Source organism: Rhea pennata, chromosome 1, assembly GCF_028389875.1.
Source record: "Rhea pennata isolate bPtePen1 chromosome 1, bPtePen1.pri, whole genome shotgun sequence".
In the NCBI taxonomy this organism is placed as follows: Eukaryota; Metazoa; Chordata; class Aves; order Rheiformes; family Rheidae; genus Rhea; species Rhea pennata.
Window position 1 is genome coordinate 99,393,435 of NC_084663.1, and position 72,089 is coordinate 99,465,523.

Here is a 72,089-nt window from a genome sequence, read left to right on the forward strand (position 1 = left end):
GCTGGACCTTGGAACTAAGACAAGGAAAAATCCAGTATGTATCAAGGGATAAAACAAAATTTACACACACACACACCCCTATATTTTGTAAAAGATAAAAACAAAATCAGTCATTGACTGAAAACGTGTACTGTATATTGCTTAAGTCACCAGAGCATCATCTAGTGATGCCATATGATGAAAACCCATACTAGTCCGTGGGGACTTAATCAAAAAATAATAATGTTAATAACAGCTCTGGTGTTTTGCAGAATATGAAAACTAGGCAGGACTTCTGTGGGTATGAGTAATACCTCATTAAGCTTTTGTATAACTGTTGAAGTGCTGCAGTAGTTTCTGTGCAATATATTCCAGGCTTTCTTGGATACACATGGATGTGAATTTCTGAGCCCTGTACTTGGAGAATAGAATCATAGTTACAATGGAATTATTAGTAACTTCTAAACAGGAGTTGCTACAGAAAAGTACCAAGGATTGCATAAAAATATCTGGAAACTTAAAAAAGCACCTGCCTTTTGTGACTTCTGACCTACAAAATAACACCACTTCTAAAGCCACGAGTCCCAAGGGGACTGTATTGTCGTGTTAAAAAAAGAGGGTTTACATAATGGGGAAAAAATAATTCTCTGCAGTAGATTAGATCAGAGGCACATGCTGAAGAGGGTTCACATCATTATTCTCTCCTCTAGAAGAAGAGAAAATTGAAGGACAGCAGACTTGATCTTATTGAGAAGAAGATTGAAGTGAGAGACAAGGTTGGTTGTTCTCACTTCAGAAGGGTCTGAAAGCTGAAATTGCAAAATCAATTTGCTATCGTTACTGTAACAATTAAATTGACATGATGAAAAGATGGAGGAGGAGGAGGATGGATCAGATAATCCACCCCCACAGAATATCTATGTGTGCAGGTGGCAAGTGTTGGAGCTGCCAAGGGTAGAGCTGCCACTACTGTCTTTACTCTAACGTGATAGACAGCTGCCTCCTCCCCTTCCTCTGTTTCCTCCCCAAGTCCATATTAATAAAGAACCATACTGTATTCTCTAAACACGTACACACAGATCCGCAAAATTTCCTCCTGTGGCAATTTGCTGGGTTTTTTTTGTTTTTGCTTTTTAACCCCCAAGTTCTGTTTCTTGGGTGTCCCTCAAATCCCAGTATTTTCCCTGGTTTAGTCTGCTGTACTGCTTGTGTTTATACAATATAATAAGACATCTGCTGCCCACCAGAACTCATCTGTGCCTCGGTGGAGATCTGCAGTTGACTGCTATCCCATTTATATTAATTGAACATGCCGTATTCTGCATACACCACTGATTACCCTCATTTATTTCATCTCCTAAAGACCCAAGGATTTCTGCTGCTCGCCCTTACAGCATTGTTTTACTCATTTGGCTCCAATTAGCCTCAGCTAATGAAAATACTGAACCTCTTGTTACCCATTGCTGTTTCTAATGACATAATTTGTGAGTTTTGAGCCTTTTCAAGTAAAGACATTAGGAATTATGTTACAGTTTCTTCAGTGGGGTGGAGAAATATTAATTGCAGGCATCTGGGCTCTTTCCTTTAAAGAAGGCTGGTGATTTTTGCTTAACTAATAAACGTTGACATAATCAGGGAGCTATCAGCACCATATGTTGGCCTTTTGTGAGATGCAGATCTTATCCCTGCTCAATCGGGTAAGGAAATGCTTCAGTGTTAGCACTATGTCTTGGTATATTTTTAAAGCATCACTCAGCACAGGCATGTTGCTGTGAGAAAGGGATTAAACCTGTTTTTAAAAACAGGTGGACTTTTTCCCTAGCCATTCAGGTGAGGTTATCGTTAATGATAAGCAGATGCCAAAAGCTGCATTTGTAACTATGCTTATCTAGTGTGGTATTTGCAGCCCCCCTCTTTATTAGCAGAGCTCTGCTCTGGGGAGTTTTACGGGCAGGGGGGTAGGAGGAAGCCAAATTGAACAGTTGGCCGTCTGTTCAGCTGGGGGTGTGTGTTTCTGTCTTCTCTTCTCCTTCGCTTCCCCATTCGGAGACATCACGTGCGAATGTGGGGCTCTAAGGACATTCTTGCAGTTAATGAGTTTTGAGGGTCAAATCTGAAGGAGAGGCATGCTTCCTCTCTTTGCAAAGGGATTAATGAAACTCTTTCACCCAAACATACTGAGGAATTGCCTAAAAAAGATTACTAGTATCAAAATTAAAAAAAAATAATCCATAGATGTAATGTATACTGTCAGAAGGCAAGAGGCAGAACTTCATTGTACTTACTGCAGGCTAGCTTTCAGCACAGTATGCTTCAGTCCTTTAGACGATCCACTTCCTCCTGCCTATCTCCTCCATTACCTGTTAACTAACTTTATCTGAGATGGGAAAGTCTCACAAGTTTTCTCTGGACTGCCTTGATTTTTCAGAAAATACTTCATGGCTTTCTTCTTGAGAGAAAGTGCAAATGACCAAAGAGGAATTGGGAGGACAGGGCTGCCATGCCTCAAGGATGTTTTTCCCCTGTCAGTCTTGAAAGCATGTAGAAAAGGAGTTTTTTTTCTTTAGGGCATAAGTAGCTGTTAAAAAGGAAAGTTGGACTTAAGAGGGGGATGTACAGGGAGGAACTGTAAACTGTGGCATGATTTGAGTGACTGCATGGTGGTGTTACACACAGACCTCTCTGTTTAAGGCAGCATTTGGCTGCTTGACAAGGACTGGGTGGATCAGTTCTTCTCCCTAACCACTTCACTTTCTTTAGCATCAGTGCTGCTCCAAGTGCGGTGTCTGCTGCCACCAAGAAAGAGCAGTTTCCTCCAAACCGAGCTGTCCCGTTTCTCCCCTTAACATCACCGGTTAGCTGCCCCTCCTTGCTCCAAGGTGTTGGCCCCTGTGCTGAGTGACCATCTCCTGCCACAGTTGAAGCTGTTAGGAAACCAGTCTGGCCCCTGCAGCAGCACCCAGTCCTTCCCCGAGGATCCTGCAGATCACGTGTCTTCCTGGGGATGTGCTGACCGGTGGCAAGGGCAAGAGGCATAGCAGCGGTATGCACCTGGGGCTGCAAAAGCAGCTAGTTACTGGTTTTGGTATCAGAGTTTTTTGTCTTCTCGCTGAAGGTATTTGGATAGGTTTCATGGGACAGAGAGAAGCTTAATGGTCTGCTCATGACTCCCTTTGAATATCTGTGGGTGCTTGAAGGAAGTAATGTGTTGCTTCTGTGTACAAAACTCCATTGGCAAAAACAAGAATTGGTTAGCAAGCTGTGCTCTTTATGCACTCCAGAAGCATATGAAAAGACTTGTTTGTTTTTTTCATTAATAGTCTTTATTTCTTGCCCGAAGGCAATGTCATGGCTGATGTGCCAGAAAGACTAGCCACAGAGCTGGCTGTGAAACCAGCTTTTTGTAAAAGGGCTTTTTTTTTCTTTAAAGTAGCAATCCCATTTTTCTATTAGCCACTGGCAACTGCCCTCCCTCCCCTCTCCACAGGAAATACAGAGAAATACAAGACAGAAGTATCCTTGGAGATAGCAAAATAACAAAATTTCTTAGAGGCTAGGAAGTCTGGATAGAGACTGTGTGGCATCAGTCTTCTTTTCAAAAGGAACTTCCGAAGAGAATTTGATATAAAAATGTAACTTTTTCTTAAATGCACTTTAAGGAGCAAAAAGCCTAAACAGAAGCTTCAGAAAATTCAAGCAATACTATTCAGAACTATAATACTGAACATATAAACAAAAATCCTATGTTTTCATTAGACTACAGTTACATTCTGGACTGTCCTCCAGGTTTACGTGTTTTGTTATACAATACGAGTTTTACTAATATCCCGCTAATACACAGTCAGTGAAGACTTTGACTAGTAATTTGCACAGCCCTTTAGCTACTGTCTCATGACTACCATGACTTACAGGTGGGTTATGTTAAAAGGGCTGCTAAACTGCTACCAACATTTTGACTTCACTCCTAGCTGAAGCTAGCCGTAGCTCCAGCTGAAGCTGAGGAGCATGATGGAGATCAGCTGCCTGGCCACTGCCTGGCCAACTAGCTCGTCTGTGCACCCGGCCTCTGCCAGCCCATGGGGAGCGGCGTCTGCTGCAGATGCCCCAGCACATGGTGGTAAGTAGTGGCTTTTGTTGAAATTGTGTTGCTTTGAAAATCCCTCTTGGTTGTTTTTTTATTTATTTAAGTGGATGCTCAAGGAAAATGTTCACGCTGTGTCCCTGCATGCTGCTGACTGTACTTCTCTGCTGTTGTGGTCCCCAAGCAGCTTTGGGGTGGTTTGCTGTAGTGGGTGAGCTCATCTTCTCCTCAGGGCTGATGGAGGGAGCAAAGCTGCTTGTCCATCCTCGGTCAGGTCCATGTGAGGAGCCTGGCAGGTTGCTGAAGGCTACTAGTAAATCCTGTTGCCTGTCATAGCTGGTGTTGTCCCCTGGCTCAGGAGAGCTGCTCTCTCTTAGTGCTCTTGACAGTGAGTAAGAGCAATGAGGTGGTGGTGCTGGGGGCTGGCTCTCCTCTGGCAGCCCTGGGGTGACCCACTGGGGACACTTTTTCTGGCTCTGCAGTGGGTTTGCAGGTTGGTAACCAACTGCATGAGCAAGAGGAGGAGCACAGGAGCTCAGGCCATGTTGAAGATGGCTGTAGGTGCTGAGGGAGCCAGCGCAGCTTGTCCTCCTCTGCTGGTAGCATGGCCCTGTGCACACAGAGGGAGCACCTCTGTTTGAAAAATGGCCTTTCAGGGAAGAAATGTCACCTGAGACAGAAAACATGTTCTACAGTACGTCACTGTTCTGCTCTATTAGGATATGACTCAGACATTACCCTACAAACACAGTTTGGGATTTCTGGAGCACTATGAGCCAGTTTCCTCCTGATTTACCCCCCCCCCCAACCTTTTAAAGCAGGGAGGCAGGATGCTGGAGTACAACAGGAGAACAGAAATTATTTTGCAGTCCTCAGCTAACATATACTGTACCCTTAAACAAGTGTAGCTTGGCCAGAGCTGAAGCTAAGCGAGGAGGAGATTAGCAGGCTGTAAGAGGACAGGCTTATCGATCGCGTAATGAATAGTGTTGTGTTAGTCCTGCCGAGGCAGCATCTCCAGACTTTCGGTATTTGGCTTGAAGGCTGACTTGTGTGTGCGGGTTCATATTTTGGTGAGTTGTTCTGGCATTGTTTTAAATACAGTGGCTAAAACACTACAGCTAGGTTAAATCTGAACTGGCCATATAGCTTTGTCAAGAAGTGGATCTGCCTTCCCAAGTCCCCCCACCTCCGTGTGTTTTTGAGGACAAGAGATTGGTCTGAGGACATTTTATTATTCTTCTTGAGAATGGAAGAGCATGGCAAACAATTGTATTATTTCCGAATATGATGGCTACAAAAACAGGTTTAAAGTTAATGCAGCACTTAGCCACAGTTTCCACAGCTGGTTGACGTGTACCTAAGAGTCTATATTTTGGTCAGCACCTGCTGGCTGTGCAATGTACCACGTAATAGCTGAATATAAATAAAGTGATATGAATAATATAATAAATAGAATTCTGAATATGAATCTAAGATTGTCTCTTCCCTCCACTTTATTAACAATGATGGCAAAATCCTTCCCAAATTAATTAGCCGAGATGTGATTTGGTATAACTGGAGGGAAATCCAGGAACGTTGTGGAGTATATCTTCTTGATTAGATGTTGCATTTCTACCCCCTTCTCCTCCTCCCCCACCTTTTTCTTTTTTCTTTTTTTCTTTTTTTTCCCCCCCTCTTCAATTGAGGGTTGCTCTGAGCACTCTTTGTATCCTTCAATGTAGGGAGAAAAAGTTTTGAAGAGTTTATTTTTCAGAGGTTTAGTGTCACTGTTCTGACTGGATTGATAATCTTAATGGGATATGTTTGGAATGATTCCAAATCCTAATTTTGGAAATTGAATTGTTTTAGTGATTAAACAAAGTAACTGAGGGCATCACCCTATTAAATAAGATATTTCATGCATATGATTAATTGTAATCTCAATATAAATCCTTTTGATTTAGAGATTAATGTTGATTCTTTGCTTTGAATTTACTGTCCATTTGTTTTGTTAATTAAAATTAAAGGTAGAAGACAGATAGCTGAGGAACCTCTTCAGGATGTTGATGTTCACTTTGTTAAATAGAGCGTTTTTCATTAGGAGGCTCAGAACTAATAGGCTTGGTATAACTATATTAACTCTCAGATGAAAGATTGTAAAGGTTTTCTGTTGCTGGCTAAGCTTGTCATGCATCAGATCACTTAAAAAATACTGGTAGCTGATCTTCTGGCTTGAATGCAGTTTTTTTTTTCAAGATTAGAATTAAAGATGGCATTTGAAAAATAGGCTTTCCATTTTAGAGAGTGGATTTCTTTCAGGCTGTTTGGAGGGCACATATTTCAAATTATTTTGTCTTCTCAAGTCAAAATAGTGCATAGGGAGAGAGGGAATGTCTCCCTTTCCTATCACTATTTTCTTTGCTGTGGGGCATCTGCACCTGGTCTTGGTCCAAATGGATTCAGCATCATCTAAGTTTTGTACATGCTCATCTCTTCATTACTCTGCTGTTGACCTATATCCTTTGGAGTGTGTTAATGAACTCTGTATGTTATGTCCAAGCTTGAGTATGAAAGCCAGAAGTAGTGTGAGGATAATAATGTAATGCATGTGCTTCCACTATAAATTAGGTGAATTGTTGCCTTGATGTGCAAGCAATACTTCATGATACACTGATCATAGAAAGGATTTGTCTTGCTCAAGAGGAGGAAATAGAGACTAGTCAAGCTTACTTTATAAAATTTTTAGTGTAAGGAGTGTGTGTTTTTTTTCCATTAAGATGCATATTACTGATAAAGGTGCAAAGCTGCTTTGTATTAATGAGGTGTGTCATGATACAACATGATGCTCTTAATTCATCTTAATAAGAATGCAAATTATTGTGACAGTAAAACATTATTGAGCATCATATGAGATCAAATAATGACAAGTAATTCCCATACGTCACTACTCTCATGCCTAATTGTAGCTTACAGGCATAACATTGCATTCTTTATCTCCAGAAGATCATGAGTTAGAGATTCATAGATAAAAAGTTGGAGGCAATTTGAAAAGATTCAGTCCAAAATGGCACAGTCAAGTATACTAAAGTCATCACTGATTGAAGTCTGTTTGACTTGATTCTTAGGATCCTTTCGTTTTTACCATGTTCCTTTCTTAACATCTTGTCTGCTTTTTCCTTTGTCGCAAAAGGAAGCTGGCCTGCCATTGAATATGATGACCATGTACCTTAAAATCAGTTTCATATGATGCAGCTCTTAGGATTTGTCTATTCTCTTCTGTGTTCAAAAATGACATAGTATTATGTTTGTCACAAACTTCTGTAAATTATTAATCTGTGATGCAGTGTAGTAGAGGTGCTTGGAAATCACTTGGCTGAAGTCTACAGCCCATTGTGTTATGCCCAAATGCTTTGGTGTGCCTTCTACTGCTATAGAGATGATGTCTGAGAGACATCTTCTCCCTATGTAATTACTAGTGACTAGACAATTTTAGTCCATTTTGGAGTTGGTGCCTGTCAGCTGCAGCACGATACACTGTAACCCTGGGTCCACACTGTCAGGAGGTGCTAGGTCTCATTGCCCAGGGACAAGGAACAAACAGTCACAAAATAAAGGACAGCTGCTGCTTATTTGGTGTGTGCAGCTTGTGTGCGGTGGTCTTCTAAAAGTGAGGCAGAGCTTGCTGGTAGGGACAAAGAGGAATGGGATTTTCCCTGGCAGGCATCACAGTGTCTCAAGGGAGAAGGTCTGAGGTGCTCCAGAGTCTCAACATGTAGCAGAGAGCCTGAGATACTGAGCAGGCATTCAGGTCTTGGATGAAATGGGAAAACCTTCACAGGGATCAGAGGTAGCAGATCCAAGTTACAACTTGGTTACAACTCAGGGAATCTGTGTTCAGAAGCAAAGGCACACTGAGCAGCGGGAAGCTGCTCAATGCTGATGAAGCCTTTCTGTTCCTGTTCTGCTAGACTTGGTCACTTTGAACTTTCCCTGCTTAACATGTTAAGGACTCAAGTTTTTTCTTATAAAACATGGCTTTTTGATTTTTTTTTCTTTGAAGTTGATTGTATTTGGTTAAGTTTATTTAAGGGAACAGGTCTTGGTAGATCCACTGCCTGATTTGGGCTCCTGTCACAAGGATGAGAGTGGTATCATTGCAACAAGAGGATATGAATCCAGATATATGAAAATTAGTTTGATCAAGAGAAAATGGAGCTAGTGGCTCTTTTGAAATAGCTTTTTGCCCCATGTCCATCTGCTGATGCCATGTATACCTGTGATCAGTGGATAATAGTGTCCTGGGTAGGAAAAGCCAAATTTTGTTGCTCGTAACACAAGGAGAATAAAAAATATGGAGAATTAATCATATTCTCAGCCAGGATTTGCCTGCAGTGCAGAAATCTGAAGCAGATTAAAGGTGCGGCCAGCGATATCCAGTCTGTCTACTCTGCAGGAAGGACTTTAGCTAGTACCCCTGTTGTGTTGCACTTGGATATACCACAGCTGGTCGGAATTGCTACTAAATAGCAGTAGTGTAGATGTATGTGAGAAAGGAGAAGATTAGTTTTTGTTTTCACTTCATTTTGCTCCATTCCCTAGCCTCTGTCTGGGGTCCCACTGGCTGTCTTTGATATCAGGCATGTAGCTTTTCTACTGCCATTGCTCGCAGTGATGAGAGAGGTCCCAGCTGCATTGGTTCATTTCTATGATGATTTCTGACTGATTCTGGCCCCAGTTCTGTTCCTCTCTGGCCATTTGTTCAGGCAAGCTTCTTCTCTTGCCACGTGCTCAAAATGCTAACTATCAGAGGTTGGATCAGTCGGGGAAAAAACTGCCTTTGTGAGAACTTCAAGTCTTTCTGAGGATTTCCTGTTGTCCTCTGCTTGTATTTCGTGGATGACTTCCGTGCTGCCCAGTAAGGCAGTATCCCGCCTTGTCTGCAGATGGTGAACTCGTAAGGCCTTACCCTCATCACTGTAACTAGAACAAGTGTGGATTAAAACAGTAAAACGCTTGGATGTCTCTGTGCCCAAGTACTACAAAAAGACACTTTGTCTTTTTGTTCTTTTTTTGTTTGTTTTCCTGATACAAAAAGAGCACTTAGGCAAGTTAGCAGCTTTTGGTTTAGACGTACTTAAAAACTCATTAAAAAAAAATAAGGCGAGAAATGCAGCGTAGGATTAATTCCCAAGCATCTAGCAATCACCACAGAAGTGGATTTATTTAACAGCAGTCTACTTCTATGTATTTTCTAGGGACTTAAGACATCAGGAGGCCTGATGACTTCAGGGGGCCTGTGTGCACCTTCAGGGTGTTGGTGTGTCAGAAGGCATATGCTTTTTGATGTGTCCCAGTAGTCCCTGCTTATGGGACTTCACTTCAGGCCTCTGAGTGATCTTGATAGTTGAACTGCACTCCTGCCAGGTGAGTGAAGCTAAACTGAAAGATGCCCTCTTGGAGCATGCCTGAAGGGCTTCTCCTGCTGGTGGCTATGCTGGCTGCTGCTCCTGCTAGAGCTGGTCGGAAGCAAAACGTGTTGTGTGGCCTCCGGGTGTGCAAAGCCGCTGCTTGGGGCCGTTATAACCACAAATCTGCTGCCCTACTCTCTATCAAGGATACCATGGTATAAAGGTGACAGATGGTGACTAACTTTCCAAGGCCTCCCTGTTCTGTGAGAGGAGTAAGTCAAGGTTATATCAAAGTACGAGGGGGTAAATTGCTGTGGGACTGAATGAGAATGCTTCTCCACTCGCTTTTGAGAGGTACAACATCTAACCCCATGCAACGTTGAAAGACTGAGGCCTCCTTAACCTCCTGATAGCTGGTATAGCTGCAGGGGACGAGAACAGATGCTTGTGAGACCGTTTGGAGGGCTGTCTTCAAGAAGTGGCTAAGTTCTTGTTTAAGGTTGCAATGTCAGTAACCCTTAAAGCTTTACCACGCTGTACCCTTTCCAGTCCTGAGAAATGGACGAACGCCGGAGTAAACGCGGATAGCCGCTTTGATTTTGCAGCACTGCCCCCTCGAGTTGACGGGGGACCGCGTGGGCTGTGCAGCTGCAGCGGGGGCAGCCTGCCTGCTCGTGGGCGCCGTTCGCACGGCCGCTCCATGTACCGCCGCTGCGTTCGCTGCGGTAAGTGTGGCATGTGTGTTTTTACTCTTGTATGATCCGTTATGCTGTAAATTGTTTTCCTCTGAGCTTTTCTGGGTGAAAAAGAATAAGCGATGCGTTTTGTAAGAATTAAAGCTTTTTACAAAGCTTTACTAAATGTAAAAGTAAGGCCCTGATATTAAAAATAACTGATTTTAATGCAATTTCCTCAGCTTAATTTCATTTAAGCCAGGAAGCTCTAATGAAAAAATATTTTTGTAAATGAAAAGTTACAATGTGCGTAGAAGGAATGTAGTTACCATTTCAACAAGATTTAAAATTTTATTGTTCTTTAGACTGTGAACAGTTATAAATTAAGCTCAGATGCACTTCAAACATTACTCATGCAATGAATATTGTGAAACACACTTAATGTGTAAACTCAGTCCTGTATGTTCTTCATAGTATCATGAAAATGTATTTCTGATATGAAAACTGATTTATGTGAATGTTTTCAAACATAAAATATTGGGAACTCATCCATCATTTTCACTTTGCAAAGTATTTAATGGTTATTTAAAACTTAAGGAACACTTTCAAAAATCCTCTTAGTGTTCATTAGACAGAGTGCATTAGCATAAACTATAACTGGACATTCAATGAGATTCATGTTTTAAAGCAACTTCTACTGTCTCAAAACAGGTTTTCTCTCATGTTCTGCGTGACTGTAATTTTCTTAATGATATGTTACTGGTTGCAGTCTACCTCCGAGTCCTGCCTAAGGTTTTCCGCTGTGTTTCCCAGATGTGTGCTACACTGTGTGCTTATGAGGCAAGTAGGGGTTGGGGCTCTAGTCCTGAGTGCAGCCGAGAGACTGCGTTGGGTCCTTTTCAGTCGTGCAAGCGCAGCTGGATTAGAGATGGCAGTTAAATGTTTCCTCCCTGTGATCTGGTTTCCCAGAGAAGAAGATGATAATGATAGGGGAATGCTGTCCTAATTTATTTTTTTTTTCATGGGAGCAAACCTATCACTTTCTGACCACAATAGAAGGGGATGTATAGCTTGTACAGGTCCAAGCCACATGAAATTTTCTAATTATCCTGTATTGGTGGAGAACTTCCCATAGAGCTCAAATAGACACTGAAAAACTACAGAGAAGTAACTATTTATCCTCTCAAAAGCCACATATAGTGGGGAAAAAGAAGAGAGAGGGAGCAAAGCCTGGAAACGAGACTTTTATCCTATTGTGACAATTAATTTGTGAACGCAATTCGTGCAAAGCTACCTGGTTTATGGACGGTTGAGGCTTGCAAAATGTGTCAGCCGTGTTTTATCAAAGCACCACGTCCCCCTAACCGACCGGTGCTTGGTCTGTCTGAGGATGCTTGCTGCTTTTGATCGCAGCTGGCTGCCAGGTACCGACAGTCCTGGGTTTTGCACAGTTAGGGCTGTTCTCCTCGTAGCGGTGCTGATAGGCTGCCCGCGTTTGAGCGGGGCCCTTTTCCTGCTCAAAAATAGATGCTGTGGATGCCTGCTTCGGAGAGAGCCCAGACTGGAGTCCTCTGGGCTCTCCATCCTCTCCTGGTCTGCAAGGGTGCTCGCTCCTGCTTTGCAGATCACCTCCTGCAGCGCATGAAATATTGGAGGGAGTTTTGTCAAAGTCTGACAAGTTGGGTAAATCTCACCCGAGCAGCTATCAGTCCGCTCTGGCTCATGCTCCTTGCCATTAGCAAAGAGCTGAATCTGAGCATGCTTCCCTTTTTGGTGAACTCTGTGGCACAGAGGAGTAAATGTTTTGTCTTTTTCTGCATTTTTAGTAACTTGCTTACGAACCCTCTAAGAAAGCTTGTGCTTTCTTTTTATTTCCTCTTATCGTATGCTGATGAATTTTTTTACAGTATTTTTCCCCTTGCTAGTTATCTTTGTATCTTGTCTTTAATGCATTTTAATTAATGTTAGTTCTTTTGTATACCTCAGTCATGTATGTTTGTTTTTGATATATGATTTTTTTCCAGTTTCAAGTACTTTAACTTTTGGCACAGTTTTGATGTTCTTGTTATGCATTCTGTTCCTCCCTACATCAGAAGCAATGTCAATTTTGCTGAAAATAATTATTTATATAACACACACACACACACACACATGCACACACACACACACTTCTTTAATCCAAAATGTTATTTGTTGCCCTCATACTTCAAATTCCCTGTTGCTTCTCCCCTGTCAGTCAGGATTAGAGCTACAAAAGCTCCTCTCCAGACCTTCCTCCGTGTTTTAGGGGAAAGAAAAGGTTATTCCACTGTATTTCCAGAACATGGCGGTTCATGTGGTGCTGTGCTGCTTTGCCAGCATAAAGTCCTCTGCTCTCCTGTGCTTCAGGAAACTGATGGTTTCTTTTGTACTATTGTGATTTTTGGTCTAGCTTTTTTGGTCTATTGGTGTGGTCAGCTACAGTAAGGCCCATATAATGATATGACTCTTATTTTCTCACTTCACTTTTTCTAGATGTTCTTGAAACTGAATGCAATACTTTGCTTCTTTCTTCCTACAAAGTAAGTTATACTCAGCTAAACAGAATTTGTCCAAGAATATCTCTTTTAGTACTGGTTAACTCAAATTTGGCTCAACTATTAGAGCTCAAAATTCTTTCCTTTTTCTTTTCCCTGCTCATAGAGTTACTATATAGACATCTAAATATGTTTCACAGACTGTCTCACTGCTTCTTCTGCTGACAGACTCTGTTACAGCTTCTTATCACTTCCCCAGATTTCAGCCCCCCGGGCCAGATCACTGCTTTCTGAGCGTAAGAACTTTGTTATCTGCCATTACTCAATCTAGCTTAAAATCTTTTGCACTCGATAGGCAAGCTGGTATTTCCTATCATGCTCCTATCGCTCTTCAGAAATGCTTCTTCGTGGAATAACCTCCCTAGCGAAGAAGCCAGCGATGCCTTGCTGGTGCCATCTGTGCAGCTCTGCATTCGTTTCCGAGAGGCATCTGTCTCCGTCATGAGCAACCCGCGCGCTCCAATGCCTGGCCTCTGCCCAGCCGCCCTCAGTGAGCCGGCGGCCAGTGCCCTCCGGCTCCTCTGCTGCAAATCAGTGGCCTCCTTGAAAGGAGGAAGAAGGGGGAAAAGGGGGGGAAAAATCTTATTGTGATTTTTGGAGACTTCTGCTTAGTGTTAAAATTTGTGGGTGGAGGTAGTTTAATATTAGCAAAATGCAAGTAGAAAAAGTTTATCCATCAGGACATTAAGTCAGAAAGGAAATTAAACTCTTCTAAATTGCTTTAATTTGGAATTCCTTATCACTAAAGAGAGTAGTGGTTATTCAGACCTGAAATTCTCCTTAATACAGCCTTCCTTACCTTCTCCAGGTAAGGAGAATGCTTAGGATCTTGAAAAGTGAAAGCAGACTTTTTCCATTGACTAAGCAAGTAATTTATTTATGATATATATGTGTGTGTGTGTATGTATAATCTATATATATATAAATGCTGTTGCTTATTAAACTGAAATCCGTCTTCCTAATTTTTCAATGACTTGTGGATTGACCTTACATCGTACCTAAATATTCAATTCTCTATACAGCAATCAGAAGAAAGCCCTGAAAAGCTATGAATAATGCAGCATTTAATGCAAAATATGTGCAGGAGATAATTGGTGAGGTGACCTTTCATTTGTGGCATTAACTTCTTATTCTTCATTCAGAGGTGTTTTTTCTTCTCTCTCTTTAAGCATACTGCACTGAATAATGGCATCTGTCGATTAACAGATATCAGAATTGAGGGAAAGATATTTTCAGGAGCTGGGTTATACCCTGTAAACATATTACTGCCTAGGCTAGAAATAGCTGAGAAAGCTTGTCTATAAAGAGAGAGGAACCCATGCTGAGGAGCATGCTCTTGCAGCTGCCCAAGCTGAGCATTTTAGAGCTGTGACTGCAGTAGGACCATGCCCTGTGACACCGTCTAAACATTCCTGAACTTTCAAATATTTTTAATTCAGTAGGTGCTGAAGGTGCTTACGATGTTTCAAGGGTTGCTTGGTACCACCAAGCATTCAGGTTTTCAGGGCCGTCAATGAGGTAACGGTGACAAGGAGTTAAATCCCAAGCCCAAAGACCGCTCTTGAGGCACAACATGTTGCTCGGCTCACGCAGCCAAATGCCATCCCCTCATCCACGTGAAGGGCGCCTGGAGATGGCCTCCAGCAGTCGGAGTTTAGGCTTTGAGACTCTCGTGTGGACTCTCCCTTATAGGAGTCATCTTGTGCCACCTGCTTTATCATGTAATTGTGCCAGCGTGAGAGGAGCAGATGCTTCTGTCCTTCACTGCTCTGAAGGGAGACAACTTGTTTAGGGGTAAATGCCAGAGGCTGAGGGGTTGTTTCCCATTTCCGTAGCTGGAAGGTGGGAGGTGCCTCACCTCCCCTGCGAGCTAGGTACTGTGGACTGCCCTCACCATTGGCAGAAAGGGCAATTTGTGAGCCAGCTTATAGCATAAATACTAGATGACAGGAGTGTATTTCTAAGGAAAAGACTATTCTCCCCGCCCTTAGTTTTCTGCCAGTGGCAAATAGTGAGCTTCTACCTGGAGTGCCCAAGAACTGCGGTTCCCGGAGGCTGCTGCGGCTGTGGGCAGCGCTCCTTGGAGAGACAGCATGGCCGGTTTCAGTGGCAGCATGCTAGCTGCCTGCTGCCGGAGGAGGAGGAGGAGGAAGATAGGTGCTGTCTAGCCCCACGTCCTGCTGCTGCATCTCCACTTCCACAGTGCTTCTTGCATTGGCAGTAGTCGCTGTGCTTGGACAAATGTGATCCAGTAAGGCTTGCTGACCAGCTTTAATGAAATGCAATGAGACCTTTGTATGAAAGTAACTATATGAACATAAGCTCAGGAAATGGTGCATCTCATAGGCAATTAGTGTATTCAAATGAACCGAGACTTTGCGTGTCTTTTAGAGTCAGTGGACACTGCAGCTTGAGTGGTCAGAGGGTTTAAAAAAATTTTTTTTTTCATTCCAATCTGAATGTGTATTATTGGGACACTTATTCTTAAACTGCTTACTCTTTGCTTTAATGCTATAGGAATCTGAATTTTAAAAAGTTCTGGGAACGAATGTCTAAGCACTTTTGCATTTTTATGGCATTCAGATTACTTGAAAGAATAGAAATATGACTGAATGAATTGGAAAAAGTGTGTTTTAAGGGTTTTCTTTCAAACTACCTTCTGTGATAATACAATTCTTTTTTTAATAGTAAGATGGGAGGTAAAAGCATATGTTTGTTTTCAGCGTGTTAAATCTATTTCCACAGTGTCAGTGTTGGACTCTGTTACCCTTTCCTTATTTTTCTATTATTTTATACATAAAACCAATCTACGTGCCAAAGAGACAAATTTAAAAAACTATTTCATGGCAGACAGAGGAGACTAGAAAGCTTCCTTAAAGTACTTTTATTTGTGCACTACGTCTTGTTCGCTCTTGAAAACTCTGAATAACCACTTTCATACCACGAGCAGCAAAGCCTGGAGGCTTGTGTGCCAGCTGCTGTGTGTGATGCTACACAAGTTTAAATCATCTGTATCTTCAGTCCTAGAAGTGCGTTAAATGGGAGAGGACAGGGAGCTTTGCTTACATGGTTTAAAGTGCTCCGGAGCCAAGGATGATGTTTCCTTGCTTGTGAAATGCCATTCACTGAATTCATTGATTCCTATACAGCTATTTGAGGTAGGAACTGTTTCTCCTCGATGATTTGTGCTAACATCTAACTAGTTCTAAGACATATGAAATTCTGGTATCTGATAAAGATGTGATAGTTCACCATAGATTAATATATTGTGCTTTCTCCAGATATGTCCAGGCTGCTCTTTGAGAAAACAAGCAAGAGGAGCTCTTAGGGGTTTATGTTGAAGGGAAACAGTTGCAGCTCTTGATATCTCTCCTTTTGTGAGAAGGGCATGGGGAATTTCCCCTGCTGATAGGTAGGCAAAGAGCAAGCAGGAAAACCTGAGCAAATTTGTTTTTCAGCCATTTGATAAGCATATCATTGTTTGCTTCTGTCTGCTTCTTCTACCCTTGTATTAAACTGTTATTTGGTAATGACCTGAAACTGCAGTTAGACACAGACCTCTTTTTAGGTGATGTGTCTACTGAGTCCTGAAACCATTGTAGGGAATTGGGCCAAAAGTTTATATTTTTATGGCATATAGAGAGCTTTACGTGACATACTGTAATGGTTTCTTTGGAGCCTTTGTGATGCTTCACGTTTAGGAACCAGCTGCAATAGCTCTGTATTGCCGACTGCCTCTGTAACAGCTGTGTTACAAAATTGACTCCACTCTAGTAGTACAGCATGGTAGTTACTGCCAGTCACTAACATATAACATGCCATAAAGGTCATGTGCTCTAAAAAAAGGCTTGGGAGTGTGCATAACCTCAGTATAACCTGGCTTTTAGAAATAACTTTTAACCCATGTATCATTGTGTGTAGGCAAAAAGGTATAGGTCATCTCTTTTCCACAAAGTAGTAGAAAAGGCTATACTGCACAACTTGAATGATTCTGTATCACTTGCTTTACTACAATAAATCACATCTGCCTAGCCTAAAAACTGTCTATCTTTCTATGCCATTCAGATCTTTAGGATCCTTGAAGTTGTAGTTTTCATGCTCTTTCCTGTGAGAAGTTTTCTTGTCAGAAGCCCTAAAGGATGTGGAAGTGGGCAATAAACTTCTCTATATTCCAGGAGTTGCATTTTACACGCTATTTGCCATGTCAGAGATAGAGAGGCTAAATGTATTTTGGTTCTGCCTGGTTGATTTTCCGTTAGAATGCTAGCAGATGTGTGACCATGTCTCAAAACACTTTAAGGCCCCAAAATATATGCAATTCCCACAAAAAAGTGCTAGCTATGTACAAATCAACAGAGAGAAACAAATGTTCAAAAATGTTATGAGTTTTACAGAAATTGGCTATGCTTTTAGTTGTAGGCCAACCCTTTGAGAAGGAGATGAACCTTGAGAAGGCAGGAGAGAGTGAAGGTGGTTGCTGAGAATGCTTTAGAAGGGATTTGCTTTATTCAGGGTAGCTTTTATTATTTAGGGGACTAGTCAATCCTATACATTGAAAATGTGCAGAAAGGACTCTGGGCTATTTAAAAGAAGATGTAGAACTAAATGGTATATGTGAGCAGATGTGAGTCTTTTCTCATAACTGGGGGGTTGTCTTATATCCAGCTTTTCCAAGTTGTATTTTTTGTTTCCTTTCTGGAAAAATATCTGAGAAGAATTTGAAAACTGTGGCTATTTGTCTGAGTTTTCTCAGTGTCTGTGGGTCAGAGTAGCAATTTGGGGTATGGATATTCAGAAATGCATGACCTTTGCACATGTACAGATTAACTCAACAGCACAATCAGTTTCTCAGCAGTGAGCACCACAGTGTTTGACATAGAGAATACCATGCAGGCTGGGGCATTGCATCATGAAGTCTTAGTAATATCACTCCTTCCTGATGGAACAGGTAATTAGACGGGCTAGATGACAAAAAGGAAAAAAAAACTTAAAATTACTAACATATGTGACTGTCCTTTTGAAGAAAAGTGATATGCTATCTATTACTTCAGCTTTTTCAAAATGTTTGGATGTTGGTTACTAAAGGGAAGAGTAGTTTGTTATCATACCTGTAAGTGTTCATGACATTTCTTGCCTAGTAAGATGTGTAGCTGGAGAGCTTAAGGTTAACACGATAAAAATGTCATCCTTTATTTAAGAAAAAAAAAATATAGTGATGCATTGCTATATGATAATGAAGCACTTTGTTTAAAAGCATCCAACAGCCCATGATGTATGGGAGTTAGCTGGAAGACCATAGAAGTGTAATTAATTATTAGCTGTTCTTTATAAGGTCTAGTTGCTCTGTGCAGAATTGATTTTGAATAGTGACAAGGAAGCAAGCTCTTGTTTGCGAATCCTATGCAATTAAATATATGGATGTTGGCAGGAACAGGTGGCATGTGATTGGTGCTGGAGTATGGAGCCTTTCACCTGCAGGCCACTTTCTTAAACTGGAGCCAGACAAGTTGCCGAGGTGATGAACTTGTTGCTGATGAACACTTTGGAAGCCACCGCAGCTCATACGTGGTGGATGTGCATCCATGTCTTCCAAGTCGTGGTGGGAGCCTCAGCAGTGCCACCAGAGACCAAGTCTGCGTGGGGGCTTAGCTCCACCTGATGGGCTGACTGCTCCACCACGGCAAGGCCAAAGTGGGCTTGCAGGGAGTTGCGCATTGGTTACCACCCCTACTTCCTCTGCCCTATGGTCCTCATAGCTTGTCCCCTTTTCCAGAATGATATGTGCCTTAAATTTAGCTTTTCAGAAAGGAATATTGCTTATGTACTGGAGGAGACTCATGTTAGATACTCCAAAGGCCTTCTGTTGCCAACATATTTCCTTTTGTTTCACTCACTTCACACGACGAAATTAAGTGAAGTAAAAAGAAACTGTGAGGGGTTTTTTGTTTGTTTGCTTTGTCTCCTCTATGATTTAAACTCCCAGTGAATGCTGCTCTCTGCAAAGAGGAAAGCCTATCATGCTAACAGCAAGAATGGAAAAACCTAGAACCAAAGCAAATTTTCATGTGAATAAAACAGCTTTTGAGAAATTGCAGGTAAAGTAGACATTGAAGAAATTGCAGGTAAAGTAGACAATTTTATAGGTTCTCTATAGCCTCACCTAATTGTGGCTGTTTGGATAATTTGGCTACCTGAGCTGCCATCAGCAGCTGAGGTCGGCTGCCGCGAGTAAGCTGACTGGGGAAGTGGACACGCTGCCTCTTTTCTTGTAAATGCTTTGCTTGCGCTTTTACTGTAAGTGTACCTAGAGATTATAGATGTACATTCATGCAACCACAAGCTGGAAAAAAAAAAAAAAAAAAAAAAAAAAGTTGTTTGCAAGCATTCTTCTGCCAAAATACACCAATCATTGTAAAAAGCCTATCTCTTCTTGTAGAGAGAAAAATCTCCTGTTGATACCCAAACCAAGAGAAGATTAAGAGAGAGCAGAATAATCTAGGAGAGAATAGCCTAGGATACTTTAGGATCTCTATTTAAATGTTTGAAATGTGTAACTTTTTCCACAGCAAAATAACTTTTATTATTTCACTCTGAATTGGTTTTAAATTGTCAAACAATTTTCAAACTTTTGCTGAATGTAACTCAGAGCCAGATCTGGTCTGATATATGCACATCCCCTACCACTGTTTTTCATGAAAGGCAAAAACCAAAATAAAACAAAAATTTGAAAAGCATTTAGCAATTATTTGAAAAGCAAGCTGAAAACCATTTTGAATTACGTGAAATTCTGAGAAATGTGAGAAATTCATGCTAATTATGGGGATACCCTACAATGGAAGGGGTTAGTTAGGTTTTTGAAAACACTGCTACCCTCAGTCTAATACTTAATACTCTCATGTTTTAGTCTATATCAAAAGAAAGCAATGGTGCAATTACATATAAAAGATGCCTTATTCCCTTTGAATGAGAAATTATTTTGAATTAGAACAATTTGCTTAGAAAGTGTTAACTGGAGCGAGTGAGGAAAAATCATAGACATCATTTAACAAAACACCGTTCTTTATGCAACAAATGATCATAACCCAGAAAGCAATGTCAGGGTTGAGATTTCCCCCAACCCTCCCATCTGCCTTTTCTGAAAAAGTCCATTTGGGGCAGTTGTAAGGACAAGCGTCTGGGGAGGAATAAAGCAAATATTGCTGGGAATCGTTTGTGTTAAATAAGTGAAGGAACAAAAACCCAGGCCCTGGTTGCCTGGCAGGCTCCCTTCTGCACTGACTGTGTCAGAGTGAGGGTAACTTCACAGGACACTACGAACAGCTCCGAAGCGCAGCTCAAAGTGAGGATTTTCTAGATGTAGTAACAAGTTTCTAGTGTTTCTGCTGAAACATGGGAGCCTCAGGCTCCTGCGTTGTAGGCTGCAGATCTCCACCGTAAAGCGACAGTTCCTGAAGGCCCAACCTCAGGGAGAGACGATGCTGGGAGCCGAGAATTTCTTTCCCTTCCTCTGCACAGGAAGGGGATCTGTGCTTGGAGAGAGGTCTCTTCCTTGCTATCCAATTGGGAGAAAACCAGGATCCAGCTATGTTAATACATAGTGTCTTTTTTTAAAAAAAAAAAAAAAGAAAAAGAAAGAAAGAAAAAAACTCTGAAACAGTGTCCTTTTTCAATCAGTGAGGTCCCACTGCCATTTAGTATGCAGCTTATTCCATATATGAAAATAATAGTTTGTAAGTGACATTTGTGGTTAACTTTCTCTTATATGTCATAAAGAGAAATATCCCATAATTGTTATGGTCCCTTAGTAAATTCACCATTATTACTTAGTTATTTTGGCCATATGGATTACACCATATTTAAGGTCCCAGTTCAATAAAAGTACATCTGGTTCCTGTGCTGCAAAAAACCTATTAAAGATTGAGGAAACCATGCAAATAGATTTATATGGTCTTTTGTTGGATTTTACAGTGTTTAATGGGCCTTTCTATTGAGAGTAGCCATGATGATCTCCAAGTTCTGGAAGTAACTACTATAAGAAATAGTCCTGTAGTTACTACAGAGTTGCTGTCTGCCATTCAGCTCCTAGTATGCGGTTTAAAGGTCTCGCATGACAGGGTCTCCTCCACTTCCTTTGGGAGAATATTCCACAGTCTCATAGATCTCAGTATCAGGAAGTCTTTGACCACAATTTATGTAACTGCACATGTTTCATATGCATTCCTCCACAGCCAAAGCAAAATGTGCCATGAGGCTTCAACAGATTTTTTTTTTTAAGCCTATATATAACAAGAACCTTAAAAAATCAGCATTATTTTGAGGCCCTCTAACATGTGCTGTTAAGAATTATTTCAAGAATCTAAAAGGCTGATTAATTAAACAGAAAGTAGCAAATGGGTCAAAGTGATAGTTTTGAAGGAGGGATTATGAAATTGGAGTGAGTAGCAGACCTGATAAAGCTCTGCCCGGGGAGACAAGGTCAGCAGGAACAATTCCATGGGTGAAATATCTTGCCTCCTCTCCACTGACAGGCTCTTTGCCGAGTAGAGCACGATTGCTACTGCGGTTTTCTAGTGTTCTTGTGCACTGCAGCCAAACGTTACTTGCAAAGCAGATTTTCCCCCGTTTCATATTTATTTACACTTCCTTGTCTTCAGAACTTTTAAAGAAACGCTTATGTAGAAGAGATTTGGGCATGTCATTTATTGTAAATGTAAGAGTTTCTCCCAGTTTATGTCAAGATACTGAGTTCTTGTTCCCTACTGGAAACGTGGGCTCACAGCCTGCTGATGGCTGTGAAATTGTGTATGGTCTTTGGTGGCTGGTGTAAAATTGATGCAAGAACCCAGAACTAGCACTTCTGTTTTATACATAGGCTAAGAAACATTGTTCTCCTCCCATCTGCTGCCTGGAAGTTTGCTTAAAACTTGCTGCAGCTATGCTCCTTCAGCTCTTCTCTTGACTTTCTTCCGCAGAGCTACATCTTTAATGAAGATCTGGCTAACTCCATATCTCTGTTTCTAAAGTAAGGGAGGAAAAGTTTTGCTTATTAAGATATTTGTCTAAGATGGTTCTGGATCATTTTCTTGTTGGTATGACAAGTCCCTAGCTTGGGGCTAACTCTTTCAGCTGCGATTGAAGTATGAAATGATAAACTCTCATCTGAAGAGATATTTGAGACTTAATAACACCAGATACCAAGATAACATTAATTCCTGCTAACTAATTTTCAGGAGTGGAAGTTGAAACTTTAATATCCTTCTGCCTTTATGCAGAAAGAAACTTTGGAGGAAACTTGAGCTGGTAACACAGGCAGAAAGTAGAAAACATGACGCATGAAGGATGCCCTACTCAACACAGCTGAGTTCATGTAGATGGAGGCAAAACAGGAATAGTGTCCATATGATTCATTAGCTCTTTCTTGGGGACAATCTGTTTCCTTGGGGCTGTCTCTCAGAAAAATAGACTACATTACGCATCCAGGGGTATAATAAATGTTTTTTTTTTCTTCTCCTGAAGAAAATCTTTCAGCAATATGGCTGTTCTAATGTCCAAAGTTAATTCTTATGTGGAGACGGGTATGATGTGTTTTCCTCCACATGCTCTGAAAACACAGGTGCATCTGGCTTTCGAGTCTGCAAGTAGAGCAGTTTGGCTGTATGGAGACATGCTTGGATTGCAGCTGCTGCTGGCAGAGAGGTACAAGTGGGAAGGGGAAAACAAGACGAGAAAAGCTGCAATTAGACCAAAAGAAAATGGAAGAGCAAATGGGGGTAGAAAATCTGACTTCCTGGGGAGGAAGGTGGGCTGGGAACGTTGCTGTGGTGCAAGGGAAATCAGAGGAGGGGCAGCGGGGAAGGTCTCCTGGCCCAGGAATCTTGCCCTCTAGAGCAGCTGCTTGCCCCCTGCCCATCCTCCACTGCTTGCTGCTCTCGCGCAAGCTGCAACTCCGCAGCGTCGCACGGGAAGGTGCCCGCCGGGGTGGGGAAGTGGGTCGCCTTCAACACATGTCCTGCTTCCCAATTTCTATGCTTCGCACGGGTCACGTTTCACATTCACGCAAATGCTTCCTTCCCCTCTGGTCGGTGCAGTAGCAGGGGCTGCAGGAAATGACCATATCTGGCTAGACCGAAAAACTATCCAAACGTGTCATGTTGTCAAAATGCAAATGGCTTGCAAAAAGTGATCTTTTTGCTGTGCTCCAACTCCTCAAATACATCTGGAATGACATGTTCCATTTCCCTTCAAGAAGATAGGGGGTTGGAGAGCCCTCCTTTGGGTGGGAAGAGTACAAGCAAGTAGGATAAAATTCCCGACTAAAATGAGCATGTAAATCATGTAAACCCTTATAGCAGCTTTGTTGTTGGTCTGTTTATGTTCAAATTGACTACTGCTTTGAAGCATCTGACTTTTGCCTAGGGTCTTTCAAGTCACTTGCTGCATTTACCTTTTATTCAATGCAAAAAAATAGAAGGTACTTTCTGAATCTTTTGTTGTTTTTTTTTTTTTTTTATTTTTTTTTTAACTCCCCATAAAATGCATAAGTATGCTAGCTGGATTAAAGCACAGAATGAATCTTAGAAAGGCAATATGTTTAGGGTGAGAATATCTGGCTTCAGTGTAAATTGGACTGTCTTTAGGTGCTTTCTGATGTGCTGTGTTTGCACCTTTTTGTTTATTGTCACATCAGTTGCTTTTATAAAAAGGACGTGATCTATTAACTATTTACATACATGCATCTTTCTTGTATGGAAATAAACTGGCACAGGAAAACATGTCATAGCCTATAAGTACACAGGTTCAAAAAGCTGCTGCTTTTGTGAACTGCCAATGGCTCCCTTCTTAACCAACTTTTTAGCAGCTCTCATACGCAACGTTTGCTCAGCTCTGCAGCTGTCCTGTAGGTAGTCTCCCATATGTACTCTGCCAGGTGGTAGCTGTACCCTTCTTTCTAGGGGGACGTTTCATTAAGACATTAAAAACAAAACAAAACAAAAAAAGCAGAATTAAATTTTAAAATGAAATAATTCCTAGCCAGATAAAACCATGCAGAGATATGTTATCCTGGTTCAGCAGTTTCAGCTTGGGAGCTCTTACCTTTCCATTTTTGCTTACAGGTGGTTTTTAGGTCTGTTCTAGATCATGGTTTTCAGGCTTTTCTTTCTAAGCACGCAACCAAGAGAAGTTAAAAAGAAAAAGTCATGGTTTTAATTGAGCCTTCAGTTCAGCCCAGGATTTTAGGTGGGTCTACCTGATGTTTTATTAGCACTTGGGATTGGCAGCAGCAGGGAAGCTGAAGTGCAGGATCTGAAAATTGTTAGATGATGTCTTACAGAAATATGCATGCTTGACATTACTTCATGTATAAATACCTACCTTCACTGGGCAAGAGACATTCCGTGAGAATAAGTGAAGAGAAAAGGGTGAAAGTGAAAAAGGTGTCACAGGCATTCAGAGTAAAAGCAGCGACACCAATGGCACATCCAGTGGTGAGCGGTGTAGAAATGGCAAGACATTAAGGCAACAGATCTGCAAGTTCAGTCTCCCCTCTCAGGGCCCTGAATCCAGAGCTACCTGCAAAATGTGCAAATGGTTAGTAATGTTGGGATCTAATTCCAGCTTTGCCACTAGCTTCGAGGTCTAAAGCCATTATTTATAGCTGCTCCTTTGTTGCATTGTCATAAAGCAACGAATACTGCATCCCTCTCTTTGATATTCTCTTCAGAAAGGCACAGAACTGTGACTTCTGGTCAAAATAATCATTGATAGAAAATCTGACTTCCCCCCTCCCCCTCCTCCTGAGTGTTTTATTTCTTAGAAAAGTTTGAATTTACTTTATCTTCACATCTCCCCATTCTTGTGGTCATGCACACACATCCCAGGTTTTACAGACCCACTCTCAGCCATTGCTGAAATTCCTAACCCCAATTTCTTATCCTTGCTTTACCTGTTACAGAAATCCTGCTAATAGGAATTTCCACCCTTTTGATCTCTAGTCTTCTCCTGCTTTTTGATAGCTTGAAAGCAAAATTCACTTAATGACATATTTGTTTCTGTAGAAGGCTATCGCTTCACATGTGCTGTATTCTCTATTAAAAAACAAATATGGAATATCTAATAATCTGATACACCCTGGAAGGAAGCTTATAAATATTTGAGAAATCAATTGAATTTAGGTCTGTATATTTTTTAAATATAGATTGAATGCAGCTGGCTCTGGCTATGCTTTTTGGCTTTCTGTCAGCCTTTTGAATACCACTGTTTTAAAGCTGAATAAATATCTAACAAGAAAGAGATAATAAAAATGTTATTTAATATTGTATTCCCATTGGCACAGGAAAGGTTACAAACCTTGATATCTGGTTAGTGGCCCCAGTGGCTTCTAGTAAGTTATTTAACTATCCATTTATCCATTTAATTTATAGCAGTTAATGAAAGCTAAAATGCAGCCACAGGATTCAGGTTCCCAGAAAAACAGGCATAAATTATGTCCAGGTTTAAAGAGCATGACTTATCAGGCGATCATCCTGGTAACTGCTCAGAGTTTGGTGTCTGTACCACAGATATTTATGGTTACCAAGTTCAACCTTCTAGGACAGAGCTGCTTTTTTTTTTTTTTTTTTTTTCTTTTCTTTTTTTTTTCTTTTTTTTTTTTTTTTTGACTTTGCTACTGCTCAGCCAGATTTTCTCAAAGGCAAGGGAAAACTTCAAATCAAATGTTGCAAGGCACATATGAAGCACAATTAAAAATGCAGTGGGCACTCCTAAACTGAGTGGGATAATTCTGTATAGCAGACTTCCTGGCTGATGCAAGTTCAGAATTGCAGGTAGATCTACTTGTTTTTTGAAGAACAGAATACAACCAGAATATACTTACATGTTAACATATACAAAACCTAATTCACAAATAAACACTTTGTCTTAGGGCACACCTTTCCAGAATCTTACTGCATTTCTGCCTGCTGTTTGTAGAGCTTTAATATCCAGATGACTCCATCTTACATTTATGCTGGAGGAAATAACATTAATTTAGCATACAATTCTTGGTGCAGTGCTGAAACCATTGAAAATGTTATATGGTGTTGGCCTGCTGCTATGAAAACTCGCGAATGTGCTAATAGGTGTTTTTGAAACAGAAGTCCTTATGGAGTTGGGTCATCAGAGTGGTTAGTGGGTGCAAAGGTTCATACAAGGTTATGTGCAATGAAGTTAGTGGTGTAGAATTATGAGAGATTTGATTAAATGAGTACTCAAGTGTTAAAGACTAGTTTAGTCTGGATATATGAAAACAAGTGTGCATAATGTAAGTCATTATAGCTTTGGTATTGTAACCAAACATATTCATGTTCATAACAGTTGTAGAATAAAATGGAAAGTGAAAATTAAGCAAGAAAAAAATTTACTGCTGTCTCACCCATGCTAAATTATTGCAGTCATAAGAACATTTAGGATAGCATGAAGTAATATCATAGACACTTGGCATACTAAATATCTGGCAAGAAAATTGTTGCAGTATTATGAAAGTTAATATTTTTTGACACACGCTGACTTTTTAGTTAAAGCTCTTTAAAAATTGTTTTAGACTCTGTAAGAAGGAGTGTGCATATCTTTTCCAGCATTCCTGGGAACCCTTTCAAGTTAATTGGCATGGAGTTACTTGGTTGTGAGCTGTTCTCTATGCCTGTAACTTAGAAATTTAGGTTAATCCAAGGATGTTATTGATTGCCTGCAGAGGCTGAGTGGGATGCTGAGTCTATGTCTTGCTCTAGTAGCATTTATTTGTGGGTTGTTGGGGTTCCCCCCGCTTTTTTCCCCCCATCTTCCTATTTGTCTTGTAATGAACTCTATTTTATACAGTAGGATACCATGCATGCGGAGCATGCAAAAGGATGTGAGCCAAGGTCGTTGATCCTTACATTGCAGGGTTGATACTTTATTCTGCTTTATCATTCAGTCTGCCTCCGATCGCTTTTTACAAGTCAGTAATGGGCAATGCCCTTGTTCTGTGGGAATGGGGCTCCAAAACAGGCCAAGCAACAGCATGCAGAGGTGTATCTGGGAACAGCACACTGTGTGTAGACCACATTTTGTTGGTGGATGCCTGCCACAGGGCTTTTAATTGTGGTTTATTCCAAGCTTGGCAGAGGAAGATTTTAAAATAAAGGAGTCTAAGGGTTGCTCTGATGTGCTCTGCTTGGGAGCTGTCATAGCATCTGACTTGGCCACACTGGCTGCAGACAGCAGTCTCTGGCCCAGAGCATGTACCTCAGATTGAAAAAAAAAATATTGTCATGTGAATGATCTGCTTAGCCATAAGACTAACTCCAAGTAGATTATCTTGGAACTACATTCTTTGACTTTAGTGGGATGGTATAAAGACTGCCTGATGGCATGATGATAGCTTGAGCGTTAAGAGCAGGGTGTATGCCACAGAAAGCACTGTATGGGCTAGTGTGCCTCCTGAGAGGGCGACGGATGAAAGTCTGGCTCTGGCCAGAGTAGTTCCTGTCATTCTTGATACACCACAAACTGGTGCAGACATCCACCTGCGTGCATCCACATTAGGCAGTCTGTACCTGGACAGGAAACCAAACTGGTAACATCCCATCTAGGTTTGCAGGGGCAGCAAGGAGAGAGAGAGAGAGAGAGAGAGAGAGACTGCTTCCCATTTCATTTGGAATAGGTGTTAGGAGCTAGGATGCAAGATTGTGTGTAATTCACTTCCTTCCCTCTCACCAAATTGCCTCATATTTGAGACAAAAATAACCAAGGCATCTAGATAAGCATGAAGTGGGGAACAGGAACAAAATCCCAGAGAGAGTTTTTTTTTTTTCTCCTCTTAGTTTTCTGAGAAGTTTCTATCCTGGGGCAGAGAGGGTGAGAAATTATTCCTGCCTTCAGAACAAGGAGGAGATGTTTCTGCTTGGTATGGTGAAGGGCATGTTAGGCGATGCGCAATGTGGGTTTGCACTGATAAGCGGAGAAGGCAATTTTCGTAGCTGTATGTCAGGGCAGCTGGGCTGGTGGCCGAGTCCTGGAGCTTGAATCCTGCTGGCCAAAAAGATAATCCAGAGAGAGTAATCTTAGAGGCTATCCTACTGCTGCTTACTAGGATCTGAGGAGGGAGCCAAGGTGTGAGCAAAGCACGAGACTAAATAAGCCGAGTCAAGATCCATAATTGTTTCATTATAGTCAGTGTCTGATGGTGGATTAACCCAGCTGACTTGATAGGATTTTGGGACACAGCACACCGAACTTGCTGTAGGAACTGCCCTGTGAAAAACTGGGAAGACAGTAACTATAGCAGAGACTTTCAAATGTAATTTAGCCCTTAGTTTGTACTGCTTTCTGCAGCCCTACCGGTTGTTACAGATTTCTTGGGCTTGTTTTGAGTTCTTAATCACATGCCAGTTTCTTGGGCAGAGTTGGTTATGGTCTGTCGCTTGGTGCTTTTGTGAAAAGCCTCATTAAAATAGGTAATATGTATCATAAATTTAGTATAGATGTTGGAAACTGCAAATAAAACTTTAAACCTTTTCAGTAGAACGCATGTAGCTTGAGTTACTTTGGTAATGTGAGACAGTAAATATTAAAACTAAACTATTTACATCAGTGTGGCCCCTTCCACCCTCTCCTCCTCCAATAACACTGTAGGAAGAGAGCAAAGAGAAGGGTTTTTTTTGTGAACAATTCCTGTGTCAGGCTATGTTGTTTGCCAAGTCATAAAATCAGCCAAGCCACACACACAGTTGCTGCTGTGAGGTCTCTGCACACTTGTAATATTGGCTGTCTGAACATCCACATTTAACCACCTGCTCTTGCTCCAGAAGAAAGAGAGAGAGGAGGAGGAAGGAAAAAAAAAAGGGGGGGGGGGGGAAATCCTCTCCCCCCCTCCCCCCCCCCCCCCAGAAAGTGTCGAGGTGGAAATCCTGTTAGGTTATACTTTGATTAAGGGGTTGATTCTGCCTCCAAATTCTCATGTTTGTCACTAAATGTGAACGAGTCTGCTTTAAAGAGGTAACAACACCCTCTGAACCAATCTGTCCCAGAGAAATGCTGCCATTTCTCATCAAATTTTGTCAGGGCATACGTACTGTTTGCATACCAGCTGTATTCAAACTCAAAATAGGGAATTGGTTAGACCTATTTTTTTTTTTTTAATTCCCACTCAGTTATTCTCAATCTGCTGCCTGAAATAAGCCTTGCAAGAAAAAGAAAATAAAAGGATAAAAGGACGGAGAGGGAAAGAACAAAACAATTGATTAGATGTTAGTGTAAATCGCTTCTGGAAATCTTAGGCTGACTTTGTGTCTTTAAATGTGACACGTAAAGAAGTTATCTTACTGCAGTCCTTTAAAAACTTTTTCTTTCTCCCCCAGTTAGTGTGGGAATTCAGAAGACAGGCTGACAACTTACCAGCTTTGTTTTATTGTGTTTTACTGTATGCTTGTGTTACATTATATGCTGCTGGCAATCTTTGCAACTTCAGGTATGTGACTGCGTCTCCCATCAGCCTCTAAGTGTTTGACCTCACCTCACTAGAGAGAAGCTGCTTTCTCTTATCTCTTATATTGGGGTCAGTTCTCTTATATATGGGAACCTAAGCTTTGCTTATTGTACTTTAACATTAAAATTTAATTAAAATTTAAGAAGTAAATTAACTAATTTCTGAGACATAAATAAGAGACAATAATATATTTTGCTATTTTGTTTTTGACAACAGGCAGATGATTACCTTCAAAAATAATAACGGTTTTTAATCTAAATAAGTATTTAAATTATAGCTGTTGAGCTGTGAAGAAAAACAAATTCAGCTGATCTCTATTTGCATGTGCCAATTAGCTAAGTGTTAATCAATCTCCTATATAAATGAAAATGAGAAGACCGAGCTCTCCAGTAAGATAATGTTCTCGATAATGAAGAGTGCAACCTCCTATCGCTACTGTAGGAGAAAAATAATCTCCTCCTTTTCCTACTTTTTTTAAAAAAAGCGAAATGCCGCTATGAAGTCACTTATGAAATCTGTGCAGTCGGCAGAGTCAATGCAGGCAAGATCTGTTGGGAGTTCTCCTCCAAGTCCTCCCTTGCTGTTTAGAGTGACGTTTTTAGTGCGAGATATGCAACGTAGAGCAATTACTTTGAAGCACGCTTAAAAAGCCTACTGGATCACAACAGAAATACAAACTGTAGAACTGCCATAAATTATGAGGGCATACAAAATGGAACAGTTGGGTAACTCCAGAGAGCTTTTTTATTAGAACTGTAATCTGTAACTCAAACTGATCTTTTTTTTTCTTTTTTTTTCTTTTTTTTTTTTTCCTTCTTCAATACCAAATTTTGCATACGGGTATCTTGAAATAGTTTGGGTCAAAATGCTTTGACAGTTTGTGAATACCCAGATTGAACACAGTAACAGTTCAGTAGACATGCACCATTATACTCGCCTCCTTTCCCCCGTGCTTTTATAGTTTGGACTGATACAGCAGTGCAGAGACAGTTGCCTGGGAAGCACGAGCCTAGTGAACATAAAGATTTCCATATCAGGGATCATGGAGATGAGAGCACCTTTCTCCTCTATGGAGAAAGCAGGAGCAAACATTTTGATGGTTTTTCAGGTGCCGTACACCCGAGTGGCACAACAAGTAACATATATCCTTTCTCACCTCTTCGAAAGAGTTCCCAACTCCCAGTAGTGTAGGGTGGTGACCCACGTTGCTTTTACTGATGAGGATGGTGATGGTGAAAGAACCTGTGCAAGGTTAACAAGGAAATCTGTCCTCACCTCGTCTTTACCGCTTGCTGCCTTTGGGCTGGGAGCCCCTGTGTCGGGCGCAGCGAGCCGCCTGCTGCCCCTGCCCGTACGCTTGTTTGCAGCAGCCTACCTGGCATGGTGATGCGGCCACAAGTCTTGCTGCTGGGTAGCCAAAATCCCAAACCTGTCTGCCAGGCACACGTGGGTCAGTGCTGCTGAAAGAGCACCCGTACCAGCAATCCTCGATTTGAGCAAAATCGTACGATACCAGGCTTCCCACGGTGAAAGCTTCACCTATCTTGTAAAGCCACTTCAGTGGACATGTGAAGGTAAACATAAGAGTTTCCTCAGGACTATCTACACAGATTAATATGGAAGTGTTGTTTGTTTGTTTCTAACCATCTTCCCCACATGCAGCTTGGACATAAAGGTTTGCTTTTATTTATTTTTTCTTTTTTTTCCCCCTGAAGTGCAAATTCAACTTTTAGATTCCATGTTTTGTGTCCTTTCAAAATCAAAAAATGAAGCAGCAGGGAGAGGATGTGAGAAAGAAGTGAGGTTTATCAGGAAGGTTTAGAGAAATTGTGGAGTGTTGCAGGGTGGTGGATGGAGGTACTGGCAGATGGCAACGCACTTGCAAATAAGGAATGGCCTCCAGGCAGCTGGGCTGTTTCCTACCTTTTTCCACCAAGTTGACTTAACTCCTGTAGTTGTATTATCTACTAACATCTTCAGAGGTGGATGATGATGATGCGGTGGGGATTTCTCTGTGTAGTTTGCTCAGGTCTGTTGGTGCAGGTGTCACTGCTGAGACCGCTCTTGGCATGGTATTGGTGCTGTGATGAGGAGTGAGTCCTCCAGGGTCACCCACTTCCTCGCCTGCTGGCATGCAGAGAGTGCATGGGGAAAGGCATAAAACCCAAGGTGAGAATTTTATCTTCCGTTTTTGTGTGTTATGCTTGAATATAGTAAATGTGTATTTGATTGCATGGTGCAAGGTGACAATAAGCAAGTGTGTGTAATGCTAGTGATAAGTCTCACAGGTCAGCTTTAGAAGATGAGTTTGTTTTCTTTATGTTTACTTGATGTTTCATGCAGAGTATGATTTCTTCTATACTTCTTATTGTTTTTTAAAAAAACAAAGCTAAAAAACAATCCTTAATTTGGTTTTCATTGTCTCTGCCAGTATACTGCCATGTGGACATCAAGTAATACAGTTTACTTTCCCCTGGAGTACAGGTATGGCTGGTATCAGAGAGGGGCCTGCAGCACATCTTTTCCCATGACTAATAAGCCTTATGGGTGTGGGCTCCTCCAGCAAGGGAGGTGCAGTGAAAACTGCTGGGTTTAGGCATAGAAAAAGCAGGCATTTGCCTTTGGCAGTGTCCCTTTCTGGGACAGGGCAGAAAATAGCTGTGGCCACTGCTTGGCTGGTGCAAATGAGGCAAGGGGCGGGGAAGCCTTCTGGTGCTGCCACCCCTGGCCACAGCTGCTCCATCCTCTCCACCTATCCCTCTGTAGTAGGAAGGGTGGTAGGTCTTGGTGCCCTCCATGGTCTTCCCTGTTTTCTTTCAGCTCTGGACCTTTTTTCCTACCATTTTTCCTTTCCTTGTCAGGAGCCCTTGTGCTACCTGGTCATCTTTCTCATGGCACAAATTCCATCTGGCTTATAGTCCTGGGGACACCTGAGCTGCCTGGGCTGCAAAGCCATGTGCTGCGCAGACTCTGAAAGCCCCATGGGCTGAGAAGGGAGGTGACTGGGCTAGCTCCAAACCAAGAAGGTTGCAGAGTCAGTTGGCAGCTCCTTTATGCAAAAGTTGTCCGTGAGATCGTACTTCATCCATGAGTTGAAATCTATAATGCTTGTAGGCAAAGAGCAAAGTTCATATTCAATCAGTAAAATTCATAGTCTGTCCTCATGGTGAGTTTGAATGTTATTTACTGAAAAGAATTTTATTTAAAAAAATCAGTTCAGCTTTCTAGCATATTTATTATTTTCTTTTTTTAAGAGCCATCCTTAACATGTAAAGGAACTATCTTTGAAAATGGTGTTGGTAAATTTGCTAGTCGATGTCAGGATTTTGAGGACTCAATGTACGCACATTAGTGTTAAATATGGTCATCTCTCATCTCAAGCTATTCTCTTAACTACTTACTCCCCATTTTTACATCTCCTGGTCTTGACTGTATCAATATAAATGTGAAGTATCCAGAAGTATAAAACTGGTGAAAAGAGAAAAAGAATTATTTTCTGTGTCTGTTTCAGCATTCTGGGCAAATTGCAAGATACGAGATCAATTTTATTTTTAACTCTGCTTTAGGTGATGAGTATGTTAACGGGCTTCCAACCAAAGCTTTCTAAGGCTGGCCGTAAGTTACCTCTGAAGGTATGCAACTGGGAGTTATTGAGTAGTCCTGGAGAGGTCAGCAGGAGTCTTCCTGGGTTTGCACTTATGTGCGCGCCTTGCTGACCTGAGGCTTTATTTGAGAGGATGCTACACGCTGTTTTCAGGCAGCATGATGCTGAAAAGAGCAGTTGGGGAGGTTTGGGGGAAAGAGAGAGGAATGCTCCTTTCAGAGTCAAGTGCTGCGTGGGAAGGGACTGTTTTTGGCCAAGCCCCTCACTGGGGAGCCTGCGTTGTTCATGGCTGCCTCATCCTGCCCAGGGCTCCTCACCTCCCCGGGACGACATCCCTGCTCATCCACTGGGCCAGCAGTAGAGCTGAATCAGCTTTGATAAAGAGAGTTTGGGGAGATTTTTTTTGTTTTCTTTTTTCTTTCCTTCCCCTTTTTGTTTTTAACACTGGATCAGCTGCTTGATCTAGTTCACCATGCACTGGGCAGGACCAGCCCCACAAGGAGCATGGTGAAGGCATCTAGCTAGATAAGTGACTCTGTTTTCTGTTTCAGGCCTGAGAAATGCATTTAATTGTTCTAGTAAATGAATATATAAAATTAAAAAGACCAGACAATGTGACTGGAGTGTAATATGCAGTATTTTTCTATGCTAAGATCTGAAAGCTTTTTCAATAACTGTACTTAAAGCCTCAGACTAGACTACATTATCTTCAAATGCATTTTCCTTTCTAAAATGTCATGAAATGATGGAGTTTCTATTCAAAATCAACAGCACAAACCGTTTCACTCTCCTCCCCCCTACTCTTTTGCCTGCCACAAGCAAAAACAAAAAACTTTTAGCAAGAACCCTTGCAAATAACACATGAAAAATGGTATGTCTCTAACAGACATCAATTTCTCTATTGATGTTTTACGGGGAAAGAAGAACTGAGCTTGAGCCAACTTTTAAATGTCTACAGTAAACCAATACCTTTTCCCCTTCTGACCTTTCTTTTTGGGAACAACACAAGATCCTGCAAAAATTCTCCCCTATATTTCATTAGTTCTTGAACTGGATATTGATCTCACAACAATTTCACCTCAGTCAATTTGACTAACTTGAACAGAATTACTCCTGATTGAGAGCAGTGGGGAACTAGAGACCAAAACCATCACCAGTGAGTTAAATATAATTAGTCATTCTCTTCTCAGTGCTCTGCAGTTAATGTTCACCAAGTTAATCTGCTGCATGTTGTGCCTATTTTTCCTTCCTATATTTAAAATGAATTAAAGCACTAACGTAATTTCCCCATGTATTTAGCATTAAAGATAGATGTAGCCATTTTAGTCAACTCTATATACCTTCACATGAAGGGTTCTTAGGAAAGTAAAATAGGATATTTTTCAAGTATATGTGTTTTTTTGAGATGAAATCACTGCTGCAAGGATTGAGTTCTGGTTTGCTATCCCATGAAGTATTTCCCTGAGTTGGTGGTTGTGCCCATTGATTTCTTTAGGTTTATGAAACAGAATTTGCTTTATTACAATAACTAACAAAAGATAGCATGCAAGATGCTGATAATCTAGTACTCACAATTTCTTTCTGACCAGTTGAGCATTTTCTATTTGTTATTAAAAAGGTGTGAATATAGTGCAGCTTCATGATGACTTCCAAAGATTGAACTCTGAACATCTTTGCATACATGTTTGAGACTTAGGTTTACACTAATTATTTTTCTAGAGAACAAATTGCTTTCAGAAATACTCATGAGGGGAAACTTTTTTTCTTTTTTTCTTTTCTTTTTTCTTTTTTCTTTTCTTTTTTTTTTTTTTTTAAGTATAGGATGCTTACCCATTTATTCATGGAGAAGCATGACGTATTTTTGAAATTCATGTGGAGTGGATAGGATTGCAAATGTAACCACACTCTTTCATACTAGGGAGCTAACCTCGCTCTATTTTGTACTAGTCGCTTGAAGTATTGCCTTGGCACCTGACATAAAGAAAAAGAAAAGCAGCAAGTTAGCTCTGTCATCATTCTGTGTAAATTAATAATGGATAACCAACTTCATAAACCCCCAGGACTCCCACTTGTTTTTCTCTAGATCTGACAAGGCTATTCCTTTCATAATTATTTTTTCCTGCAGTTGTTACCAGCTTCATGACATAACATATTATCATCAAAAATAGTTTGGATAGAAATTCCATCATTTATGATAAGTGCTGTGTTCAGGAACTGCATATTTTTGTTAGGATGCAGTGCCACAAACATTTTCTTCCTCGAACTATAGTTTCATACTTTTTTTATTTTATAAGGGTATACTGCAAAGAGTGTCTCTTTTCTCCATTGAGTACTGCAAATTGGTGTGTGTATATAATGATTAGAAGTTAATGAAAAGAGGACTTTGCTCCAGGATTCACTCCAATTGTGTAGTCGACTGATGTGGACCTGCTGGTTAATGGAGAATTAATCCAGAGAAGGAATTCTGTATTAGTCTGTACAGTTGGAGGCCTTTATATGGAACTGATCAAATATTCATTCAATTATATGCTTTATTTTACTCAAATATGAATCAAAGTGTCCTCAGTATTGTAACAAGCAGCCTAAGTCATTCCTCTGATTTGCCTGATGTTGGTCATTTTCTTGAATGTTGCTCCTGCTGTGGAAGACCCTGCATAAGGACATGAAGAAAGAGAAATCTGTCCTGACATTTACCCCTTGTGGCTTTAGTTCAAAAAGCAGCTGGATGTAATGTAACTTCTGAGTCTATCGGTTATTTTACCGAATTCAGCTGATGCTTCTCAAAGCAGCGGGGTTACTGATATATATTTGTACAGGAAGAAATTTGAAGTAATGAGAATGAAGTGTGGAAGAAGGCTGAAAACTAAGGTGAAGACGTGGCAGAAAGCCATATTATTTAGCATTGAAATATCTTGACTTTGAATTACGTCATGGATTTCTTGGGCCTTAGTATTAATGCTACATTGAAATTTTTTAGCTTTTGTTAAATCCAACGAGGTAGAGCTGGCAATAAATATCTGGTGTGCCAGTGAAAACATATAGGGTGTCTCAGTCTTTTGGCAAGTGAGGAATTTCCACCCAAAGATGTCAAGAAAAAGAAATTCCAGAGATCATCCTGTACAGGATGTACCCCAACATTCAAATATCTCAGACTACTGTACTAAACTGCATGTGATTTCTCTATAAAGTCTGTGGAGATGATATACCACCCTACAGGAAAGTACCATATAAGGCTGTGGAGATTGCAGTTGCTTTTCTACTCTTTGCCTGTTTCTGTTGCTTTGTAGGACCCTCTGTTGCCATTTTTATGTTGAATAGTTCTTTATTCCCCACATCATCACTTTCATTCCAGTGAATAGTGATAATTACAGTGCTGGAGGAAAATACACTGCTGTATGACAGTGCAGATTTCCACAGTGGGAAAGGGAAGCAAAGAATTTGAATCCATCAGACACTCTTACAGATGGGCTTTATCTTACCTTTTCTGGAGCTCCTTGTTTCTTCTAAATACCATGTCTAGTAAGGTAGCACCATAATTACCATAAGGGAAATATAATCTTGAGTAGTGACCTAATAGAGGCATATTTAAAATTTCCTGCATGCTGAAGTCTCTCTTGCTGTTTTGAAACTACTGCGGTCAGCTTTATGTGCTGGGGAGAAGAGGTGCACTTTTCAAGATTTTTGTATCACCTGGATAAATTAAAAAGGAATTGTCCATCTTTTCTGGATAGGGAGATACCACATAGGCAATGTATTTGAACTCTTTTCCAGTTTCTAATCTCTCTTTGTTTATATTTTCAGTTGTGGAAAAGAACTGCTTTCAGCTGACCTACAGGTATGGAGACATAAACTGTGGCAGTAATTAGAGACTCCAAAATCATCTGTGCTCTGGAAGCACATTGTTCTGGGTTACAAACTACCTAGATTCTTTTGGCATAGTCCTTCCCGAATTTTACAGACCCCCATAAACTTGTAGATATTGTTATTCAAGGCATGTGTTTTTCCAGTTTAGACCTGATGTATCCAATTGCCTTTTTTTTTTTTTTTTTTTTTTTTTTTATGTTTCCCAGTTTCACAGGTAGCAGCAGAGCCTCTAATATGGGCTCTTCTATTTCCTTTGACTAAGCCATGGCAACGTAGCGGGTGACACACCTGCTAAGGCTTTACTCCATTACTTTGACAATTGTTACAAGTAGCTCTGCTGAGCTAAAGTAATATTAAGGAAGGTGTGTGTGTGTGTGTTTATCATCACAATCCCCCCTGAAACAAACTAGGTTATTTCCTGAGCCTTCATATAACCGTGGTGACCCTAAAGCGTTGTCGCCACTGTCCCATTGGCATCCACATTGGACAAATGTGCTCCATAGATGGATTTTATACATCCGTAAGTTTTTAAACAAGAAATTCTGCAGGTATATTTAAAACATTTGACAATGTCAAAAAAAAGTTGCAGGTTATGCATACCTCAAGAAGATTAAAATTTCTGTTTAAACTCATGAAGTTAATAAAGATCTTAAAAAAAATGGTGAAAGACTAGAAAATGGAAAGCTCTCCAAGCCCAAGCTTTCAAGCATGATCCAGCCCTGTCCCTCAATAAAATAATGAACTTTCAAAAATGCTGATGTAAAGTAGAATTGATGATCTCTGTCTTTAGTATCTTAATACTGTGGTGGATATGAGCTACATTCTGAAGTTTTCTTTTTAAAAAGGGTAGTCAGAGATATAGTTTAAAAAAAAAGTCAAGCTCATCACCTGATTTTTTTATGCTTCCAAGAGCTGGAACTTTTAGAAAAACTTTTATGACAAAGTCTTGTGTCAGCAAGAATGGATTTCTACCCAAAAAGTGGTTATCTTCCTTTTGCTTACATATGATAACTTCCTGCTATATTCAGAGGAGGGCCATGAAATGTGGCTGTGTTTCTGACTTGACTCTTTCATTAAGATGTTGCTATGCACAGGTTAAAATATGGGACAAATCTGCTATCTAGAAACCTGGCCCTAGCTGGAAGTAACAATAGTAGTGATATATTTCTATAGGCTTCACTTGGACTTTAGTGCTTAAAATATGCAAAATGAAAAAATATTAATGCCCTCAAACTTTTTTTTTTCTCCGCACCATACTGAGTACTGCGTTCAAAATTTCGTCCCTGAAGTAGAATGCATTTAATGCAATTAGACTGCTCCAGCTTACTGAGGCCAGCCGGCGGGAGTCTTGTGCCGCTTTGGTGTCAGCTAATCCGTTTTCAAAGTAACCCTTACGTTCAGTCAAGGTATGACATGAGTTATCTGCCTGTTAAATAAAGGTGTTGATTGCTGTTTCAACACCAGTTTTCTACTTCTGTGTAGACAGCCAGAAAAGAGCTATTGCTGTCATTTGAGCGAAGTCACGATAAGAAAATATTCTCCAGGAAATAAGAGATAAGGGCCATGAGCCTTAATACCTGCAATTATTGTCAGGTTTTGCCGTTAAGTATTTGAGTAAAACTCACTGGGATACCCTACAATCTCTTAAAAGGCCAAACAAATAAAGGAGAAAGTAATGTAATACTTTGAGAACCTGATCCAATGGCATTTCTGTATTTTGATGCCATCCTCGTACCGATATTTGGCAAATCCTAATCATAGCGTAAACAGTACGAAACAGTATGTGAGAAGGAATAACGGAAGGAGGAACCTGCAACTAGTAAAAAGTTTTAACTCCTGGATATGTCTGTCATGAATTAGATCCAAGAAAATGAAGTCACTCCTGCAACTATAATTTCCTCACTTAATTTTCTCAGATAGTATGAGGGTGCCTGCTCCATCACCTACTATAAGAGTAATAAATTAGTTGAGCTCACTATTCTAGGAAATGTTACAGATATTTGATACAGATAAATGATACAGATATAAATGTTACAGATACGTCCTCAGGTTTACACTGATATTTTACGCTGGTATTTTCCTCTCCTTGACAGTTTTCTGAGGCTAAAAGCATCATGTGAGCTCAGTGAGAAAAGAGCAGTATCTATTCTAATCCTGTGGCAGATAGCGTGGTTTGAGATATTTCAAATAACTCCCGCTGTCTGAGCCAGAAGGAAGCTATTTTTTTTTCTTCTGATGCTGTAAATGGTGCTTTGCAAGTATAATTTGTTGTCTCCTCCCACATGCTTCTCCCCCCCAACACACACAAACACACTACCTGTGTGGAACAGCAGGAATGTCTAGCGTGAGTTGTGGTGTCCCTTTGCCAACATACAAGCAATGAGAGGAAAGAGTATTTTGTGCTCTGATTCACCTGCTAGGCAACATACGTTGTCCCATCACCTGTTAGGCAACATACGTTGTCCCAGCACTGCCCAAGTTGCTGAAACTGCGCTTCCCCCCCCCCCCTCCAGTTGCTGCTTCCCATGTGATTCCAGCTGGAATTCTGCTTTTACCTACCCAACGAGTTGTGTCTTTGCTTTCTGAAGACTTATGAGGATGTGTGGGCGAGCAACCTTTCCCTTTCATGTAAAGGGACTGTGATTCTGTGAATTACTAAGGCAGGCAGATTGCTCTTAAACAATAAATAATCTTTATATGGCCTCACACCGTATTTTATGTAAGAGAATCCCAGCGTGCTAATAGGAAACGCTATCTGGCTATTAAGAAAGCTTGAAGAAATTGAGATAATTCAGGAACGTAACTCTTGGCTAACAATTGTTTCCCACAGCAAGGAAACTGGGTTACTTACTGTGTGAGTGTATTCTGTAAATGGTACAGCCACGATGCAGGAAAAAAAAATGATGCTTCCAGGAAAATGTAGCAGCTTAGAACACTTCCAAATGTAGCTGCGAATATTTGCAAAGGCTATATGGTGATTTGGCATCAAATGTTTTCTTCCATCCTAGTAAAAGTTGTAAGGACCGTGATTATGTGTTGACATTTCTGTCCTCAGTTACTGTTTTCTTCTAAGGCATCTCAGCGCTGTTACCTCGATGTTATTTGGCTATGCTGACCTATAGGGCTTGCTTAACCTTTTTGTAAACTTAGCTGCCAATCACCAGGCTGGATATAATCACTCTTTGGTGCTGAAATAGACCTTTTCTCCAACTGTGAAGGCCAAAAGATAGCCTCAGGTATTTAGTTAACTGGCTGAACTTTTCTAATTGGTACAAACTGTCTGTAATAATTTCAGTTTGTCTACCATGCAACAGCTTTGCTATTTTAAGTTTATACACTTATTCTGATTATATTCGCTGATACATGATATCAGTATATAAGCACTGAAGCACAGTAAGAGCCTGAGACCTCCCTGGAGGCCAACACACCAGAATTGTATAGTAATAAGTAACTTGGTATCAATGCTTTTCACGTTTATATGATTCATTAGCCACTTTAATGCTTAAAACTGGATTCTGTTGAGATCCTTTAAAATGCCACTGAGGTGTTTATTTTCCAGTTTGTATGAAAACCATATTAGGGATCTCTGTATTAACTGTAGGGTTACATGACGAAAAAAGTAAATCTAACTGAGATTTGTATGAGATACAAAATCACAGCAATGCCCTTTTACTTAAATAATGTGTTTGCTTAAGTCTTAACAGATTTAGTTCAGTTCTGTGGCATTCTGTTTCAAAAATAAATGATAGTAAATATTTTTTTGATTGGTTCAAATATATAGAATCAAATAAGCTTGCAGATTAGCAGCTCTTCCAACTGAATAAATGCAGAGATGTAATGGATATTTATTGAAAATAAAAGGAGAAAAGATGATATAATATTCTTCATGTCGAGAGTTACATTTAGTGACAATATTCTATTATGCTTACTTTATTTCTATTATGTCAAATTATTTCTCTTTCCACATAACACAGCCACAGTAAGCAGAAGCTGTTGATCCAACTAAAGGGACCATAGAAGTTAGTTAGACTTTACAACTCTGGATGCCTAAAACATACTTTCTGCACTGTATCCCCTTTGAGTACTATCTCAATGTCTTTTGAGAACTTATTCTACTTTTTTTGAACAGTTAAATTTTGATTAGGGGAAAACAGATTCATGATTCAGATGATCAGAGATGATCTAATCCATAAAAATGCATGAGTTATGCTTTTATTCAGAAAATGCGTCATGCCCTTCAAGGAGAAGGATGTGCTTATGGCTGACTTAACAGGCTGGGAATTGGATGTTGATTTAATTCCCAGCTTTTTTGCAGACAACTTCTGATATAGTGCGAGTTCTTAATTGGTACTTTAGTTTCCTTTCTGTAAGGTGAAACTGCTCTCTCCTGTCTCCACATCTTTATTTTATCCATTTAAGCCCCAGTTCTGCAACTGATGTTGCCCTGCTGATTTTCTCTCTATCCAAAGTCAGACTGATTTAACCGTGCATCTGAAACCAACCCAAATATGGAAGTAAGTAGTAGAAGGGCCTGTGGCATCAATGTATGGTAGCAACTGTTCTTCGTCCTTGGATGACATAAATGTCATCATCTTTAGGGCGCTCGTCCAGTGGCCAAAATGGTGCTTTTGAGTGCTCAAAATCTCTCGTGGTTTTCTAGAGCTAGAACCATGCTGGTGGGCTGGCAAGGAAGTGTAACCCAGGCTTCATAACTGAGTGTCCTCTCAGATGCAGGTCTTGGCAGCAGGTGACAAATCTATTGGAGTCTTCTCACAGAAAGGAGTATTTTTCATTCAAAATGTTTAGAATTTTGGAAACAAAATTAAAAACCCCAGACCCTTTATGACTATATCACTTTCAGGGGCTTTAAGAGCAGACAGTCTTAACCCCAGCTGCCAAAGCTCTTTGGACACTTAATTTCTCAAGGTTAAGGTTAACTTTCATGTGTACACGTGTGTATATAATTGATTTGCAATCTTTTTGTTCCAAGCAGATAGTAATTTTTGTGAAAGCTGCTATCACTGACTGACTCTGCTGTTATCCTTGAGAAGTAGTGGAACAGATTCAGGTGCTGAATTACATTCAAAATTTCAAGTGGATTAAAACTTCAGTTGGAAGAGAAACTCATCCAGTTTTTGACAAGGCTTGAACAAAAAACTATGGTCCACAGTGAAAGTGCTTTCAGATTTTGATCAATCTAATGTTTATCAGAAAATACTTTCTTTGGTTTGATAGTTTGACTAGCCTCATATATTCAAGTTCATATAGATGCCTTAATACTTTGTATGATCCATTTATAGCCATAAATTTCAAACAGTGTCTGAAATGTGAAGCAGCTTCACATTTGATGTGAGTAAGCTTTTATTATTATTATTATGCATATTATGGAAAAAATATGGTATTGGTTGTAGTGTCACTCCAGTTCTACACCTGTATAGCTTTTTGTTTGATTCATCAGAAATAACAAAACAGTCATCTGAAAAGATGCAGCCAAGTAGGATGAAAACAAGATTTGAGAAATAAAAGCATGTGTGCAGGATATAGGAGAAACTAATAAATAACAGTGTGAAAATGGTTTATATGTTCGTGATAGACTGGAGAAATTGCTTGGAAGAACTGATGGTTATAGGAACTAAGAATGTTTTTCATCTGCTAGCCTTTATATCACTGGCTGTAGTTCACCTTTGGCTGTAATAGTAGAAAGTATTTAATGGATGACTAATAAAGTGCTGGCTGTACCAGCCCATTCTTTACAGGGGAAAAGATTTTATGACTGCAGCCTTTGCATTTTGCTCTCCAGAAAGATAGAGAAAGACTTAGATAGTTTTGAAGACTGAGGAAGTGGTAGTAGGTTATGTTCTGACTTTTATTTATTTTTTTTTTTTTTGTAGGCTTGTGCATATTCTCAGAGCAATACAGCTCAATTTATTTCCTCACTCATTGCATGTAGTTTGTCCACTGAACCAGAACTCAGCCAATTTTGCTGTTATTTCGGAGATCATGTGCAGACTGAAGCAAGTCAGAGGTCTATCTGCTGGGGAGCAGCAAGGGCAGGCAAGTCAGGAGAATGGCAAGGTCAGTGCCGTCACCAACAAGGGGTGCAGACCTGCAGTATCCTGTTGAGGTGGGCGATGTGGCTTCAGTCACCGTAATCAAGTTCAGGGAACAAGCTAGTGACTGCCCTCAAATGACAAGATAGCTCCAAGGACAAGTCAATAGGTCAGGACTTGAAAGGCCCAGGTTGAGCAAAGGCCTACCTACAACACAGCTCAGGCAAGGATGATGTCCAAGAGTCTCGTCTTAAATGCAGCTCCCAGACAGATGATCAGAGGGTGAGGCTGGTCAGGACTATTAAGGCTCATTGATGTCCTCCAGCTCGGACATCATTCTCACCAGCGACCTGAACTTTTAGACATCCTCTTGAAGGGTCTGGAGGAAGACACAGGGTCTTCTGCTGGAGAATCCTCCCTTGTACTTCTTGCCATCACATGTCCTATGTGGAACATATCAGTTTTCAAAGGTAAATATGTGTCCCTTCTTGCTTGCTCTTTCTTTTTTCACCTTTTTTGGGGGGGAATATAAGAAAGGGGGAATGGGGAAGATGATGAACATTTCCAAATGTTATTTGAGGAAGCTCTTGAAAAGCAGGAGGCTTCTGGGTCTTTTTGTAAAGGGCATTTCAATAACACATAGACATGATACACCCGTACAGGCTGAATTTCTTGTCAGTCCAACGTTCATCATTTATTCTTAATGAAAGCATTAAAATCTGGTGGTCCACACCAGGAACACTGCCTGGGCATTTTCAGTCCAACAGTTGTGTAGTTGCTGCCTGCCCTGTATACAGGTACCCCTGACTAATTCACTCTATTTCCAAAAGCCCCTCACGATGCTACTTGTCATTTCCTTCAAAAGTTAAGACAAGACCTCCTTGGTAGAAGGAAGGATGAGACCTATTTTTATCATCTGTTCTTTATATTTTCCTCTCCAAGCCTTTTTTTTTTCCTACTGGCTTCCTTACGCTTGAGTGGAGCTCTTCCTAGAAATTCACAAAGCTACTTCGTTGTCCTTCAAAAATGTCTTTATAACTCCTATGATACTGTGATACTTGACAGTTGTTAGGCAGCACTTTGAAAGCAGTTCTGATGAAGTGCTGAAAGCATGGTCTGTCATGCTGACCAGTATTGCTTGTCATCCACTCATGTATCCAACCCTCTGACAGATGGACACGGTCATTCCTGAACAGCTCTGCGTGCTCATACCATACACCACCGTGCTCCATCACCTCATCAACAACACCCGTAACCGTTTCTGCCACCTCATAATTGAGCTTTCAGTGTGTTTTGTTGGTGTGCCTAGGCTGTTTGGCCAAATGCCACATCTTTCTTGGCAGTATTATGTTGACCAGACAAAGCACATGATGGGCCATGAGTGCCCATACATATTTTTTCTTTTGTAGCCTCTCCGAGGCTGTTTTTCTCCTGAATGAACAATGAGGATGTTGGGTGACTGCCTGTATTTTTTGTCAGTGTAACAGAAGGATGAATACCCCCAAACCAAGCTGTGCCTCTGAAGCCACAGCACTGCATCTCGCCCTGCTATTGTAGGCTATGGCTCTCTCAACTCATCTCGTGAGCTACCAAACAGCCATGCAGACGTGCCACTGGCACACGTGGAGTGGCTCCCACAGCAAAGAGGCAACCTGTGTCATAAGGACAATGTGGATAGCCCAGGGTAACATAAGGTGTGCCAGGAGAACCACTCTGCCTGACGGTGCGAAGCTCTGCACCAGCCAGGCTGCCACTATCTTACTGACAGTGCTCTGACCTGATCCTGGTCCAGATCTGAGTGGAAAGTGGAAGCTGTCATTCTTATGCATGCTTATACCAGTTGTAATAATCATCAATATAGGCGATTACTTTCATTGCTGTCGCAAATTGGGATAGGGATATTGACTACCTCTGTACTAAGAGTCACTAAATCCAACCAGTTGCAGTTCTCTCGTGCTGTGGTTCTGTGGTTTGGGCAGTGTGAATTAGCTAGGCCCTTGGCAAACTTTTTCCTCTCTGCTTCATACTAAACAGCTTATGGGGAGTTCTTGTTCCTCCTGATATATAGTGGGTGTAGAGAACTGCAGTTCCACCAGACACATCCAGTGAAAATAATGGAATAAGCCTGCTTATGCGAAAGTCCTAAAGAGGCACCGAGAGGGACACACAGGACAAAATAATTTCTTTTCAGGAGTGGCAAATAGCTGTGAAGACTTCCAGCATTTTCACTGGAGCCTTCAGACAAATTTTTAAACTTTCCCCAGTTTGACTTGCTGCAAACTGAAGACCCATGGTGTAAAATCTCCCTTCATCTCAAGGTTTTAAGGCTGGACAAGTATTTCCTTCAGTTTTTTCAGGCTGTACTGGCTGCGGGAGATGGTGATAACTGCACTGTGCCCTTGGAGAGGGGGGATGAGCGTCCTGTGAGCTGGCATGGAGGCCTCTGAAGCAGGGCTGTAGTTTGGCTTCAGTTTGGTGGCACTCGGTAGTCACAGTCTGTACTGCGCATGAGACCCTCCGAGGGTCTCACGTGCAGCTGGCTGCCCACCCCTGACAGTCTCCATTTCTAATCTGGAACAGCCACTTCCATCCAAGAGCACAAACCAACCTGGCGTTGTAGGATAACCAGGTGGTACAGAGTGGGATTTATCAGGGTTGAGGGTAAAAGTGAACCTGGGGGAACAGGCTACTGCTTCAGCAAACTGGAAGGAGCAGAGCCAGGATTTCCCTGGTTGGGAAGGTTATGAGAGATCCTACAGTAAAAGCTACTTTGCAGAGCTCTGGACTAGGAAAACAAGCTGTGGCTGTGGGATTTTGACCCTGTTTGATTATAGGCAAAGGTAGCCATTGGGTATAGGTGTGGGCCCAGGTACTATGGTTGGGCCTTTTCCAAAGGAAAGTGTGGTCCTGTGTCAGAGATTACCCTGTTTCTAGAGTCTGTCAAGTTTCTGCACAGGCCACCAGAGGCCAGTGTTAGTTGTCCCATCTCTGAGCATCTGTCTCTGTCTCTTTATTTTGCACTTCTGTGATCCCTAGGACAAGGGGGTGCTGGTCTGTAGTGAGGTATTGTAAAATAAGATATATAGTAATCCAGCTGTGGTCCCTCATTCCCTGCGAGTCTGCAGCATGAGTTCACCTAGCACGAAGCAGGCTTACAGGGCACCAGTCATCAGACAACTTGAAACACTTTGTGTATAAACTCAGAGCCTAAGAGTATGAGGTGGCAATAGCAATAGCTTTCTCTGAGGTATGCTGTGCGTCTGTCTAATGTATGCTTCTCTTTGTAAGCAGTGATCATTCCTTGAGCTTTAGTATTCCCTGATGTATGTGGTAAGATATACTAAAAATAAGTAAGTGTGATGTATTTTTTTCCATTTTAAGAAATCAGTTATATTCTTTTAGGATAATCTATTTGCTTCCTGATAAGTTGATTCTAAGTAAACTGAAAAAAAAATCTCCTAGATTTTGGAGACATAGATATGAAGACAAGAAAGGATCTTTTTTTCAAGTATTTTGATCCATCTTGACCTTAAATGCAGTTGATGTAATAACTATTTTTCTTCAAGCCCAGTGAGTTACAGTTGAAGCACAGGGCCTCCTTTAAGGAAGAAGATCAGTCTCACAGTCTTGATTTAAAAGTTGTATTGAAGGAGAACTTTTATTATTTTCAAAATGCGGGAAAGGTTTTTCTGATCTTTCTTCTACCTTTCTAACGACATTTTCTTATGTTGGGGATAGTTTACAAAGCATTTGACAAATATCTCCAAGTTCTGCCTGTGTTCACTGGGGGATTTTAACCAGAAAAAGCTAATTGCAGCATCTAAACTCCATGCATACAAAAGCAGAGAAGAGGAAAGGTTGTGATGGAAGAACAGAAACTTCTTGAAAATTGACATTCATCTTAGAGTTGTTCATAGCTGTATTCATTACATTAAAGATATTGATGTCATCACTAAGATCACCTTCAGTATATGCATCATACTTTCTTTGTATATTGACAGGGAAACCTAATCGAGCAGGCATTAGAGGAAAACTTTAAGAGTGGAAGAAAGAGGAACTCCACTGTATGTGGCATGATTCACAAGGGCTCCTAGCCAATCATTAATCTGTGGTGTGTCTGCAAGAGTGCATCCATAATTAAATATGGATGTAGTATAGTAATGCTAAAAGGCCATTGCTCCTGTGCAATCTAAGAATCAAAAATAATTACTCTGTTTTAATTCTGCTTGCTGTCTCTTGTTACCTAGACGCTTACCCCAAGAGAAGAGTAAATTTTATAGCTATCCTGATAAATCTCTTCCTAAATAGTGCTATTGCAATCACCTGCTATGTGTAGCTACTTGAGGTCTCGGCTTCAAGAATAAAAATGTTATTTCCCTCCCACATGATCTGTAACAGATCAAATGGTACTGTGTTAAGCATTTCTGCAAAACTCACTCGCATTAGTGAGTTGAAAATGAGGATACTAGGATTCATAATGAATTTTAATGACCACTTTATATCTTGATTCTAAGGAATTTCAAGGTCGTCTTGTCATAGCTCCTCAAGGTTTAGTTGCACAGATTTTTTTTGTGGTGCAGTTTGAGCAGATGGTGATGGATTGCCAAAGGGTCTCTGTCCTGCACCTTCCACCTCTCTTGTCATTGTCAGAAATGATTGCAAACAAGATATCTTTACTTAGCCAAATTGATGTCTGTATTTGGGCAAACATGTTTCTAAATGCTTTAAAAAATGTTTTAAAACTAACTCTTGTGGGGGGAGGGACACTCCCAAGGACCTTGCGCTCATTAGCTGCACACAATCCGTCTGGTGGTAGCCACACGTGAACTAGGACTAAACCACATTTCAACGTTTATGGTACACAAACTGTGAAAATGTAATTTTCTTTTCTCATCAGCTTCTTCACAAATAGGACATTTGTGTTAGCTATTCCTCCACTTCTCGTCTTCATTTAGGTAAATGCTTTTGCTCTGTTTTGCTGTGCATTTTAATGACTCTGCCTGCCATGAGGGGATTTGTTGTGCGCCCTGTTGGGAGACTGGGAGGAATATCGCACCGTCCTCCTTTCCAGCACGTGAGAGCTGCAGGTGACGGCGTGCAAATTCTCCGTGGTCAGTTAACAGCTGGATTCACGATGGTCCTGCTTGGGGAAGCAAAGGCTTCAAAACTGTGTGTTTAGCAAAGCTTGCTTAATGGAGATAAAATACGTTACTTTCTAAACCTAACATATGGAGAGACCGCAGCCCCGGGGTCTCTTCGGGGGGAGATGGTAAGATCAATACGTGCTCGCCAGGCCCCAGCTGCTCAGCTGAGAAGAAAACACAACCTCCGCGTGTTGCGCTCCCCTGCAGCCGCCGCGGCGTTTCTGCCCGGCGTGAGCCGCCCGAGAGCCCGGCGGGGCGCCCGGCCCGCAGCCTGCCGGAGGGGACGCAGGGCGCCCATTAGCATACAGTTGCTTTTGGTGCTGGGCAGGGGGATAAAAAGACAATAACTTTTTTTTTCCCTTCCCCCACCCCTGCACTGCTCGGGCGCTGAGAGCAGGGGGCTTATGCTGCCCTTTATTTGCCTGAATAATTGCTGTTGTTAATAATGGGAATAACACGCTAGGTGACTAGGTTACCACGCCGGTCGTATGGGATTTGTGCAAGCGGCTCCTACGGCTCATTTAGTTGCAAGATTTCACACTCCCGGAGTCTTCTCACACTCGGCAGGAGCTGGCAAAGCTATGCAAAGCCCCGTCGCAGGCAAGCGGGAATGGGGCGAGCGCATGCGTGGGGCATGTCTTCTTCAGACAGGGACGAGCCTTTTAAGGAACCGGAGCTGATGTTTGCCTAGGTGCCAGCAAAATTTCACCTGATTTTTTTTTCTTTCTTTTTTTAATCCTGTTGTTCTTAAAACTGTTTCATGAATGATTATCAACACAGGCTGAATCTTCCAGTTAGGAAAACTAACCTTCAAGTAAACACTGACAAGAATATGCTTTGAAGCTTCTTTCCAAAGAGATATTTGAGATATTTTAATAGCTATATATGTGTGTGCACACACATATGTGTGTATATATATGTATATCTTTTAACAGTTGCAGAATGCTGAAGGACTTTCGGAGCTGTCCAGCTGATTAAAGCATTCTCTTTGTCTAATTGCCTTTTAGATTGGGGTAGAAATGTTTTATTTTAAAAGTAAATGTACACACATTGTTTGGATCATTTGACTGTGTGTCTGCTCTTTTCAGTTTCTGCAAATATTTATATAATCTTAATGCTTTCCTGTTCACTGTAAGACGTCACTGTTTTGCTAATCTTGATTCTGTCTCTTTCACCCTCTTAAATCTTCCAGTTCAGCACACAACAACAGAAACAGGGAAGGCAAACAGTGCATATTCTGGATAGATTTTGTTTTGGCTAAAACAAAAGAAAATCAAAGGATAATGTTTAATAGCTTTAAATAGAAACTGCTCTAGAGATACTTGACACAAAAGGCCCAGTTAAACCTTTTCCTTTTAATTCTGTACTAGGTCAGTCATAGGGTACGACAGAACTGTGCTGGCAGCAAACCAACTATCTTTCACTCAGTGGCAATTGTTTATTGTAGCATTCAGGCTCTTCCACAATGCAACTGTCATTGGAGTGTTTTGATTGTAGGGTGTGAATCTAGCTCCAGAAATCACCAAGGTGGCATGGACCGTGATTCCCTCTTTGCAGTTAGGGTACCTTGTTTTATTTATTCTTTTTTTTTTTTTTTTTTTTTTTTTAATTGTCTGAAGTACCCAGGTGGTTTAAGCAGGCACTTACAGTAGTGATAGAAGTAGATAGACTGCTTTTATAATCTCCACCAAGAATCCCCTTAGTGGGCCTTGATATCTGTTTCAGCTCTCTCAACTAATTAAGCCATATGAATACTGTTCTTAAGACCTGAGATCCTTCCCAGGATGGAGGAAGGGGGAGAGAGGTGCGAACAGTATCACTTTATGAAATCCTCTTTAAAAATTGTCTATATTTTCTTTATTTTATTTTTATTTTTTTAATTTAAGCATTTTTTTAAAAAAAGCAGAGGGGTGACTTCCGGATATTGTGTGCTAGTGAGTTGGTTCCAGGAGCTTCTGAAATTATTTTCAAAACAGATGGAAGCAAATTGAAACACACTAAGGCCTATAATTCTGGTGTAACTAGTCATGCTACTGCAGGACTTTTATAAAACACAACAGTTCAGTTTTTATGTAGTAACAAGTAGTACAATTTCTAAATAAATGTCCTGGTTTTTTTTGGTTTTGCTGGGTTTTTATTTTGTTTTGTTGCTTTTTTTTGTCTACTTGAATTGCAAATAGGACTTAATTCACATCCACTATAACTTGAGTAAGCGTGGGTGTTAATGCCCTTGGTGTCCCAAGAGAGAGACAGAATACAGAGGTTTTGCTCTGCTCCTGGTCAGAAATATGCATACTACGTAAAGCCTGTGTCAGGGAAGGAATGTATATCAAGTTCAGGAAAAAAAAAAAAAACTGTGATCGAGTAGGTGAGAAACTAGAGCAGAAGCCAAACCGCTTGGTCGCCTTCCAAACTGATACTATGGCTCTAACAGGGACACAGGAACACTGACTTAATTGTTCGGTTGCTTTTGCTACCTGTAAAGTGAGTACCAGCATCAATAGAGCTGTCACGTTATGGTCTGTGATATTACAATCAATGACTAGAGGCAAGTAGCTGCCTGGGTCCAATGGGGGAAACTTGTTCAATATTAAGATTTATAGTACTCTTATGGATGCAAGTGTAGAAAAAGCTGAGTAGAAGGGTTTTTAAAATATATATACAAAACCCCATATATGTGTATATATATATATATGTACCTATATATGAACTCTTTGTGTGTGTACATGTGTATACATATATACGTGCATATATATATATATATGTACACATAAGCATACATATATGTGTGTGTATGTGTAGATAGATAGGAGAGGTAATCAGATCAAATCAGGACCTTGGCTGAAAAACAATTTGAATGGATATACATATATATTTTTTCCTTTTGACTGGATTGGACCTTGAGCTGTTATTCTGGTGGCTTCTCAGAACCTGAACCAGAACCTGAACCAGAACCAAACAGCAGCTACAACTCAAATTCTTGTTACTGGTCCAGAAAAAGCTGATGGGAGGCTGAAGTGCCCTAGTGAGGAATCGGATGGTGCTGCCTGCATCTCCGCGGTCCACAGCGCCGGCCCAGGCATGTGGCACCACTTGCTTCCCCACCCTGAAGTGCCACTCTGCAGACCCTAGTGGGGCCTGTTCAGTATGAGAGCTGTGGCACATGCGCCCAAGGCGAGCCCCTAGTGGGAGTGGACCACTGTATCTATCATTCCTCTCCTCCCAGGGTAGGGAGCTGTGCTGTGTTATTGATAACCAGCGTCCTCTAAGCACCTATGATTTATCTCAGTGTTTTCCCATTTAAAAACATTAAAATGCATCCTACATTTTTTCTATTGTCCTTTAAGGACGGAAGACCCCGCGCCCTATATGATACATGCATTAACCCTCTGAGTCAAGAGGTATCATGCGTCGGGTGATCCAGGTTAACTCACTTCGTGCATGTTCTTGACTTGCAGACTATACAAATGCATTTATAGTAAGGTTAGTCTTCAATCAAAAGGAGGATTAAGTGAATCTGAACTATCTCGCCTTTGCTGCAATTTTAAAGAGATACTTGTAGGTTTTTCCTGAGCATCAGCTGGTGCTTAGCACCTCTGGGGAGTATTAAAGCCATTGGCCAGGCTGCCAAGGTGCATGAGGTCTGGGCTGGAGCTGGAAACTTCCCTCTAGCAACAGCCTCAAGCCCCTGACAAATCTCGATTTCTCCTCATTAAGAGCATGGTTCTGATTTCTCTGGTAAGTTAGAGAAGAGAAGGATGCTTGTTTCAGTATAACTTAGAGTGAATTAGAGTATTACCAAAATTAGAGTTTCATTTGGTAATTTTTTTAAAATTATTTTTATTTATTTATTTTTTTCCCTTGGAATTGGAAAAGACTTCCACATGCCTGGGTTTGGGTTTGCATGTCATGGCTGATATAGTGCATGCATATAATGGAAAAATAAATCCTTTCTCTGTTGTTGCCAGTTTTAATTGAGTGCTCCAGAGTTTTTGTACTTCAGAAGCAGGAGAAGACATTCAATGTTAGTCACCTACTTGTATAAATTCATGGTTGCCTTCTACTTTAGTCAGAGTTTACTCAGAATATCAAGACTTCTGTCCAAATTCCTTACTTTTTAAGGTCTTTATATCACCTGACTTCTCAATGCCATAATTAGAATCTTTATTGTACTTTTTTTTGGAATATACTGATACTTTTTTAATTTCAAGTTTTGAACAACTTTATCTAGCAGATATATGTATATGCTCACTGTGGCCAACAATGTCTTTTAAGGATTAAATGCCTTACCCATTACTCACATTAACAGAGCTCCTGTAAGAGGAACACAGCTAACTTGATTCCAACTTGGCTGGGTTTTAATTTGGAGGAGTGTTTGGAACAGCAGGAAAAATTATGTCATGGAAGATGCATGACTGATGATTCTTGTTTGTATTATGAAGCTTTTAGTATTTGTTATTTACATTACTTTTGTGGAGGCAGAGCGCCATTTGTGACACAATATGACAAAGTGCCACCGAATTCAGCAGCGTATGACAACACAGACAAGTGGAGGACTGATCTGATGTTTTTCAGTTGTGCTAGAGCTAACAAGTGATCCTAGAGCTTTCCCTAGGGAAATGCATCCTTTGTGAGATGTGGTTATTTTAATCCTTGGATGCACCTCTGTCTCCTGACGAGTACCAGAAGTTGCACGTTCTTCCCCTGTATATACAGCTTTTCCGGGTGTCATTTGTTTCTGGAAAAAGGACGCGTTCTGTCAGTGGTGGTTCCTGCTCTTGCACTCAGCTCATCTCATGCGGTAATAACTGATTTTTGCTTTGGAAAATGAGAAATCTTAGACTTTTACTACATTTTGTTCTTCATTCTTATGAAATTCTTGTGCCTCCCTCCCCTCCCTGAAACAAATACTTTTGCATGAAAAGCTCTGGTGGCATTTCTGAAAACAGAAATGTGTTTCTAACTGCTGTGTTTTGTGCAGGAGTCTCAGAAACCTGAGTGAGCACAAGCGTGCAGGCACGTAAGCACACACCAGACTTAGAAAGTTAGGAAACAAATCTTGATAATTTTTATGCCAATGCCACAATTTCAAACGAATCTTTCTAAATGCTTTGTTTTGAATAGTGTTCCTCTTCTGCACGGTTTTCTTGCAGAAGCAATGCAAGAAAATTACTTGAGAGAATTCTTTTAAGCTGTCTTTAGCGTGAAGGTTTTATTAGTAGGTGAGTCATTTTGCTTTCAAAACCCAATTTATGAGCAAGATTTGTAAATGTTTTTTCTGCTTTACCTTTTATTACTTTTCTGTAAACAGCAAGAAACGGTATAGGAAAACTTTGTGTGTGTGAATTGAACTGATGAAGGGTGAATCTATCTTAATACTCTGATGAGATCACATTGATGTAACCAGGAAAGGAACAAAAAAAGGTTTTGATTGTATTTAAAGGGGGAAAAAATCAAAGAGTAAATAAACGCTCACAATAAATATATGTTTTACAATATCCTGCAAAATAGTGCCTAATGTTCCTGAAGTTAAGGTTCTTTCATTTCACCAGTTCTTTCACATTTTGCATGGCACTGTAGCTGAAAAACATGCCTTTGTGAACGTAACCTCAATACTAAAGCGAACCGTGCCACAAAGCCCTTGGTTTCACTGTAGCTCGGGCAACAAACCCAGAACACACTAGCACTGATTTACCATGGTTCTAATCAGCATTTCGCACATGGAAAACTCACCATGTGTTTCAGAACCCTTTGACACTCATCTCTTTCTAATACAAGTGCCTGTTTCTCCCTCTGCTGGTTTCAGAATAAACGCCTTGTCAAAAAAAGAATTAGATTTTGACAGCTTTTTTCCTATGGTTAATTGAGGTGATAGATACACTTGACATTTATCTCGGTGCAGAAAAGAAGATTAAGACATATTTTTCTACATGCATTCTCTGTATTGGAGGAGGTCACTTTCCAGGGTCTTTTTAATATGCCTGTGCAATTAATAGTGGTGATAATTCCGCTCCATATCACAGCGTCTTGAAAGTTCTCTTTCAAATTGACAGATAAAACTCTCTCTTCTGTAGATAGGCCTTGAATTAGACTAATCTTTTTCAAGTTTGCCCTCCAGGCCTTCCCCCTCACGGTCCTGAAAATTAATACAGTCTGAAAAATACAAAAGATAACGTGCTAACTCGCTCGGTTCAAAGCAGATCGGGGGGAAAAAGTCATATTTCAGATTCCTTTAATTATTCCCACTGAATTTTTGAGGGCTTCCCCCCATAATTGTTACTTTTGCAGTAACGCGATTTGAATCGTGCCGGATGTTAAGCGTCCGATCTCACTGTGCAGCCGCCTCGGTTCCTGGTCGTAATGCGGAGCGACTCTCCCGATCCGCACGGATGCTACGGGACGAACGTAGAGTTTTGATGCCCGAGCTTGCATAATGCGGTTATTTAACAACAATAATATACAAAGCACAATTAATTAATGCATTTCAGGAGAGTGCTGATTAATTCATACAGTTAAACCCTCTTAAGCAGAATTATTAAAAGACCAAAGCCCGCTTGTCACCCTCTCGTATCCACAAAAAGAGTGTGAATATTCAAAGTCCCCCCCCCACCGCGTGCACACGTAATTTTGGGGTAAGCACTGCTAGACATGCTTCCAACGTAGCGTTATTGTTTTAAGCTTGAAGTCTAGCAGAAATTTGCTACGCAGTGGTAGAATCATGTTTTTCAAATACGAATTTATTCTAGACGTAGTGACATTTACTAATATCCGCATTAATTACTTGGTTTTGACATCAACAGTTTTTGCACTTACGGTCTCTTCCTGTTTTAAAAATTATGTTTTCTGCATGCTAATAGGCTCAGGGGCCTGCATAAGTGAACAAGCTAAACGGCTTCTTTCTGTGAAGCAAGCTGCCTTTGGACAACAGTTGAAACTACAGCTGGGTCAGTCTGTGCTGAGGCCGAAGAGCCTGATCTTGCAACCAAGAAACTTCTGGAAGTCTTGCAACAGTAGTCCTGTGAAGGCTTTCAGGATGTCTGTTTTGGAGAGTTAGTACTGCACTAACTTCAAAAATTATTTTGAGCAATACTACTTGGACTGCTTCAGTGTGGGAACACGCTTTCAAAATCCATCTCAGTTTGGAGGAAGAAAAGCCATAGCCCTTAGTGCATTTTTTTTGCTTTTCAAAATTAAGCAAAAAAAAAAAAAACAAAACAAAACACTCATAAACAATTACTAAAAAATTTGAAGGAGTAGAAAGTTGTTGATTGATTACTTACCTAATAAAAGAGCAGACTTTTAAAAATATTTCTGTAAAATGCAAGAAATTTATTTTTACCGATATGTCTTGATCTGACGTTTGTCAGAGTTCCTTCCTGACTCGTAAGGTCCAGGCTGGAAGATGACTACAGAGGACCAAGACTTGGGGGTGGAGGGTGATGGCAGAGAGAGCTATTTTGTTACCTCTTTTGAAAACTCCGTTGTAAAGAGGAAGAATAGATAATATTTGGGATATACAGTCCATCCGTTATCTTCTCAGCCTGCATAAGCTTTCTGGAGGAGGTGGTACAGCCTGGGGTGCCATATTAAGCCAGCTAAAATATTGAGTGGTAGGTTACAGAGAGTCAAGGTGGTAACGCTCTTACGGCCAGCAATGCGTGTCCCTTGGAAGAGCAGCATAAATCCCAATTCCCTTCACGTTTTCTTTGTGAAACGTTTGCTATGTTTTCAAATAGTTGGTGATCCTAATGATTAAGTTTCTTGTGAGAGGCAGTTGAGGAATGAAGCATTCAGAATGGATACAATGTCACCCCATTTTTTAGTATTTTAGTTTTAGAAAATACCTTCATTTCTCTTCATTTGAATATTTGTAACTGTTGACTCGGACCCTGAATTTAAGCAGGTGCAAGACTGGTTAAGAGGAGAACAGACATGGGTGAAAGTCCTTTGGAGATGAAAAATATCTAAGCATTTATCTAGGGATTTTCATCTTATGTTTTTGGTTGGCAAGCCATGGTCTAAGTCACTGCAGCCAGCACAGCAGTCAGAGCTAGGAAGCCTGGGTCTAAAGTGTTTTTTTTTTTTTTTTTTTTTTTTTGCCAAACACAACAGTTTTTCCTCTGTAGATCTGTCAGCACAAAATACTTCTTGATAAGCAGTTTCTGACTAACTTGATGTCCCAAGACCCTTATTCCTCAACAACAGTGCTTGTATATATTTTAGTTTAATCCAGTAATTAAGTTACACTCCCTGTAGATGTTTGTTTTGAAAAAAGAAATTATTAATACCAGGAGTTAAGAAAAGCGTGGGTGTATGAAATTCTCACTCTTTTTAATTTCTGTTAACTTTTGAGAGTATGCAGGCCTAATTCACATACATCAAATCATTTTTTTTTCCCCTAGTAGATTCTCATCTATTTCATGCTCATGAACAAATCAGTGAGACTTTGATGCATGGCTGGTGTTTCCATGGAAATGGAAATTTAAATTAAGGGTTAATATATGAAGACCTTAAACATAGGTGTTGCGGAAAAAAAAAATTGAAGGTTGCTTCTGTGAAGCGAAATGGGCAAAATTCTTTAAGCCTTTGGCTGGCAGACGAGAGATGGTCAGCGGAAAACCCCAAATCTCAGTTTGAGGTGCTATTTGTTGCCTGCCTACTGCAGCCTGAAAATGAAAGTTTCATTTTAAAACTAAGGATCTATTTTTGCTTCTTTTTCAAATAAGTTTAGCATTTCTTTGGTCAACGCAATGTGCATGTTCCTCTGCAGAAACATATATTTATGTTATTAGGTATCTCTCTTGTATATTTTAGTTAGGTTGTGCATCTGAGCTTCTGTAGCAGCTGAAAACATCTGGAACTTCCTTTCCTAGTTTGTTCCTTAAGGCAGCTAACTGGCTGAGAGAGGCTGTATGGGGCCGTGTTGCGTGGTCGTACCAGGCTTCAGAGACAGCAGGTCCTTCTGTACAGAGCTGCCTTGTCCGTGCGCCTGACCACAGGAACGGCACGGGTCTGGAGGGACCCAAGGGGAGTACCAGGGTGCTGGGGCCTCTTGGCAGCCTCTCTGTGACCGGCCTGTGGTTTTGAGTATCTAGGAGGCTTCTTCTCTCACTCTAGAAATCCTAGACAAAGTTCTACCCTTATTCACGTCAAAAAGCTTTTCCTACTGTCTCTCTTGCTGTATAATAAACAATATGCCAGTTTATCGCTCAGCTGCATTTGGATTTTTGGGGGCACGAACAAGATGCCGTGCTGCGGAATTGTTTCTTTAAATCCAAGTGATCTGTCGTTACTGTTTCAGCAAACTAATCAGCTTAGAAATGAGGGAATCTCCTGTGCTCTCCTAAGGAGAACAAGTCAAAGTTCTGATCTACCCTGGAGTCGAACTCAATTCAAAGTGGATAAAAACTAGTGAGAAAGTAGTATGTATGTAGGAAATTCACCTTTATTCTACTTAATTAATATGGGTCTCATCAGTCCCCCGTCCATTCACTGAAACTTTACAGAAAAATTTCTCATTTCCTAAGTGTCACAAAACTGAGCAGGTTGCTACATTGTCCAGGAATATTTTTTGCTACTGTGCCCTATTAGTAGTGGTTAGCTATCTTCAGATGTGATTATTTGTGCGCTGGTGATTTTCACGTTCCATAAATGCTGCATTCTCTAGATTTTTAATGTAGCCACCCGCATGCTCTAAATCAGTATGAAATAATATCAGCCTGTGGGTAGCTGATGCATGCAGTCCTTGCCTACTGAGAGTAGTTTAACTGCAGGGAGATTGAGTCTTGTGTGCTTGTGGTAGTTCACAATTCCTGAGTGGGAGAACAAATATTTAAAAAAATTGTACATTCTTCAATGATGTGTTTTAAATGAAATACAAACGTGCAACAGTTGCAGGTCCCGTTCTTTTCAACTCGTCCACCCAGCAGCGTTCATCTCGCTAATACATCTGTTCCCTCCCTGTCTTTTCATCTCCCACTGCCAGGCAAAGAGACATTCCTCTCTTTCGTCTTGTTCCTCCACTGGGCGAAGCTGGAGTGGAGAGTATTTGTGTTCCTTGCTCACTGCAGGATTGGTCTGTTATATCAAAATATGCTTTTCACTTAATGATTTAACGTTACCTTTAGAGCTTTTGGTGATGGTTCATCTCTGTCTTCTGAGAATTAGCTTGCTCTGACTGATGTGAAGGCTATAAACAGACATGCCATGTTTTTTCAAAGAGAAACCAAATTTCAAATGAGTCGTGCTTGGAAGTATTGTATCTGGAGAGGTCAATTGCTGTCTCTTGAAATTCTGGAGAAGCTGGAATTCTGCAAAGTTTATTATCAAAGTGCTAGCTACTTTGGCCACAGTCCTGAGATAACCATTTTTAATTAATAAATCCTCAGGCTATCTAGATAATAATCTAGGAGTCCCTGCTTCTTTTTCTAAACAATAATGCTAATAAAAAATCCACAGATTAACAAGAAGTATTATATTCAGGACTAGGAAATGTCTATCTCAGAATCCATTTTAGGCTGTTAAGCTCCCTAAAGGCCATCTTTGACGTAAATTCAAAATCATCTGGTAACAATGCGTCTGGTATCAAGGATCCAGTATCTTAGATGTCACTGTTCCCAAAGTATAGGCTAAGGTATTCACAACTATTTTTCTCTTTATGATCAAATTATGGAGCTTTTAAATAATGATTTCATGCCTTTCATTACTTTTACATAACTCTAGGCCTTAATAAACAAGAAATATAGTATTGCAGTGCAAGTGATGCTGTGAGTGTTTAAGCACTGTGTACAAAATTTATCAGCTTCTGTTCCTCGATGAAAATGTTCTGCTAGTATTTATGTTTTCCTAAAGACAAAAATAAATTGAGTTTGTGTTTGATAAACACACAGAGAAGGATTGTCACGTGGCACCTGGAAACCAAGGCTCAGAGCTCTTCCCCTGTATAACTATGCATGCCCTTGGCCAAGTCATGTCAGTGCTTTATTCCTCAATTTACACACAGAAGAGAGGCAATATTGCCCGTCTGGTTGGCAGAGCTGTAGCGTGTTAGAGCATTTTTACACTCTAAGGTAGAAGGTACTGAGTAAAAATAAGGTATTGCATATTTTCTCGCAAAATAGACGCTCCATCTCTGCGGTGCTCTGTTAATCAATTCCTTGCCACACTTGTGAGAAGTATCTTTCAATTAATAAGTGGCAAAAAAATGACAATAAAGATAATTTTATTTCAACTCCTTTTGGAATTAAATGCTCATAGGAGTTTTCGGGGCAGTCAGAGGTGACACTATGGTCTTGCTGCCTACCTGCCCAAGGCAATGCCACAGACACGAAGCAGGGCATGTAAGAGTAGGGGCTTTTCCTCCTCATAAACTACAGATAATATCAGATAGGGGCTTAGTTCTACTGAGGGGAAATAGGAATCAAATAATGTAGAAGGGTGGGTAGGTTACTTTGCACTTTTCTGAAATGTGACATTGGGGGGGGGGGGGGAAGAAAAAAGAAAAAGATTTTCCCCCACTTCTCTCTCTCCCCCAGAAACCTGGTATGTGTATGTTTGTTTGAGAAGAAAAATCACAGGCTTGTTTTGGTAAAATGTTGCTGATGTGTCCCTGTTAGTCTATCTGCATGGAAAGAAACTGGATGTTGAGGTCTCGAGCTGGCAGATGTTAATCTATTTATTAAAATTCCTTTTGTAGGAAAAATAAGGAAAGAATACATAGGGCTCAGTCTTAACTAGCCAGTGCTGGTTAAAGTGGTAATCTGTAGATGGACATAATGTCTTTCAGCATTGACGTAGACACAGACGTTCCCAAGGACTTTGTTTGTTTATTTTTTTACTGTGTAATTTATTTGCTGAGGGGAAAAATGGACCAAAACTAATTGTTATTTAGTGCCTAATTCAGGAAATAATTTTGAAATGTAACAGTTATCTTTGCAAAGCATTGCAAATTTTTTTAAGTTGCTGTTTGTTTTTCAAAATGAACTGAAATTGAAGATTTAAACATAAAAAGAAATGATGCTTTTCAGATTAAATAAAATATTTCATTTTGTCCCAAGCAAATTTGTTGTTGCTGTTAAGTTTGGCCCATTAGGGGAAAAATCATTTGCACAGCTTTATTCAGGATTCTTTCAGGCAAGCATAAAATCTCAATGATCTGTATACCAAGATGTTCATGTTCCCTAAATGAAAGTTGCTAAAACCTTAGCTCATACCTCCTTAAGGAGCTTTTTGGATTCTAGTCAAGAATCTGTTCCTTGTAGTTATAGTTGTCATAATTCTGGATGCCCTATTCACACCATCAAAGCTGCTTGAAAAGATCTGTGCTGGAAGCTGTGCTTCCAAAATCAACTACTTAAAGGCTTTTCTGACATCTTAAGTTTTGTCAGCCTACTCTAAGTTGAAATCCTAACTCAAATAACCTAATTTTGCCAATAAGGGCAAGACCGACAATTCTCATTCTCAATGTCAAACACTCCTTGTGGCCAAAAATCTAGTTTATTCAATTCCTTGTCTGTAAGTGCCTTCTGGTTTTTGCATTTGTCTGTTTTTAGTCTTCCAGTTATTTCATTTGTCAGACAGAGCTGTATATAAATTTTAGAGAACTTTAAGTATACCAGGCTGGCAATAGAAATGATATTATCTTATGCAGTATAGCAGTATTATGGGATGTTGAAATGTTCTGCAGTCATTACTTATCTTTCAAGTAGATCAGTACCATTGCTCCTGTTTTACACATGTATAAATGGAAGTACGAGGAAGTACAGGACTGATCAAAAGATTCAGGATTATGTATACCATATTTCAAGAGCAGGTGTGATCTGGAAGGAGCTGAGGGTATGAGCCTTCATTTGGACCAAGGCTTTTTAATTCCTGGGAGGGGTTAAATATGTTGCGTTCCCTCAGAATATGTTCCTATGGGCAGCATTGGGCATTGGGATGACTTTTTCTGCTCAGGCCACATCTGCCAACAAAGATGTGGCCAAGGATTTGTCCTGGGCTCCTTCAGAAAGCAAAAGCCACTTGTGGCAGGTATTAGGCTGTGTAATTGGTGTTTGTAGCCTTGGATTTTCGACTCTGGGAGGATGCTGTGCTTTAGGAACAGCTCTGTGCCCCACTTTATCCTTGTGGATGTGAGATGAAGAGTCCCGAACCCTTCCTTCTCATTGCCAAAAGTCTTTTCATTATCTGCTTATCAACCATAACCTCAATTTATTTCTGTATTTATAAAAGCATAAACACTAGCAGCACACTTTTCATTCAGAAGTGGTAGCTGATAAATTTTGTATGTGGCTTTAGCACTTGGCGCTGCAGTACCGTTTTTCTTGTTGATGGAGGCATGGTGGCGTTTAATGTAATGGCAGTCATAAAATCATTATTGAAAAGCTCCATAATTTGATCGGAGAGAACTAGTTTTGAATACTTGCTGGAGAGCCCAGGCTCATACTATACAATTATTTTAGGGCACTTAGTTTGCTACATCACAGTGGATTTTCTTTGGTCATCGACAGGCTTACCTTGGATTTTAATTGAAGGCTCACGTACTGTATCACATGATTATTGGTCTAAAACTATAACACATCTTTTAGTAAAAATAAGCGAGTTTAAAATCACTGCTATAGAGTTAATCCTATTTATCAATAATAACAAAACATAGATAGATGAGGGTTTTTAGGCATAAAGGGAATACTGTGCTTTAATTTGATTTCCTGATTTAACTTGGACAATAAAATGTCACCTAGGAATTCCTGCATTGAGGCTCTTAATCTGTGGCTAAGCAAGATCTTATGTTTCAGAAACTTCTGCAGATGTGTTTTTGGTGGCTGTGGTCAGGTTTAGTGGTCAACATGAGCTCATGGTTTGTAGAATAAACACTGCATTGCATATCTTTCATTTTTCTTATTGCTGAAAGTGAGTACAGATTGATACCAGGCATAATGACACAGACTTCTCCATACTTTTTTTTTTTTTTTTTTTTTTTTTGATACTAATTTTCTGGAAAAAAATCATCTTTGCAGCACATGCCAGTCCCTGACTTCATCTTTGCAGCACATGCCTGTCCCTCTTCAGTCCTGCAGAAACTTCAGGATGGTCCTGAAAACTGCTTGTTCCTGATGTCCCGAAGGACTGTATCCAGCATGTGCTCCAAATTATTGGTGCAAGGAGGGCAGGAAATCATTTCCTTTTACCTAGCTGTTTTTGATCAGCATGCTCAGTCTTGTTCTCCTGGAGGATGTCAAGAACTTTCCTGTTCTTTTTTTGTTTGTTTGTTTGTTTTGTTTGTTTGTTTTGTCATTTAGCACTGTTTGTCTCTCTCTGCATTTTATTTTATGTTCTGTGCTGCTTTATCAGATCAGACTAAAACAGGAATACCTACTAGTTTTCTCTCCTGGCAGGAAGCCATTAGATTTAGCGTAGATTCAGTGAAGTGATTCACTCACAAAAGAAATTAATATTACAGGTAGGGCCAAATTATTGAGATCAACCAGTCTCAGTGTCTGCAATGGTTTGAAAACACAAGGTGGGAGAGAAAATCAGAATTGTCTGTATTAACTGTGAATTGTAGTAAGTAAAATTGGCCTAGGGAGGCCCCTCTAGCCCTTGCTGTCCCTGCCCACCCTTTGCCTAGCGCCAGGCCCTATTTCAGCCCAGCCTGAGGCTGTTGGTTGCTGCCCTGCGATGTTGCAGCAGTGCTGCCTCCAGCCCCACCACAGCCCAGTTCCTGCTGAGCCGTGGGCCCTCTGACTAGCTCCAATCTCTTTAAATAATTCAGAATTATGCTTTGTGCATGCTGCCTTCATACTGTGGGTCATTTAGGAGCATGACAATGGCAAGGCAGAAGCAGAGGTTGACCCCTTCAGAGCAGAAGTATGAGATCTTTTTGTCCCAGCCAAATAATTGTACTAAAATGTAGAGGGTCTTTGTATATACTCTTTATGACTAATATCAGTCCTTATTTAGAAAGCAGGATTTTTTCCTAAATTCTCTGCAGTTAAGGACACATTTGAAATAGAGCTGCAATAGTTTGAACCCAGGCTCCTCATAGTGGCACGTAGCGGGAGGTTGAGAGACAACAGACATAAGTTGAAACAAGAGAAGTTTGGACTAGGTGCAGGGAGAAACCTTCTCCTTGCGGAGGACAGGGGCACAGTGGAGTAGCAACCTAGAGAGATTACACAGTTTCCATCCTTGGAGATCTTCATGACAGGGTGAGATTGAGCCCTGAGCAACCCATGGGTGACCCTGCTCTGAGCAAGGGCTTAGACTAGAGACCTCCCGAGAACCCTCCCAACTTGAATTATCCCACGGTCCTAATCAAGATACTGCCAGGAGAGAGTTTTTTCTACTCCTGTATCATTGTTATTCATCGTCATAAAATTAATAAGTTGCTGTTCTACTGTAAGCTGGTTTCTTTACTATATCACTGGGTTGCTTTTACTCTGATAAATATAGAGGAGTCTGTTATGGACAAATTACTGTAAGGTACCCTGTCAGTTGACTTCTAGCTTCTTCAGATGTTGTCTTGCATAGGAAAAATTCTCAAGTGATTTTCTTCGAATGAGAAGAAATCTGTCTTTTTGCTATCCATCTGAGAAATTCAGAGAAGCCTTTGGGGAATGATACACAACTTTATTTCTTGCATTCTTACAAACTTGCTTCAAGTGCAATGAAATCCTGCAACGTCCGTGTCTTTCAAAGAAGCATCAGGGAGGGAAAAGAAGCCGTCTTCAGCAATCTCTTCTTTCTCTTTTGCTTGCTCTTTCCACAGAGATTCCCAAATGGGAATGGAGCTGTGCCATGCATACGTCTGGTTTCCTACTTTCAGCAAGTTGCTTGTTCTAGACAAATTGTTACATTCCGTGATATGTGTGACAGGCCTGGCAGGGCCGAGCCCAGGCCTGTTTCCTTCAGCTCTTGTCAGAAGGCTCACTGGAGTTTGTGATGTTTCCACTGTTTTGGGAAGAAGGAGTGATACTTTGTTGCTCCTTCAGTGGCTTTCTGTCAGCTATTATTAGCAAAGCACGCTGAAAATTATTACTCAGAAAAGTTTTGGAAGAGACTGTTTCTCTGCTCCTTGGGTTGGTGATTTTTTTTTTATGTTAGCCATTTTCCCAGTCTGCTTTCCAAGATGACCTAGTGCAGCAGTTAAGAATCACTGTTGAAACCCAAAGCTAGTAAGATGCAGAACTTAAAATCACCATTATTGTCTCTTTACTCAATACCTGTAGAGGATATGGAGTCTTCAGGGATACCATAAACGTTAGAGTGCTTTAGGGAATAATTACCTGCTCATGTTGATCTCTGTAGCAAAGACACACTGCGAGCTTCTGGAAAGACCCTTTGAAAACTTGTCTAAGTTCTAGTGAATATTTGGTTTATACTTTAGATACTTTGGAAACCTCACACTTTTCTGAAAATTAAATGCAAATTCCTGTCTATCTTTTTCCTTGGAAAATACTTCATAATGCTGACTAAACTATTTCTTGGAAGTGGTCTGGGCCTTTTGCTTAATGCTGTCTTGCAATCTATATCTAAAACTCATGAAGCAGGCTTGCTAACCTGTTCAATGATAGGGAACATCTTTTCAAAGTGGGTTTGAGTTTAACAAATCCTATAACTCAAAACCTCTTCTACAAGAACTTTTTCACTTTTCTCAAAGAGGCTGAGCTGATTTCCTAAAGACGTATCCATTTGATTTCATGAGGGCTACCTTCTTGGGATGGTGAGCTGTTGTTTATCTGCCCTCCCCAGACTGTTTCAAATCTAATATGATAGACACGTTTAACTATACTTAACGTTGTGTTAAGACATAGCAAAACAGGTCTGGGCAAAATACTTTCATTTATATGAGGTCTAAAAGACTATTGAATTGATTGATGGCCTTCTTGCTTTTTTTGGTTTTGTTTTGTTTTCTTTTTAGAAACTAATCCATGTTTACACATACTTTCTCTTAACTGAAAGGATGAATCTAGCTTCTGTGGTAGATCAAGTAATGTAATTAAGGACAAATTAAATCTTTGATTTCAGTGTGGAACTCGGCTTGAAGGAACCTAGTCTTTTAATAAAACCCTTTGCATTGCTTTACTTTTTCCCTCTTGGCATTCTCTTAAGAATACACTAAATTGAAAATCCTGGGTGTAACTTTGCAGATGCTTGAGACTTTCTGCTAAAACTTGTTATCCCTGACTACTTTTTCTGCAGTTTTAGAAACAGATGAGCATGATGGGTCATCTGGAAAACAGATCAAATATCTGGTAGGGTTCGTTAATGACTGTGTAAACAGCAAATACTTGCTATACAGGGACTGGAATATTTTATTACAACGATCGAGTAAGGAATGTGTGCAGCACGGGTTTTTCACGCATGGAGGTAGGTCAGCTCCTGTGGCATGCTCTGCACTTCTCCATGCAGACCACCCTGGAAATTTTCACCCCAGACCAATAGCCTGTAAACAGTGGAGAAAGCCAAACTCTGCAGGCTTATTCTGTTCCTCAGTTTTGGTTAAGTCCTGAGCTGATGAAAAGATCTGAAAAGAATGGTAAAACTAGAGAGGAAAAAAATATAGGAAAAGGATTGCCTGGATGTTTTGGAAGCAGACTAAGACAGAGATTTAAACAAAAACAAACAAACCAAAACCTGAGAGGGATGGATACTCTCTTGGATCTTGCACCAAAGTCTGAAAAACTAGGCCAAAATAAAATAAAAAGCCCTGGGAACTATTGGAAGAATATTGTGAGTACTCCCTTTGCCAGGGGATTTCTGAGTGACTGGGTCGGACCTGTCTTTGCTGAAAGCTGTTTCATTTCCTTAAGCAATAACAGTGGCTTACATACATGCAGCACTTCTAAAAACCAATGTATCTTCAATTTTCTTTACAGGAAAATTCCAATTTCAGTGAAATGCAAGGTAACATTAAGATATCTGTACAGAATAGTCTAGCCTAGGCTAAAAGAATTGCTTACCAAAAGTTGCCCTCTGTCCTCAATTTGGTCTTTAAAGATGATCTTTTCCCATATGTTTATCGTGTGTTAAATTGTATTTCCATGTATTTAGGTTTTGTTGGTTCAGGAGATAGGACTTGCAGACCGCATACTCTTAGGTTTGCTTAGGTACTACTGATGAATTTTTAGTAGGTAGAACTGTATCCTAACGTTAATCATGGCTGTGACTGTCACGGTAATCTTCCATCAAAATACAGAGACTGGCAAAAGGCTGCTCTCAAAGTAACTTAAGTGCACTATGATTAGAGCCTTTCATAAATACCTCTTGATTATGACCGGAAATCATATCATCTTTATGCAGGTTCACCAGTAACTAAAGTGAGACATTTCCATCAGAATAAATGTTACCTGTATCTTATAATTCACTTTTTGCTTGAAAACGGCATATTTTTTCTCTGTGACTGCTGAGACACACTGTGAAAAACACTCTGGTGGCTGAGAAATAGGAATAGGTGAAAATATAAAGATATTTTGGAGCTGCATGTTTTGAACTTCAGCTGCATATTATTTGAAGATGACAGTGTTACTGTTAACTTCAGGGGATTCTTTTCTGTCAGTAAATGGGTGGAAGACAAAAGCAGCCGTTTACCTCCAGCTAACTGGCCAGTTCATAGGTTGCATGTCCAGAAAAATGTAGTACACACAGGTGTTTGACCTTGAAGGCTCTATGAGTTTTCATCCGTTTTCCCTTATCTGCAGAAGCAGTGTCCATGTTACAGAAAATATTTCTGTCAATTTTCAATATATGGAAATGTTGAGGTATGGCCTCACAGGGCAGTGATCAATGTATCTGCACTTGAGAAGGTCTTAAAATGTTTTCCAGCTCTTAGCAGTTGCCTTGAGACGAGAATTTCCCAGTGCAATTTTAAAGTTCTTCAGGACGATTAGTGATTAAAATGTTGGGGAGATGTTTTCATTCACAAAGTACTTTCTTTTTTCCTTTGACAATATCTAAACTTTTTTGTGATGTTCTTAAAATTAGAATAGTAGGATCTATTTTTTCTGCATGTCTGCACTGCAGCTTATGATGTGTTCTATTCACTAAGGGATAAGTTATAGAAAAGAATTAATTAGAATTTTTTGGTCATAAATTTAATTCTCAATTAAAAGCAGAACAAAAAAAAACAAAGCAAAAAAGGGAAACAATCTGATTCAATGATGTATCTGAGAGAACATTGGCTTTCAAGGGCAGTGTTATTATTATCAAAGAGGAACTTTGTTGAAGCCTGAATATGGTCTGCTAGTAGGAGGAAAGTATTAGTGTGATACGATATGCGCAACTGCTGCAGTGTCTTAGCAGTGGCACTGATCTAATGTCCTATCCTCAGATACTGTCCTTTCAGTTTCTTAAATTTCATAAAAATATTTCTTTTCTCAGAGGAATATATACTTATGAGTAATACAAAGGAAAAAAAAAAAGTTGTATATTAGTTTTGTGGAGGTCCATATTTCTTTCTCAGGGGATTAAAGGGTTTAGGATTTGGCCTAAATGGAAATGACCTGATACCTAATTATTGTGCTTAAAATTACATCAGGTTGTCTCTATTCTCATTGTCAAATCTTGCTTGAATAAAATGTGTTGTATTTTTATAGTTATCACTTTTATTACCGATACATTTCAGCTGAAGGTGAAGAATAATAAAAGAATTGAATAAACCTAATAAAACTAAGACTTTTTTTTTGAAAAGCAAATAAGTACAAGCGTTTATTGTTTAGAGATTCATTTTCACTCATTTTAAAAAATATTTTGTCATTATGCGTATAATTTTTGTTCTTCAATTGCAGTCTTTCAGTTCTACTGTTGCTACAAATAGATCTGGGTAGGGATAAGAACTGCTTTTCTGAAGAAACAGAAATGATTGATGCTGGAACATTTGATTTTGATTTTTGTAGTGAAACATTATTTTCCACGCTTTCTAATTTAGAAATAAACCTTACTGTTAGCACTCTCTGTATACATAGATATGTTAATTTATCTCAACGCTGTATCAATCTTTAAAGATGAAGAAACAAAATTGTTCTTTTGCTTCACTGAAATATGTTTCAGAATAGTTGCATTCTTGAAAACTGTTACTTTTCTGTGAAAATTGCCTTTTTTTATTTTTTTTTAAATGGAAAGCTATTTTGCCAAAAGGTATTCAATCAACTCTACTACCGAGCGGAAATTCAGGGCTTTGAGATAATGGAGGTGCTTATTGGTGATAGGGTGCAACACTGAGCTGGTGCTGTGTTTGTGGGAATTTTAACAGTGGGCCCTTGATATGTAAAGCCCGAACCATACTTTTACCTGTACTGCTTCTGGATTTTACCCAGGAATTCAGTGAAATGACAGCTCCGAATATTACAGTACAGTAGTTTAATTTATGACGGTGTTTATAGTGCATGCAGTTGCATAGCCTGAAGAAAATCAATAAAACCATGTCACGGGACTGAATCATAATAGACTTCCCAGCTTACTGGTGTTTGATATCACAAGATAATTTTTTAAGTGATGTAGGGTTTTTCTGAAGGAGTGTGTGTTTTTTTGCTTGGTTAGGTTTGGTCTGGTTTGGTTGACTCCAGCAGAAGAAAACTGAGGAAGGGAAAAGTTGATAAATGATAGACTTATGCCTTTAAGCCAACTGGGAGGAGGAAGTGAGGTATTTTTCTTTATAAAAGACAGGTAGGTTTCCATAATTTGAATTTACCTGACAGTCTGTTGAAATTAATGTTTATATTAAACAAGTGTAAATAGGGTGCCTTCTTTTGTAGCAAAGATGTTATTTAAAAAGACAAGAATCTTCAGATTCAGTTCTGAAGAACACGCATCATTTCTCTTTGACTTCGGAAAGTAATGTACTTACACGTGAATTTGAACTTAAATTTGCATTTGTGGGTAGACCAAAATCCAATTTTCCTGCTCTCGCTGGCACAGATGGGAATTATCGGCTGTATTGCCGATTCACATTTTTGGGATATGCTTCCTAACGTAGTCGTTGCAGAGATCGGCCGTATAAACCGTGTCGCGGGCAGCCTGCTTTTACTGCAAGCCAGGAGGTCCAAAGGCAATGAAGCAGATGACTATTGCACATCTCAAAAATAAATAAATAAAGTAATTAATTAATATTAATATCAATAAATTAAAAACAATTAAAAAAAAAACATGCTCTTCTGATGAACGATGATGCTCAATGGCAACCTTCTCTTGGTGGTGCCATCTAGAGGAGGTCGTTTTTTCCAGCACACCCCCGGCACAGCCTGGGCAGCAGCACGGCCCCCTGCTCGCCACCGCTGCCCCCCTCCCTTCTGCTGTTGATGTTTTGGTGGTTTCGTGATTGCTACCGATTTCCTGCAGCCAAAACATAAATTTGTCATAACTCGGCGGCGACGAAACCTAATTGAAATAAATCAGCCGTGACCACTTAGGGCCAATCGTGGCGGGCGGAGATGGGATAATGGAAAGGCGTAATGAGCGGCTGTTTCGCGGGGGGCTCACCTGAAATTTTTGCACAGATTGGGGGCCCGCTGGATTGCTTAAGTGAGTGTTTGCACGCAAACGAGGGATATTTGATCCACCTCAGTGTCAAGTGCTTCCATAACTTTAAAAATTAAAGAAGCGCGGAGTCCCCATGGATTTCAGTTGGCAGTTTGATTCAGATTTTATTATCAGCGATGGGTCTATAATAAGCATGCACTGTCCTCTCGGATTAGCCATGCCTCAGCAGCCACCCGCTGCCTCGGCGTCCCCCTCCTCCCCTGCCTCTCGCTGCGAACGGCGAGAGGCCGTCTGCGGGCTCCGGATCGCTCCTCAGGCTGGCGGCTCACCCGACGAAATCCCCGCAAAATTATTATTATTATTATTATATATATTTTTAGTTTTTTCTCCCCCTTCTGTTGGGCCGGCAAAGACCCTCCCCTGCCCTCTGCTTTCTCCCCTGCACCCGCTCCATGCCCTTAGATGCACGGGCTGAAGAGCGAGCGGCAAGCGTGATGCTAGGTAGCCAAACGTGGAATTTAGCCTAGCGGTTGCGCTCTTCGGCTGAAAACCAGGCGGATTTATCTGCCCCGTAAGGAGCAGGAGGAATTGTATGTAGTGAGGAGGCTTTCCAAACACGAGTGAAATCCTTCTGCAGCTGCTCGCACCCAAACGTTCGCTTTGCAGAAATGATACTCGGCGTGCTATTCCGTCCGCTTCATGATTTAGCGGCTTGTAACTAGATTGACCAACACGAACCGCCTTAAAATTTTAAGGACGTTTGGTGGCCCCCAAAGCATCTGCTTTGTTTCGGTGCTTTCTCTAACGCTGAGAGATAAATTACTGCGGTACGTCCGCAGCTCGTCGTCTGCGGTCCTGTGCGTCAGGAGCTTGTTACGCTGCTCGCCGGCCGTGCAAAAATTGCCTGAGTAAAATAGCTTAAGTGGAAGCTGAGAAAAGCAGCACCAACGTCCAGCTCCTGCCGCAAACCCTGGCAGAAAGGGGTTTCTGAAGTTCTCCAGGGCCAGGGAAACCTCGCTCCTTCTGAGCCGCGCGCCGGCCGCCGTGCAGGCTGAGGAGCAAAGCTGTACCTCTAGAGTCAGCGCTTATGGCGGGTGTAGGCACGTGTATCCTCCAGCAGCGCAATTCTCTTTTTTGAAACATCAAAAATGTTTAGTAAATATGAAAACTGGGAAAATAAATTGAGGTCATCATCTTTGCAGTGTCCTCTGCAGAGGATTGTAAGCGTTTAACTATAGATCTGGAGTCCCTACTACTCTTGCTCAGGGGAGAAAAGTATCTCTTGCAAACAAGGTTCTTGTCTATTTTACTTGAAGACACCAAAACAGGAAAACTTAGAGTTAAGGAATGAATAAAAAAATATTAAAATGCTTTGGAAAAAGCCCCAAAACAAAGCAAAATGCTTTGGAAGTTGATATATTGCTTGTGTATATTAAGGCTGTTTAAAGAATGAGAAGCCCATAATATGTTGTGAAAGCCTTGTACTTGGCTCGATGCAATTATTGGTATTCTAAAATGTATTTGCTTTCCGGATACCCCGTGCAGCACGCTGAAGAACCGCTAGCCATCAATCATGCTAACGCTCGGCTGCGGCTCTGTTCACACGGCTCCCGGACTCAGAGGGAACGGGCTCCATGTTGACATAAATCCTGTTCCCTTAATTTTGATTTTGCTCCCGGAGCCCTTGTTTTATTTTTATTAAAAATACATGAGTAGGAAAGCTGATGTTTCATCCTACGAACTGGAACCAGACGTCTTATTTTGTTTAATTTCCAAATTAGGCAGTATTTCTTTTTGCTGCTGTTATATCGTGTGTGCTAATGGTCTCTAAGTGTGGGGGCTTATTTGGAAAAGCAAGGCAGGCAAGGCAGATAACATGGAGTGCCATGCTCGTCTTGCTGAACTCTCCCTGGTTTACTGCATTATTAAATATTGCATAAATTATTCAATGTGCTTTATATCAAACAAATATATATATAATTTTTTTGCAAGTAGGACTGTCTGAACAAACGTTATTAAGTGAACCCCCCCACACGCCCCAGATAGGGACGAAACGGTGTTTCTTTCTCACTTCTTGTGAAAAGCCACTCTTCATCTTTTTCTTTTTATTTTTTTTTCCTTGATATCCCTCCGACAGGAGAAGGGAAACACGGTGCCGGCAGTGCGAGCGAGTCCCCTTCGGCACCGTGTCCGTGGGCTCCCTTCCCGCGGCACAAGGAGGGAACCCTGCCGAGAAGTGGTCAAGTCCTAAATATGGGAAGACCGGTGTGCGTGCGTGTGTGTGGTTTTTTATTTATTTTATTTATTTATTTATTTTTATGGCATTTGTTCATTTGTTTTGCTGTTTGATGCCTCGGTGGAGATCGCAGCCGCAGGAGCCTGTCTGCACATGCCAAAGCATCAGCCCTGGCGGGGCTCCCCGCAGGGAGAGGCTGCGCCAAGGGGTCCAGAAATGGGGATGCGGGTGGGGAGAAGGGGGGGAAACGGGAGGGAAAAAAAGAAGGAAAAAAAAAAAAAAAAACAGGTTTTCCCACCCTTCCTCTTTAATCCTAATGATCAACGATGTAGTCTTATTTTATTTTATTTTTTTTCCTCCCACGAGTCAGGAGGCTCCCGACTTTGCTCTTTGGGCTCCTCATCCCCCTGTCCGATGCTGCTAACGTGTGTCGCTCGGCGTGCAGGAAAATCGGATCGTGCTGGTTTGAGCATCCACTGTGGAAACCTTGGCTATTTTGTTCTCTGCATCTCA